The sequence below is a fragment of the Vigna umbellata genome, chromosome 2 (genome assembly GCF_029865625.1).
Source record: "Vigna umbellata cultivar VRB3 chromosome 2, Vumbellata_1.0, whole genome shotgun sequence".
NCBI classification, from domain to species: domain Eukaryota; kingdom Viridiplantae; phylum Streptophyta; class Magnoliopsida; order Fabales; family Fabaceae; genus Vigna; species Vigna umbellata.
Genome location: NC_142166.1, coordinates 7,455 through 79,543, shown reverse-complemented (window position 1 = coordinate 79,543; position 72,089 = coordinate 7,455). Strand labels below are relative to the sequence as shown.

At 32.7% G+C, this 72,089-nt stretch overlaps 4 protein-coding genes and 1 long non-coding RNA gene across 10 annotated transcripts; 3 read left to right on the top strand and 2 right to left on the bottom strand.

Moving 5' to 3' along the window:
- The first annotated feature begins 33,395 nt into the window (after positions 1-33,395).
- LOC148203088 (uncharacterized protein At4g38062-like) lies at positions 33,396-35,958 on the top strand. The gene has a single exon (XM_088107973.1). It carries the CDS (start codon positions 33,553-33,555, stop codon positions 35,791-35,793), a length of 2,241 nt encoding a protein of 746 aa, XP_087964099.1. The 5' UTR covers positions 33,396-33,552; the 3' UTR covers positions 35,794-35,958.
- Positions 35,959-44,301: 8,343 nt separating this feature from the next.
- LOC148203087 (cysteine proteinase COT44-like) lies at positions 44,302-47,308 on the bottom strand. 3 transcript variants are annotated; one of them, XM_088107924.1, is made up of 3 exons: positions 47,055-47,287; positions 46,453-46,555; positions 44,302-44,734 (listed from the first exon to the last, which is right to left on the bottom strand). In XM_088107924.1, the coding sequence occupies exons 2-3, from the start codon at positions 46,528-46,530 to the stop codon at positions 44,549-44,551; spliced, it is 264 nt and encodes an 87-aa protein (XP_087964050.1). In that variant the 5' UTR covers positions 46,531-46,555; positions 47,055-47,287; the 3' UTR covers positions 44,302-44,548. The 3 variants fall into 3 exon arrangements, 2 of the variants coding, with proteins under 2 accessions (XP_087964050.1, XP_087964049.1); XM_088107923.1 differs by lacking the exon at positions 47,055-47,287 and adding an exon at positions 46,949-46,961; XR_015784510.1 differs by lacking the exon at positions 46,453-46,555 and having other exon boundaries at positions 47,055-47,308.
- A 749-nt stretch (positions 47,309-48,057) lies between these two features.
- On the top strand, positions 48,058-50,117 carry LOC148203086 (uncharacterized). Its single transcript, XR_015784236.1, has 2 exons — positions 48,058-48,463; positions 49,668-50,117. It is a non-coding gene; the product is annotated as an uncharacterized LOC148203086 (long non-coding RNA).
- A 1,575-nt stretch (positions 50,118-51,692) lies between these two features.
- On the top strand, positions 51,693-62,462 carry LOC124837869 (mechanosensitive ion channel protein 2, chloroplastic-like). 3 transcript variants are annotated; one of them, XM_088105637.1, is made up of 15 exons: positions 51,693-51,840; positions 52,710-52,928; positions 53,014-53,073; positions 56,477-56,640; positions 57,507-57,630; positions 57,716-57,813; positions 57,910-58,023; positions 58,348-58,408; positions 58,932-59,081; positions 59,187-59,297; positions 59,466-59,633; positions 59,743-59,856; positions 60,612-60,668; positions 60,807-61,631; positions 62,110-62,462. In XM_088105637.1, the coding sequence occupies exons 2-14, from the start codon at positions 52,854-52,856 to the stop codon at positions 61,617-61,619; spliced, it is 2,109 nt and encodes a 702-aa protein (XP_087961763.1). In that variant the 5' UTR covers positions 51,693-51,840; positions 52,710-52,853; the 3' UTR covers positions 61,620-61,631; positions 62,110-62,462. The 3 variants fall into 3 exon arrangements, with proteins under 3 accessions (XP_087961763.1, XP_087961764.1, XP_087961765.1); XM_088105638.1 differs by having other exon boundaries at positions 51,704-51,840; positions 52,699-52,928; XM_088105639.1 differs by lacking the exon at positions 51,693-51,840 and adding an exon at positions 52,032-52,160.
- A 2,778-nt stretch (positions 62,463-65,240) lies between these two features.
- LOC124837868 (O-fucosyltransferase 39-like) lies at positions 65,241-69,625 on the bottom strand. Of its 2 annotated transcripts, none has more exons than XM_047313328.2 (10): positions 69,233-69,625; positions 68,232-68,294; positions 68,036-68,114; positions 67,850-67,923; positions 67,660-67,748; positions 67,367-67,570; positions 66,822-67,092; positions 66,279-66,506; positions 65,975-66,172; positions 65,241-65,713 (listed from the first exon to the last, which is right to left on the bottom strand). In XM_047313328.2, exons 1-10 carry the CDS (start codon positions 69,362-69,364, stop codon positions 65,504-65,506), a joined length of 1,548 nt encoding a protein of 515 aa, XP_047169284.2. In that variant the 5' UTR covers positions 69,365-69,625; the 3' UTR covers positions 65,241-65,503. The 2 variants fall into 2 exon arrangements, with proteins under 2 accessions (XP_047169284.2, XP_047169285.2); XM_047313329.2 differs by having other exon boundaries at positions 67,850-67,920; positions 69,233-69,622.
- Between the last annotated feature and the right edge of the window lie 2,464 nt (positions 69,626-72,089).

The following is a 72,089-nucleotide window of genomic DNA, read 5'->3' as shown; positions in this document are numbered from 1 at the left end:
ACTCAATGAATCCTAACAATCTCCCATAAATATCTTTTTGGATAATTTTTACTTATATACTAATTTTCTTACTCATTTTTACTACGTGGGGGTTCATACTTACATTGAATCTTAAAAATCTTCTCTTACTAGGTTTCTGAGTCTTTCTACTTGTACATTTTACATTTTACTCAACTTTACCCAAAATCCATAACCCCCCTCAGCCTTAAACCTCATTATCCTTAAATCATTCTCCTTATATACCAGTCATGTTATTCATTTTTATTTGATACGTGGTTAAAGTCATTTTGGATATTAACATTAATAGATTTATGGATCCTTCTTGGTTACATATCAATGATCTTATCATTCTTACCTATGTGGGACTTTGGACACATATTGAATCAATATAATCTTCATCTACTTATATATTAATCTTATTCATTTTTACCCTAAACCCTAATATTACCCCTTCTACTTATATATTAATCTTACTAATTTTTACCTTAAACTCTAATATTGACTACTTTTACGTGTATATGAATGTTACTCATTTTTACCTTACACCATATTTATAGATCTTTTAGTCTTTTATCTTAATGACGTCTTAATAAAAATCTAATTACACTTTAATCTTGTTTACTAAGATAATCTCCTAATTAATTACCATATTTTTCTTCTTTCATACTTGATCGACCGTAAGTCCCATTAAATATGAAGAGATTGCAAACAAAATTGATGATTTATTGGTTTTGGATGGTAAGAAAAGAAAATAAATTATAGTAACAGATTAAACTATGCGAAATCTAGATACTTCTTTTTTCTCCATGAGACACTAAGATTCAAGGTTACTTCTCCTTGTGCATTTGATCCCACAAACCCAAATGGAAACATTTTTGAATTATTCTGTGACATTGGATGGGATCTTTGTGAACCTACATTATGGGCCATCTGGTGTAAGACAGCACAACATCCCACTCCCATAGCTTTGCAGACAAAAATGGCTTATCAAACCCTGACAAATCCTCTTAAGCATGAATATTTGTTCTGGACTTTACTCGAATGACTTAGTCCCATTACTTGGTGGAGATCCGAACTATAACAAATACTCTAATTTCAAGAAAATCAAAGAAGGTCAAAAGGTCAAACATTAGTCTCCATTTTTATTGTCTATAGGCCTTATGCAAGTGACTCCTCCAGACAATTGTTTTCACTAAACCATTGAAGAATATCCTTTAAACGAGAGTTACAAAATGCAATCGAAACAACACCTAAAAGAAGTAAATCTCAACGATGATTCTCCTTTCAAAAGACTAATTCCCTCTAGCTCCGGAAGTCAACAAACCACTGCTTTCTCTGAGTATTATATCCCAGGATAAATGTTTTAAAAAACCGAGGATATTGTATCTCCTGAAGAAGAAGAAGACCTAGATGACTTAATGAAAAAAGACTCAGACAGTTCAGACCCTAATCTCTCTCATAGCCACGAGCCTATATGCAAATAAAGAAAAATTCTTGTAAAAATTAAAAGTTATTGCTTTCTAACAAAGCAAGATAAGGTTGTTTGTAATGAGTCACATAAATGATAATTAAAATATAAAATTATATGATTATAAAATTTTAAATTTATAAAATCATAAAATTATAAAATTTTAAATTTATAAAATAATAAAATCATAAAATTATTAAATTATAAAATCATAAAATCAAATGTGATTACAAGTAAATAAAATCTATAAAATTTTAATAGAATTTAAATGAAAGTTTAGAAACTTAAAATTTAATTAAACTTAAAAGAAAAATACCATCATCATTAATTACTCTTATATTTGTCCATTTTTTTTAAATAACAACTTAAAAGACTCTCTAATTAAAATGGAGATCAACCCGATGCAAAAGTATTATATATTTTATGACGTTTTTGTTGTTGAGTATATAGTTGTTCTGAGTATCTCATTTTTTTCTAGTTCTTAAATATCAACTTTAAACTATGTTAACATGCAAAGTTTCTTTTCAACAGATTTTTCAAAATAACGTTTAGTATGGCAATTATTGCCAGCTAACCACATACTATCATTTCCAATATTTAAATTCAAAACTTTACTTTAACATCTTTACTCAAATTTCACGTGAAAAAAAATTAAAAACAAACTAAAAATGAAAAAGAAAAAGTTAGAACAAACAATAAAACAAGAGAGGTTGATTTTCATGCAAAGCCCCGCATCCGAATTTTTTGATCTTGAATTTTTATTAGTGGAGAATGCGCGGTTTTCTTTTGCACTAAATAATTAATTATGTTGCCAAAATTTTCACTTTCTAATCAATCTTATTTTGTTAATGTGCATGCTAATTATGTCTAAAATAAGATTAAGGATGAAAACTAAATAGTTGTGGATAAAATTTATACTAAACAGTTGGTATCATGTATTAATTATACGTGAATAGTGGATATTTTAATATGAGTTTATAAATAAATAAGGTGTAAGTATTATATTTCTCAGTATTTATTATCTGTAAACATTAAAATAAAAAATAATTTACATTTTATTAAATTAAATTAAATTAAAATTAAAATTAATGTATATTTTATTAGGTTAAATTTAATTAAAATTAAATTTTAATTTAAATTATATTTTATTTTATATTTTAGTTTGTAATTTTATTTAGATTTTATTTTAAAAATTTATAAAATATATTTTTTTAAATATTCATGATATTCAAAGATACTCATGGGTTTTATCTACAAGTATTTTTGGTTTAATTGTTTATTTATTCTCTAAATTCATTGTTAAATCTCAGTTCATTCTCTCTTAAAACAGTTTCAATTGATGTGGCAAAAAAAAAATCTGCATTTTCTTTTCTATCTCCTCTGGTCTTTGTCATGCACAACATCCACTACATCTCTTCATGCCTCCACTTCTTTATCTGAATATATCTTAGGCATATGGAGAAACTTGCATCAGCACCACCACTTACCTGTTACTACTACTCACTAATCACAAGTTCTAAAAGATGAAAAAAGTCAATTATATATATATATATATATATATATATATATATATAATGTAAAAGCACAAATTTTCCTCTTTTACGGTTTTATTGACAATTTTTTATTGAATAACGATGAAAACTTAAAACATTTTTTATTAAAAATATAAAATTTACTATTCTCAATATTTTCGTGAATTATAAAAAAATTGCCAAGTCAAAATATTTATAAAAATTATTTTTTTTAAAAAAAATAACAAACAAAAAGTTGTTAGAAAGAGAAGATTAAAAACAACCCATTATTAAAAAGTTATGCGTTGAAACATGAATACAATGTTTTTATCAATTGAGAGAAGTTATACAGTCTTATTATCAATAATATAATATCTTCGACATATAAGTTAAAATGATTTATATATTATTTAACACTATAATAGAAATTATCAACTAATTTATTTTCAAAAAAATTTATGTAAAAAAAAAACTAATGATTTATACACCTTTCAATCTTTCTATACATTTCAAACATCTAAATAAAATACTAATATTTTAACTTTTCTACTTAACTCTTCACAATTTATTTTGGTTTTTAAAATAAAAATACTCTTCTAAAAAAATACACATATATGTTTTTTGCTCTAAATATAAAAGTCATTGTCTTTGTCTTCTAGGCGACTTTTGGGTACAAAAAGAAGCATTATAGCTGCATAGGAAAACCAATCAGAGTCAACAAATTTGAAGTTGAAAAGAAGATTAAGAAAAAGAAAGAAAGGGAGAGGAAATTGAGAGAGGAATGAGAAAGAACAAGAAGTGAGATCGATTGGTGATGTTTTCGTCGTTGTTGGACATTGAGAAGAAGGTTGAAGAGGGAAAGAGGGGAACAAGAGAACTAAAACCCTAGCAAGAGGGAAATGAAGAAAATCACAAGAGACAGAAAGAGATTGGTTTGTGTCGCATGTAGAGAAAGAGATTGGTCTTTGTCGCATGTAGAGAAGCAGAAGAGAGAGAAAAAAAATGCAAACTTCTTTGTCACGTTACCAGAGTTAACTCTGTTTCAGCAAAATTAACGGAATGAATTTGATTGGTAGACTAAATAAACAATTAAACCGGTATATTTTAAAAGAATATCTCGTAAGTAACAAAATGAGTAACTAGAAAATTTTTTATTGCAAATAAACACTATCTATATCTCATCCGACCATTATCATAACACCTATGTAAATGAAAAATTACATAAAAATTTACAAACTCCACAAAATATATATATATATATATATATATATATGTATATATATATATATATATATGTATATATATATATGAGTCCAAACTTTTTCTTAATCAAATTGTGCAGCATTCACGATTAAGAATTGATTGAAAAGAAAAATAATATCAGATGAACTTAATCATGACAATCACTCTTTGAAAAAAGCAGCATCAAACTTTTCGTGATAGGAGAAAGGAATTTTTCCCCTTTAGTGGGGAAAAGTATATATAATCATTCAGTTACAAATTATCATTTCAAGTTAATAATTCTTCCACTAAAAATGAAATGGCTCAATTGTCTGTAACGAATTGAAATTCCTGTCTATTTTATATTGATGGTCTCATACGTTTTCATAACATCCTGTGCAGTGGTTTTGGGATGTTGACCCTTGTAGAGAGAGTACCAGTGGTTTCTTGAAGATTGAGATTACTCAACAACCCTGTTTTTAACTCAAATTTTCTTCCTCTTTTCTCGGTGCAGAATCTGGATTAATCACTGGTTAGGAAAAGGAACATACATGGCCACAATTTCCAACTCTTGATAGATTTTCATGAGCTGATATGATCAACTTGGGCACAAAGTACAATCGTTAAAAACCAAATTGTGGCCACTTGCTTTGTGTTAAAAAGATAGGTGTGGGCCATGGCTACCCACTTGTACTTCTTCATCTTCACTTCATGTTAATTAACTTGCAGACCAACCCTTTTTCTTTCCCACTTGCCCACTCCATGTGCATCACACACCAAACGACAAAATTACATTTTTTTTTCTATTTCCTTCTTCCTTCACCAAATTCCTCATTTTTTCTTCCTTTATCAGATTTAACTTCCTTCCTTTTGGTATAATATTTCAGTTATTTACCAAGGATGATGATGATGGGTATTGTTGTCTTTTAGAAAAATTCACTTAACTAATGTTCTGGTATACCCATTAATTTCACATGACTTTAATTCCCGTAGTACATTTTAAAAACAAAATTATTATAAGAATTTTAAACTTCAAAAATAACAATATATATATCTCTTGACAAATGATCCTCTTGATGCAGATTTCAGGTCAGAATATTAGTGTGGTATGTGAGAAATTTGAGAGTTTGAAAGATACAATATACCTATAAGATCGAAATATTAGTATGGTATGTGAAAATATAAATTTTCTTAATCCCTCCATTGGAAAATTTGTTTTGATATATTCAACCGTCTTATATTGAAATCAAGATTAAAAATAATTTAAATAAACCCTTGAGTAGCTTTGAACTTCAAAACCAATTATATCTTAAAATAATAAAACAATACTAATAAAGATAAAAGTCTAATTTATATAAAAGATTTACATTATCTTTAACTAAAAATCTTATAAAAATTCATAGATATTATTTTATATTTAATTTTATTAAAATTGGATTACACAAACAATTTTTTCGAGTTAAATATGTTTTTGGTCTCTTAACTTTTAATGAAAAATTAAATTATGGTCTCTTTTTGAAACTTTAATCTAATTTAGTTTCTATAACTTTATAAATGTGTAAATTTAGTCTTTTTAACCAAATTTTATTAAGTTTATTTGATATTTTAAATACGTTTGTTAACTAAAATTGAGATAGAAATGTATTAAATAGTGTAAACAACTCAAATATTGTTATGAAACGTATTTAATAACATAAGATAAACTTAATAAAATTTGATTAAAAAAATTAAATTATCATATTTTTAAGGCTTAATTACCTACTTAGTCCCCATGTTTGGAGGTAATTTGCTGTTTAGTACCCGGTTTTAAAAATGTAGGCATTTGATACCTATGTTTTGAAATTTGTATCAATTGAATCCTACCCACTTAACGCCGTTATAAATCTAACGTTTTTCTGACATCAACTTTGAATTGTGGACGAGCGGTTGTGGACGATCGTCCAAACAGAGGAGGACGCTCGTCCAACACTGGAGGACGCTCGTCCAAACAGAGGAGGACGCTCGTCCAACAGTGGAGGACGCTCGTCCAACAGTGGAGGACGCTCGTCCAAACAGAGGAGGACGCTAATCCAACAGTGGAGGACGCTCGTCCAACAGTGGAGGACGCTCGTCCAAACAGAGGAGGACGCTCGTCCAAACAGAGGAGGACGCTCATCCAACAGTGGAGGACGCTCGTCCAACAGTGGAGGACGCTCGTCCAAACAGAGGAGGACGCTCGTCCAACAGAAGAGGACGCTCGTCCAACGATGCTCGGACGCTCGTCCACTACCGCTCGTCCACAATTCAAAGTTGATGTCAGAAAAACGTTAGATTTATAACGGCGTTAAGTGGGTAGGATTCAATTGATACAAATTTCAAAACATAGGTATCAAATGCCTACATTTTTAAAACCGGGTACTAAACAGCAAATTACCTCCGAACATGGGGACTAAGTAGGTAATTAAGCCTATTTTTAAAGTTAGAATACTAAATTAGACCAAAATTTTAAATAAAAATTAATTTTAATTTTTACCAAAAATAATATTTAACCTTAAATAATATCATAATTAGGTTCATAGTAAATTCATGAGTAGCACTTATGTGTGGATAAGCAAAAGAAAACAAATATTCTGATTAAAAAAGTTATATGGTTCATATGATTAGAGGATATGTATAGTTTCAAGGAATCATTTGAAGCAGACTATAAAAAATATTGATGATGCACACCTTGTCGCTCACGGTTGTTTTAGGAATACACATAAGACTTGTGACCAATTTAATGATGATGATGGTGATTCTTCTTTTATGTTATCTCCTCGAAAGGCGAAAGTGTTTGGACACTGAGTTTGTAGTTTTCGTTTCTCTGTGCTTGCAACTCGCGTCACTCCAAGCAGAGCCATTGTCTCACCATTTTAACAATTTAATTGGACTATATGTATTTATATATTAGCTTAATTGTATTTGAGTCTATCATAAATTTAAAATATTTTAATTCAATTCTTGTTAAATTTTTATGATTTATTAAAATTTTAAAAGTTTAAATTTTTTAATTAAATATTTAATTTTATGTTTTTTAATATATAACATGATAATTATCTTACACCGTTTAAATATTAGATAATATTTTGTTACAAGATATTATAATGAGAAGGATTTTTCTTACTTAACATCAGCTTATAACTATATAAAAGAGTCATTACATAATAATACTGTAGAACAGTTACTGGAAATAAAATTGATTACAATTATTCTAAAATATCCATAGAAATTAAAACCTTTATACAAAGATCCTATGTTAACACAAACCATGTATAAGATCGAACGGTCTTATACAAAACGGATAGATCCTCTTCTTCCAGCGCTTGCTCTATAGAAACATCTCCTCCCTCTACTCACATCCACCGGATGATCATTGCAAAGGAGAATACCAAACGGACAACATGACAAGACAGAAAGAAGGGTAAGCTAATGTAATTTAATATTCATGAAAGCATACAATTCAAACAAACAGTTAAAATACTCATACATATATATAAAACATATAAACATATCTTAACCGACCACTTGACCAAACCGTCTAGACCAGTATGAATATGTAGCTATGGTCGTTCGTGAACTCATGAGTGAAGTAACTGGAAATACCCTCAGCTACCACAAGAGGTTAGCCCGTTATCCCTCACCTTGGGTCAAGGTAAACATACCGCCCAGGCTAGGGCCTCCTACTATTCTCACGACATGCCTCACCATTCTCTACTTGAGAATTGGTGACCATTAGAATGTCAGGATGAACGCAAAAACTGAGCTTCCCATATTCATACTTTTACTACATTGGAACCACCACTAAGACATTCCTCCTTGGAATTCTTTTTCACATCACGTTAGAAATATCATACCATACTTCATTACCAACATACTTCCTCATCCATAACACATTTAAGTAAAATCAAACCAAACAGTAAAACAACCACTACCCTTGAACATGACTGAACGGAAAAGATCAACATAAACTATGAACAAGACCGAACACTATTGGCTTAGGCCGAACACTATTGGCTGAGACCGAACACTTAGAGCTTAGGCCGAACACTATTGGCTTAGGTCGAACACTATTGGCTTAGGCCGAACACTATTAGCTGATACCAGATACTACTATAAGACCAATCACTAAAAAAAATATAATCGAATAGTCATTAACAGGTAAGGTTCACAAGAGGCCGAACGTAGCTAAAACCGAAATACAAGTACGAAACCTAACACAAGTACCAGACTGAACGCTATACTAGAAGCAATACCAAAACATACCCGAATGCTATATTCAATTGAATACTAACATAAGGACAATCAGTCATTAACTGAAGCTCTACCAAAAGCAGAACTCAGTTAAGACCGAACACAAGAGTAAGACCGAACATAAGAGTAAGGTCGAACGGTCAACAAGGAACCTTCAGGGAAACTGCACAATTCTGCAGAATGTCTGTAGAATTATGATCAACACCAATCTTTACCAATTTCCTTCATTCTTCCCAACTTCTAATCCTACAAACTTTTATTATACAAACCTATACACTACTCTAAGAACATCTAAACATTCCTCACAATACACTCGGCCATAAACCAGAAATTATGCAGAAAGACATTCAACATGAACACAATACATTCCAATAGTGCCGAACACACAATCATTCAATTTCACATACATGCAGAACCATCAAATAGTATTTTCATACATCATAAACAAATCTATTAAATTAAATAGCTTCCCTTACCTCTTAATCGGACCAAGAGTTCAACAACTGCAGAATTTTGCTCACAACACCAGAAAATCCTAGAACCACCTATAGCTCACCGAATGATGAGAGAGATCAACCAAAAGACCAAGAATAAGATCAGAAATAGGAAGAGGAAGCTGATGAACACATGCAACCAGAATCGTGGCTTGCATGTACTCAAAAGTTTCAGAATTTTCACAAGAATGAAAGAGGACGAAACTTACCAACTATAAACTTTAATTTGATTGGTGAAAGAGCAAGCCCTTGACTCTTGGATTTCTTAAGCACGGTTTGATTGTTGAACAAATAGAATGAGATGGAAGAAATCTAGAGAGAAGGAGGAGAAAAAGAGAGATCAGAAGGTTGGACAGAGATTGTGCATGTAGAGAATGAGACGCATTTTTGAAACTTTCATTTATATATGACTCTGAAAACTGAACGGTCCAATCCTGTGCATACACCTCTCGTCTCCAATTTCTTAAATTTTTTAGTCCTTACAATTGTTATATTTAACCAAAATTATTCTTAAAAAATTAAAATTATATAATATAAAATTAAAAGGATATGAAATTATAGAATATAATTTTATAACTTTAATTCTATATATTTATAATTTTATAATTATCTAAGTTTATAATTTTATAATTTTATAATTTTATATTTTTATATATTATATATATATATATTTTAATTTATATTCTATAATTTTAATTTTTTTTAAGAATATTTTTTTCTATATATAGGTTTAATAGCCCACTTTGTCACTAGTTTAGTTGACAAATATCAATTTAATCCATCTTTAGAAAAGTATTTGAAATTGGTCCTTACTTTAAAATTTTTGAGTCAAAATAGTCCATTCCGTTAAGTATAACCAAAAGGAGTTAATGGGTTAATGATGTGGCACTACTTATTGATTTCGTGTGAAAATATATTTATGTGTGCTTACGTGTTGGTTAATTAGAGAAGAAAGGATTTTATTCAGAAGTTGAGTTTTTTTAATTCGGGAAATAAAATAATTTGCAACTGTTTCATTCTCTTTTTTTAAAAAAGAAGAGAATATCTATTGTATATCGGCCCATAACCCCAATCTATCTTCACCCTCTTTTCCCCTCTACACCACCCATGTCAACACAGAACCATCATCATTTTCATACCCCTGCTTACGTTGCCACCAACCATCACACTCTTCATCTTTACGTACCTTCATTCACCAACATCTCTTTAACATGCACCCAGAAAGCAAAGCAATATCCAGAGAAGAAAAACATTAAGTGGAGAAGACTAGCCAATAAACATCACACTCCCCAAAAATCATATTCAATCTGCTTCATTTTCTTAATCCAAAAAAAAATGAGGCAAAATCTACTACCATCATCTTCATCAAATTTTAACCCAGGAATTCATTCCCCATTTCCCCAATTTCTTTTTGGTACGCAAACCCTAATCTGCACCCTTTAGTGAAGAAATCTGTTGTCCAACGATATCAGAGACTGATCCTTATTAGATGACTGGTGCGTTCCTTCGCGTCATCGGTGCCGAGGTTGTTGCGGCGAGTTCCCTCGCCCAGAAGATTGGTTCCTTCTCCGTTCTGAATCGCGACGTCATCTGCGACAGTCCGGTGGGTAGTATGGTGGTGCTCTTGGTGGCGGCATCAACGTGAGTGGTTGGCTGCTGCAACCGGCACGGGTCTCAGCCAGCCGAAGGAGATGAAGCGGATCGAGGCGGAGAATCGTGGCGGTGGCGATCCTGGTTCATGTCGTTGGCGTCGTAGGAATAGACGAGACTTCTCTCGCGCGCGAAAAGCGGGAACGAAGGTTTCGAGCTGTTGCGTCTAGCGTAGGTGGGGTCGTCAGTGATGCTCTTGGCCGGCAGAAAAGAGGTGTGACGCAGCGAGTGTGGGAAAAGATGGCTGCTCCATTAAAAAACCCAATTTCTGAATAAAATCTTTTCTTCTCTAATTAACCAACACGTAAGCACATTTTTTTTTACACGTAATCAATAAGTAGTGCCACATCATTAATCCATTAACTTCATTTGGTTATACTTTACGGAAGGGACTTTTTGACTCAAAAATTTAAAAGTAAAGACCAATTTCAAACATTTTTCTAAAAAAGGACTAAATTGAGATTTGTCAACCAAACTATGAACAAAATTGCTATTAAACCCTAAATATAATAAATTCATTAAGAATATCTCGTCATTATGTATCTTGTAAAAAAATAGTATATCACGAGATTTAAACACGATAACAATGCAAAATAAATGTTATGTAGTTAAAAAAAAATCTAAAAATAGGAAATCAATTAAAAAGTTTTAAAATTTTAAGAACTCAATAAATCATAAAAGTTTAATAAGAATTCAATTGAAATTTTTAGGACTTACAATATAATTAAGTTTTATATACTTGTAGAGTTTTTTTTTTTCAAATTTTAAGGTATTGAATAAAAAATTGTTATTAAAATAAAGTATTTTTTTAATAATATAACATCCAAACACATACGTTTGATTATAAATTTGACCTGGATTTTCTTTAATAATTAATTTTACGTTTTGTTATGTGGTACGAATAAACACAAATAAATATTATAATGATTAAATTGAGTTGTTTGATGTAAATTGTGTTTAATGCTTTTAAGAATGTAGGTTTCCTAACCCTTGTTTGCTTAGGAAATGAAAATGTAGGTTTCCTAACCCTTGTTCGATGTAAAGTGTGTTAAAAAAATTGTCATTTCTTTCTCTAGCATAGGCTTATTCAATCAAACAATTAAACACTCAATTTTATATCTAATTTATTTCTTTATTTTCAACATTTTTTTGTGTTTTATTCATTTATTTTATTACAAGAAATATAATATTTATGGATGGATCTTATTCTATCAGTAATGTTATTTTATCAACAAATTCATCGATGAATTATTTTAATTACATTATTGATGGAAAAATCTGTCAATAATTTTATGATAAATATATGTGAACTATTATAAAAATATCCGTAAATCATATTATCAGTAAAGTATATGTGTTATTATCGACAGATCAATCTTTTGGTAATTGAGTGAATAAAATTGATTAAAACTTTTGTTTTCCCTCTCCTACGTTTTCACTCACCCTCGCTTCCTAGTTTAGGTTGTCTTCCCCTTGCCTCTTAGTTCCCTCGTCTCTCCTTCCCCTCGTCTTGCTTTCTTGTGATGGACTTTATTGTTTCTCCCTCCCATCACTTCCATTCGTGGTTTCACTCCGCTCATCTCCGCTCATCTCCACTTTCTTTTGTTGTGTGCATCACTTTAAAAATGCCTTCTCCTTAAAAACGCCTCTCTATCTTGTGCGATTCTTGGTCTCCAAACAAGGTATGACATTCTTCCACAAATGGAAGTTCGAGTTTTGTTTTTGGGTAAGTTAATTTGGTTGAATTTTGTGTAGGTAATTGATTCAATGTAAGTTTTATGCATATAATATGAATTTGACTTGATTTGGATGCAATCTAACTGATTCAACTTTAGTGATTCATGTATGAGAAATTGGTTTTAAACCATTTTATTTTCTGTAATTAACTTGGAGACATAGTATTGGGTTGAATTGTTAGGAAATTGTGTTCCCTTCTATTTAGTATAAGAAACAGTGAGTGTTACTGGAAATTGTGTTTTTAATGTTGATGAAAAGACCATTTAGAATTGTCTAGTTAGGAAACCATGTGTTGTTCTTAAGTGTAAAAAATTACACTGGTCTCCCTTAGTTTGTTGCATCATAGTGAGGCGAATTCCATCCAAATGGGGAATAGCAAAACCATGTTTGATGTATTGTAGTTCATTCCTATTTGTCTCACCAAAAAGGTTAATTAAGGGAAGAGGAAAAAAGTTTGAATCGTCTGCTAAGGGACCAAGAGATTATAAAGGATTGATTGCATCCATTGTAACCAATAGCTTTTGAATTTCATCTGTTTGGTATTTATTATTAAATGTAGATTCCTATAGTAAGCTCAGATCATACAACAAACCTTTTATTACAACATCCTTTCTAAATAACTCAACTTGCAATAAATGATGTGTATTAGTGTGTTAGATTAGGGTAGCAATGTATTGTTGGTTACTGGTTAGTGATTGCATTGGAAAACACTTGGTTTTTAGGTGCATGTTTAGGTGTTGGGTATGTCCATGTACATTGGCATGAAAAGCTAGAAATCTCATAATACATTAAACCTTGAGTAATAGAATAATGGGTGTCTAACTTTGGGTTGTTGATTGAAGTAGAAGAAGTGTTTCCCTTGTTAGTTAACTAGCTACGACTGTTTAGCTTGTTTGGTGAAAAGCAAGGCTGAAGTGAGAGATCTTATTTAGAACTGCATATGCATTCATAAGCTTAAATTCTACATAACAGCCCAAACTCGACAACTTGAGGGTTGGGTTGTTAATCCTAAAACTTCATTAGATGCACAAATAAACTAATTAATCTAGTCTAGTATTTATACTTGTTGACAATAGAAGAAGATGAACATTTTGTTTCAATAAAGAGTTTTGATGATGATAACTCATGGAGAAGTGTTGAAGATTTAAAGAATTCTTAGATTCAAGAGATACATTCATCACTTAAGAATTTAGTTCCTGAAGTTTTGTAATTTGTGTATTTTATTTAAAATTAGTAGACCAAGAGTAAATAGGTAGAACCCAAGCAATAGAGCACTTGAGAAAAGTTTTATTATTCTAAAAACCTCTATAATAATTGATTACCACTATCGCAATTAATTTTATATTTTCTTAAAAATATTTGTAATAATTAATTATCACAAGATAATTGGCTATCACAGCAAGAAAATAATTTTTGAAATAATTTCTTGAATAATTAATTATCACTTATGATAATCATTTATCAATGGTAGTTGTGAATAAAATCTTCATTTTTTTGACTTAATTTTCAAATTAAGGCTCTATATATAGTTTATCTAAACATTTAAAAAAAATCACTTAAAGGTTTAAAAGTTGTGTGCTAGAAAAAATGTTTGTGAAAATGTGGTTTTGAAAAACTTGGTTTGGGTAGAGTGAGAATTTTAACTAAATGTTTCTTGAATGATTGAGTGTTGTTGTTATTGTTAAGAAAATTATTCATCCTTTGTGTGTCAAAGGAGGTGTTTTCTAACCTTAACTCTATTCTCCATAATTATAAGTTCTGATTATTTCTTAGTGATTAGTTAATCCCTTTTTAGAGAAATTAACAATTGGGCATAAGGTCTTTTTGATTCGAAATAGTATAAAATACCTATGCAATTCTATCTTTCCTTATACTATTTATTTCTATTGTTGCTCTTTATAAAGAACTTATTTTATTTGTAAAATCAATTTATAAAAATGGAAAATTTTTAAAAGGCACACTTTTTTTTTTTATTAAGTAAACCAATTCACTCTGCCTCTTGGTTTTTGTCCACAAATGAACATTCTACTGCACAATTCTAACAATACTTCCCTATAACTAATTCTAGAACTGAAAACCAAAACCTACACTAGACAAACTAACTAACCTAATCTAGTAACAAAACATGATAAAGACAACACTTGGTTAAGTGAAATTCTCCAAACTCTCTTTAAGCTTCCAGCACGTGCAATCAAGTGATGTTTAGGATCTTCAACAACCAAAACTTGTTTTGGAGTTTTAACTTGAAAAGTCAAGGTTGAGGTTAATTATAAATCTTTAGTCATTTTGAGTTGTGGTTCAAATATGATAACTTGTTGGATTTTTTTTTTCTTAATCACCCTCTAATGATCATTAACTCACTAAACATCTTCCTACCTTTGGCTTATGATAAAACATGGCTAAAGTTCTCATCCATTGTTATTATATGTGTGACCATTGTTATAGTGATAGGAGAGGTTTGAATGAAGCTTTTGTCCTAGAAGTTGAAGAGTTTGTTCAAACAACTCAACAATATGATTATTATTCTCTTTATCGAGGGATTAGATACTCCTGCATCAAGTGCGAATGTATTAGAATTTTGAGAGATGAGGTGGTTAAAGTTCACATATACCAAAAGGGATTCATGCCAAATTACAAGATTTGGACATTTCATGTTGAAGAAATTCTCTTTGTTGATTCGACTGCATGTAAAAGTTGCCACAGTAGTTCCAGCAATTTTGTACATATCTCTTATATGGATCAATTTATGTATAAGTAAGAGATGATGAATAATTCTCTTAGTCGACATGTTTCCTTTTGAACAAGCAAATGATAGTCATTTAGAAGAGTTTTCAAATGAAGTCACTCAAAGGTTTTATAATTTATTGGCAGAGGCAAATGAGTTTGTATTTGAAGGGGCAATAGAGTTAACACTATCAGTATGCATTAGTCGACATGCTTCCTTTTGAACAAGCAAATGATAGCCATTTAGAAGAGTTTCCAAATGAAGTCACTCTCAAAGGTTTTATAATTTATTGGTAGAGACAAATGAGTCTGTGTTTGAAGGGGCAACAAAGTTAAAACTATCAGTATGCATTAGACTTATGGCTTACAAATCTAATTGGAACATTCTCAACCAAGCATTGGACTTCATTTAAAAAATCTTTTTAGATCTAACACCACAAAATAATTCTTTGCCAAACAATTATTATAAAGTCAAGAGATATGTTTCTAAGTTGTGATTGGAAGCCAAGAAGATTGATTGTTATGTGAATGGTTGTATGCTTTTATATGACAATGATAGTGGTAAAAATGATGCATCCTTGCTTCAATGCATATCTTTTGGGCAACCTTGGTATCACACAATTCATCCAGGACGAAGGCAAAAAAAATCAATTCCATTAAAGTTCATGTTTTACTTGCCTATAATTTCAAGATAACAAAGAATGTTTGTTTCAATGCAAATAACACAATACACGACATGACATGATTTTAACAAAACACAAGAAATGCTACGCCGTCCATCTTCTTTCAGTCGTGCTGAGGAAGTCGTTAACTTTCGCAACAATTAGAAGCATGTTATCAAGCTTATGATGATTTGAGTCGCAGGTTTGACACATTGCAAAATTTGGTCAAGAGATTCTTGCCTTTGGAAGCACACAGTTGTCTTCAATAGCCTCAATCCAGGCCAACATCGATCCAACAACAATCCACTCTAGCCCAACCAACCCCAGTCCAGCCACAATCCCAACGATAACAACAAGACACTTAAGAAGAAGAAAATAATTCTAATGATTATGTAGATTATTATGACATTTTTTTTTACTTTATTACGTGTTTTTTTATTACGTGTTTTTTTATTATGTGTGGATATGTTATTTATAGACATATTTAAAAAATTGTTGTTTGTCTGAATTGTCTTAATTAATAAACATACTGTGATGTTTGTCTAGTATTATAATTAATGTTTGTTTGGATTACCTGGTTAAATTGTTTGGTTTTTTGTAAGATTTGCAGGTTTGAGTGCAAATAATACATTTCAATGCACTATGAAATGACATTACTTTTATCGACAAATATTATCGACGAATATTAGCGGTTAATAATGTTCTATTCCTGAGTCATGTCAGACAAATATTTTTGTTGATAATTGCCAAAAAATTATATCTGTAACAAAAAATATATCCATAGATAATTACTCAAGATTGATTGATATTCATCTATAAATGTTATAAAACACATTTTTACTAGTGAATTTTTGTTCATCGTTAATTCCTTGGGAAACAACTATTATTAACTTATTTTTTTTTGTTTAGTTTCTAATGAATATTGATCATCATAAATTTAGTTTTTTTTTAGTGTTTTCCAATGGAAAAAACAAATATAACGTTAGCTCATTCATTTGAGATTTTAATGTAACAATAAAAAAAATATACTCATAAACACCTCAAACTCGTTCTTTATGCATGGTTAAATGATTTAGTCTCCATTAGTAGGGAGGAAGAAAATGAATAAAAGTATAGCAGAAATTGAGTAAGGGTAAAATTATCTAGTTTAAGAGAAAATAAAATAAAATTACTTGAGTAAGAACAAGAGTAAAAATTAAAATAAGAGTTTTATCATTTTAATATCTTTCTCTCTCTTCTTCTTTTGCAATCATTCACACCAACTTTTGATTTCTCATAATTTTTTCTCTTCGAATTTTCTTTGAAACAAAAAGGTTAGATATGGTGTCTGATTCTTGTATAATTTTGTGATTCAGCAGTTTATTAATGAAAAAGGTACAAGGTTTAAGCGTGTGTCTCTCTCCAATTATATGTGATGATGAGTTAAGTTGACGAAAGCAAGTGGGTCAAGTATTATTCATATGCATGTGGATGATAGAGGGAAAATTGCGTAGATGAAACAGTGAAAGAAGGGTGAGAATGATAGAAGAAAAGGCACGTACCAATAAGCATGCTTACTGCTACATGTAGATGATGAGGGTCCATGTTTATGCTGTGAGAATGCACATGGTTTCTTTGTCACCCCTTGTCCTTTATTTCATTTTGGCTTGCTAATTCTCAAAGGATATTTACCTCCCAATATCAAAATATTTTGAATAAAACACCGGTAAAATGAAAATTATCAATATTAAGTGAAAAGTTTTGGACCTATATTAGATTAAAGGTTTAATAGCCTATTTTGTCCCTATTTTTGCTGAATAATATCAATTTAGTCCCTCGATTTAAAAATGTTTGAAAGTGGTCTTCAGTTATTAAATTTTGTCTTAAAATTGTCTCTTCCGTTAAATAGAACCAAACAGAGTTAAGGCATTGATGATCTGACACAATGCAATAGTAACGTGTCAATTTAAATGTGTACGCGTGGCGACGTGGAGAAGACCTAGAAACCAATTCCACCATCAACACCACTACCCTATTCCAGAAACAGATCCAAACCCTCAAATCCCTTCCATAATCCAATCAACTAGGGGCAAGTCCACCATATCCTCCTTGCTCCTTCCCACTTTCTCCAACAATACTCCCTCCTCCAATAATGACAGCCCCACCATCAATGCCATTGCCCAAAGCAAGAAAAAACCAACTTTTCTGCAGCAACCTTCAGATGGTTGGGGTGCATCGTCGGCGCGTCACGGTAGGTGTTGGTGCTGGCGGTGATTCGCTCCTCCGCCGATTGGCAAGGGAAGAAAACAAGAAAGAAGAAGCACAAGAGAACCACTAGCGACGACAAGAATAATACTTTCCATGGCGGGATTCTAGAGGGTTCCAATCCTAGGTGTGGATTTTCAAGATGTTTGGTGTAGCCCTAACATTGGGTTCTCAGCAGATGTTGTTGCCTCTGTTGATTATGTTGTGGCCCAGAAGAATGTATCTGCATCTGATTTTTGGGAGGATAGGCGGTATTTCTGGGAGGCTGTGGTGACGTTCTTGTATGTCAACATTCTCGACACCACCGGAACACTGTACTCCATGGCGCGCTTCGCCGACTTCACCAACGAAAAGGGCGAGTTCGAGGGACAGTACTTCGCGTTCATGTCCGATGCCACTTCCATCGTTGTGGAGTCCTTGCTCGGGACCTCCCCCTTCACGGCGTTCAACGAGTCGTCGACAGGGATTCGGGAGGGCGGAAGGACGGGAATTATGGCGCTTACGGTGGCGGCGTATTTCTTCTTGGCGTTCTTCTTCACGCCGCTGCTGGCGTCGATTCTGGCGTGGGTGGTGGGGCCGCTGTTGATTCTGGTGGGGGTGTTGATGATGAGATCGATGGTGGAGATTGATTGGGAGGACATGAGGGAGGCGATACCGGCGTTCGTGACGCTGACGTATTCGATCGCGTATGGGCTGATCGGTGGGATTGGGACTTACGTGGTGTTGAACCTTTGGGATTGGGGCAGAGAGATTTTGGGTCACTTTGGGGTTACCAAAACAACAAGGGTACCCCAAGACGAGGATTCCCATCATCACCTTGAGAGGGTCAATGGGGTACTACAAGATCAACATTCTCCACAAAATCCAACTTCCAAAGCACTTCAACTAAGGGCGGTGGTGACGATGGTGACGGTGGCGTCGCAGAAGGAGGAGCCCACGAATGCAAAGACGAATTGGGGGTAGTTCTGGAGGAGAAAGAGGATGACGACGTTGTGCCCTAAATCAATTTTTCCCCAATCAAAAAAACCCTACATGTCAACGTCTAACTACGTAACACCTCATCACGCATACAATTTTAAATTGACACATTACTAGTCCACTCTACCAGATCATCAATGCTTTAACTCCGTTTGGTTCTATTTAACGGAAGGGATGATTTTGACACAAAATTTAATGACTGAGGACCACTTTCAAACATTTTTAAAACAAGGGACTGAATTGACATTATTCAACAAAACTGGGGACAAAATAGGCTATTAAACCTAGACTAAATATTTATGTAAGGTGAAAAAAAAATTCTTTCCATTCACACAGGTAAGTCACTCACACCTAGTTGTTGGCCACCCTTCATCGAGAGTCACTAGCAACATATTCTTGAACACACAACAAACCAATATGTATGCATCTCTCTACTTCACTGGCTAAGAATAATTTTTCCAGATCCATCAATTCTAAACATTTTCCTTCATAAACCTTACCATTACCAAAAGGACAAACATCATCACTCTCAAAATTATGTTGGAAATCTTATATTGACTATAAACAAGGCAATTTCATAATATATAAATGAATGCAAATCTTACTTTACAAGTCGATTTTGTGAGATATAGTTAGACTTAAAATTAACTTTTTATTAGAATCACGGTTTAAAGTTTATCCTAGCAAAATTTGTTATTGGGTAATTATTCTTCCACCCAGACTACTATCAGATCATTAATTAATGGCTAGTATCACGCACGAGATATATATACCTTGACGTGAGGAAGGTGTGTTGAAAGTCTCACTTCGACTAGAGATAAGATGATTTCATAGTATATATAAGTGGGTGACCTTACCTTACGATTTTATATAGTTAAGTAAGATTTAAAGTTTATTTCTTAATAAACTATATGCTTTCTTCAATTGTTATTCTCCTTAAAATTAATTTCCAAAAGAAAAAAAAAACAATCATAATCTCAATTGTAAAACTCGTGACCATTGGTGACAGCGCTTTGATTATTGTTGCATGTCTAGATCTATCCTCTTCATTCCTTGATTTTGGCTTCACCCTCTTCCCCTAAGAACCACCTATATTTCACCCTATCATAGCTTCTTATTCCACCTTACACGCAACAACATAAGACAAAGGAGAACTTCTTTTTTCTTCCTCAACCACCCAGATCAAATCGTGCCTCTACAGAAAAAATAGAAACTGAAATTGGATCTGGGATTAAGCCAAGTGATTTTCAATCGCGTCGTTAGTACAATAGGAGCATTGATGGGTTTGTGGTGTTCCCCATCTAGGGCTTGGAAGAGAAAGAAGATAGGAGAAAAGGGAGATTAGGGTTTTAGAATATGGAAGAACGATGGGTGACGTTGGCAGCACTCTGGTCATGGTGGTAAAGGTAAACAACCTTTCAAGCTTACCGGAGTTGTTCGCAATTGAAGGCAACCTCTCCTTTCTCCTCTTCTCTAAGCTTTTTTGTCTCTCTGAGTGAGTGTATTCTTGAGCAATTAAGAGGATGAATGATAATCTGTGTTCTGGAAATTTGTACCATCACTAGTAAAAAAAGGTCTTCTAACACGACTAATATGTCTCGGTTTAGACAAACTCGAAGCATTTAAATTTATAACAGGAATCAAGGCATAATAGTTATATTATCTCGGTTAGAAATCACCCGAAACGTATAATCTGTGTATAGGCATCGGTTGGAGGAAGGAATCGAGGCCGTATAAATGTATTACTTCGGTTAAGGGTATAACCGAGTCAGTATTACTTCATTGCTTTCATTGCTTTCATTGCTTCCAGTTCGCGAGACATTTCCATTCTCGCACAAAAAGCCTCTCCTGAAACCCTATCTTCGGACTCTACTAGGGTTCATCATCACTGACCCAGTTTTCTCCATTTTTGGCCGTTTAAACCACTGATTTCTTTCATTCCTACCGGTTGAATGCATCCTGCCTCTGAACTCATCGATTGAAACTTCGATTAACACCATTTTTATCGTTCTCACACCTTCTCCTTCGTTTTTGACCGAACAAAACACCTTATCGTTCCATTTCATCGATTCAATCGGTGAATCCTTCTCTTTCCTCCATTACATCAGCTTGTGCTCCGACGAGGATGACGATGGTGACCGGCGTCGAAAGCAGAGGGGAGGCGCGATGGTAGAGAAGATGGTGACGATGGTGCTACGGTGCGAAGAGAAGAGTTGAACGGAGTTCCTTGATTTAGGGTTTGACGACGCGATATGGAGTTTGGGGGAAACTTTTTGATTTAGGGTTGATGACGGTGGTGCTTTGTGGTGCGAAGGAGAGGGAGAGATTGGTGGAGTCGCAGTGGTTCGGTGCGAAGGAGAGAGAGAGAGATTGGGGGAAATATTGCAGGTTGTGCGAAGGAGAGAGAGAGCTCTCGCGGTGGTTTTGTAGTGGTCCGGTAAAGGTGGTCCGATGAATGGAGTGTTGAAGATTGGTGGAGTCGCGACGGCGTCCTGGTTCTCCAGTGGTTCGGTGGTGATCCGACAATGATGGTGGTTCGGTAGTGGTCCGGTGGAGTCGCGGCGTCCTGCTTCAGGTTTGATAGGCAATTGACTAGGTAAGCTAAATCTTTTATTCATTAGTCTCTTCACCCATGAATGAGAAATATTTTGTTTCTTGGTGAACAGAAAGGAGTTGGCTAGGAGACATTGAGAAGGTCTGTGGAATGGGGCCAGTAAGAGAATTCCAACTCAAGTTCAAGAGGATCTCTAATCCTTGGAAATGACCAAATTCTCCGGAATGCTTCCCGTTATTCTGTTTGCCGAAAGATCTAAGACATTGAGACCAACTAGGAATTTCAAAGGTGAAGGAATGGTTCCTTCCAGCACATTGTTGTGCAAGTCAAGCAATTGTAGATGAGCACAGTTTCCTATCTAAGAGGGAATATCTCCACTGAGTTGATTATTTGATAACTCAAGGAAGCTCAAGACTTTCCGGAATGGTCCCAGTTAAATTGTTCTGCCACAGCAACACCCTCCTCAGGTTTTGCATGGAGCTCAATTCATAAGGAATGTTTCCAGAAAGCTGGTTTTCATACAGAAACAAATCCTCCAAGGCTGAGCAGTTCTAAATCTCTGGTGGGATATGACCTAAGAGATGCGTCGTGTAGACTGAAAGTGTCTTGAGATTTTTAAGCTCTCCTGTAATAGCTTAATTCTTGATTGTTGGAATTTCTGCTTGGGAGAAACTGCCTCGGTTCAATAGGAACCGAGGCGAAACGTTCTTCCAAAAAAAATATAAAAAAAGTTTGTACGACTTCGGTTACCGGTGAACTGAGAAAAATTTTTATCTCTTTTTTACTTGGTTAAGAACCGAGGCAAAAAGTTTATCCCTTTTTACCTTGCCTGTACATGCCTCGGTTGCAGAACCGATACCTATAAGCGAAAATAACTGGTGTCATTTCCCTTGACTGCACTAGTGCGTGTTGTCTCTATTTTTTTTAGGTTGTCAAAATAGAGAAGAGAATGAAAGTGGGAGTCAGGGTGGTGTGGAGGATGGGAATGAAGTTGCAACGACGTTGAAAAATGTAGGAGGAGGTTATGAAGGTTGAAGGTGAAGGGTGAAGGCAATGGAAGAATCGAATGGGATGGAAGAGTTTGAATATGTTGGTGACTTGTGACAGTGTGGAGAAGTTGGTTATATATGGGCAATGGAACGAATGAAGATGTTCCCTATTTGTATGTGATAATTTGGTGCAGGTGAAAGATGATGGAGTTGAAGTGAGGTTGGGAAAGAATGGGGAGTGTGAAGATGTTAAAAAAAAGCTTATTTAATCTTAAGAGAATTGATGATGAAGTTTGATAATCTTTGAAGATGTGGAAAGTTGATCGAGGGATTAGAAGAAGATGAGATACTATGTAAATTGAGTGGAGAAGGGTTTTTTCTGAAATTGAAGGTGGATGAATGTTTTCATGTGTGTTGAAATGGAAGGTGTGGAGGGAAGGAGAGGATGAATGTAGTTGATGATAATGGAGGAAAAAGATCATGTTCCAAGTGAAATGCTGACATAGATTACCGTTTATAAAAATTGATTTCATGAATTTTGAAATGATAGAAACCTAATTAGATTAAACTTTGAAAGAGAGACAAGAATCAAAGTCGTTTAATACTTTAAGAACAAAAACATAATTAATCCAAAAATATTTTATATTCATTATTTATAATTTCTTTTTTATATTAATTAGAGATGTGATATAAATGTTTCAAAGTGAGAGATATAATATTAAGTTGGACACTAATTGATATTATGATTTTTACAATTTTAAAAATAACTTTTTGTATTGTTTTTTCTATATCGATTTAGACACAGGAATGAATATAAAAATGAATATATAATATTGAACTCTAATTTATGTTGTGTAAATTGTGCATAAAAAAATTATACATCTTCTATTGAATATGAAGTGAATTGAGGTAGAAGGTTTGCATACTATATTAATTTTAAGTCATAATTGATATATCATGGTTTTTGTTTTAATGTACAATTCATTTTGTTTGTTTCCAAACCTATAATGTAAATAGTTTAAACCAGACATACTAAATAAATTCCAATATGCGTCTAAAATAACAAATAGTGAAATTTTACTTACGTACATCAAAATTCAAATATCAAGGTCAATAAAAACTAAACTAACCATAACTGTTAATCAAAATTAAACTACTTAGTAATCAAAGCATTGTGTATAAATACCACACATAATTCTAACCATAACATATACTAATTTTTAATACTTCAAAAATATCTCATCCATTCATAATGAATTTTTTCCATTATTTTTGTGTCTAAAGATTAGATGTAATACTCAATTTTTATATTGAGTTTTAAGGAAGAAACTAAGTTTCACTCGTTACAACAAAATTATATAAATCTAACAAAATATCGACAATATAACATCTATAATACAAACTTCCAAAATTTTAAGAATATAATTTGTTGGGAGTTAGACACAATGGAAAACAATATTAATACATTTATAAAAATTACTTAAAAAATTAATTAATTATATTTAAAGATAAATAATGTTATCATTTTGTATTGTTCCTAAAAACACAATTAAAACAATCTAATGGGTTATTTCTTCATTTAATTGCTTAATGCGCCAATTAAAACATGGACTTCTTTTTTGAATTTTATTGACTCCACTAGTGTAGGAAGAGTCAATACACATATATCTCCACGGTGATAAGAAATTGTCCTCACGGATTTGTTTTTTGCATCACTCTAAAATGTATCACTCTAAATTGTCTTATATGTATATAAACTCTTGAATATCTCTTGTTTTATCCGATGTGAAACTTTTGTTTTGTATCCTAACAAGTAGAATATCAAGATTTTTTTCCAAAACTAAATCCTTTTATTATTAAGTACAATTTTTTCTTTTTGCGAAAGACTAAATTCTCATTATGCTTTTTCTAATTTTGTAGGTTTTTTACTGCTAAAATTTTGTTGTTTGATAAATGAATTCTTAGTAACATTTAAATTTCGCCAAAAAAAATTGTACACAAATAGTAAAAAGGGTCTAATTTGGAAAAAAAATTCTAATGATCTACTCACGTTAATAAAGTTTGAACATTTCAGTAAAAAAAAAAGTCTAAAACATAAGATAATAGATCATGTTGAAAATAATTTGATTGAATGCAAAAAGAAGGTTATGAAATCAATTTCAAAATAGTCAACTCAACTAATATTAAAGAAAATTAATGATGTCACTAGTGATAATTTTAGTGGTAAAGTTGTAAAAAAGGACGTAGGTTGTCGTTCAACTTACCCACTAATATTAGGAGTTTTAAGGTTGGCTTTATAGGTTGAAAGGGAAGATAGGAGAAATGGTGGGTTCAATTCCTTCCACTAACATAACACTAACAAGTAACATTTATTGATAATAAAAATGTTCTTTTCATTTATTTAACTGATTTCAAAAGTCTTTCTGTGTGTATCAAGTCTTAGGATGAACATATTTCTTATTTTAAGATAAATCTTATCTACATATGAAGAATTCAAACACATTCAAACATGAAATTTACACAATAAAAAATTGTGTAGTATCGATGGACAAAGTAGGTATGTAAAATGATCGTCCATAAATTTTACCGATAGATAAAAAATTCATCAGTAAATTCTACAATTTGGCCTTTTTCTTCCTTTTCTTTTTCTCCTTCTCCTCTTACTCTTCCTCTTCCTCTTCCTCTTCCTCTTCATCTTCCTCTTCATCTTTCCCTTTTTCTCCACTTCTTCTTCTCACCCACAAAAAAAAATCTCACCAGACTTAACGCGAAATTTGTCACTCACTTTACCAACAAATTTATCAACAAAAATATTTGTTAGTAATACAAATTACAAATTATCAACGAAATTTATTGATGAAATTGACCATCAGATACATTAGTGACAATACACATAGGTAATACAAATTATAATTTATTGATGGGTTTGTAACCGACAAAAATATTTGTTGATAATTTAAATTCTAAAAAAGATAAAAGTGGGTTTCGTAACAAAATTATTTTTATAGTATTATAACATTTGATATACATTATTTCACCATCATGATACAATATGAGATATAGTTTTCAATCTTTAAGACTCTTTATAAGCTTAGTCAGCACTTTTTATATAATCCAACAACTTTTTTTTTATATAATTCAACAAGTTTCAGAAACACTCAACACATTAAATAATCATTTGTTGCTTGAATACCACTTGTTTCACTCTTAGATAATTTTTCCAATTTTTTTTTTTGCTGAAATCTTATGGTATAATTTATTCTTTAAGCAACCATGTTGACTATTATAGAGTAAAATTAAATTGTGCAAGCAATAATACCTCAACGCTAAGCATGGTTTAAAGCAAAATTAACCACTTCAACAATATTAATCCAAATATACAAATTTCATAAGCATTAAGTACAATAGTAATTATAAATTTAAAATACCCAAAACACAAGTTTGAAATATCATCCTTCTTACTTTTATCCATACTCAACTAAAATAAATATTGTAATTAGTTTTTATCCCTTAGAGGTAAATAGTAACTACCATTAGAACATTTCTACCACAGTTGATCATGAGCCTAAAGATATAAATTCAACTATTACCTGCATAACCATTACTTTCAACTCAATCCCACGTAAACGAAAAAAAGGGATTGTAAAAGGGAAAGACCGAGAGGCAAGAAAGAGAGGATATTGGAATGAATTCTATATATTATTGATGAAAGAAAAGTACATCATATATACTGCTACAACATGTGGATAAGAACGAATAAAGGAGAATAACCACTATATAGTTCATCATATTCTAGAAGAATGCTAGCTATTTACAGCTATTATTCAGCTATTTCTGTAATGAAAAAAATATAAGGTAGTAGAGTGTGCATTGTGGCTCATTTCTACTACTGCACAATGTTGATTTTGGGATGGATTGGGCTCTTTATCTATTAGTCCCCCACAAGTTGGAGGTAGAAAGATGTTAATTAACTCCAACTTGGATAAGTTTAAGTTGAACGGCTTTGGAGGGAGAGCTTTTGTGAAGATGTCTGCTAGTTGGTTCGAGGATGACATAAGAATTAATCGCATCAAGCCAGCCTGTAGTTTCTCACGAATGAGGTGACAATCAATGTCCAGATGTTTTGCCCGCTCATGGAAAATGGGATTTGCTGCAATATGCAATGCATTTTGATTGTCACAGTACAAGACAGCTTGTTTGGAACAAGGAATTTTTAGATCTCTAAGTAGAAAATTCAGCCATTATAACTCATAAGTGGCTGAAGCAAGGGCTCGATATTTAGCTTCGGATGATGATCGAGATACAATGTTTTACTTCTTTGTCTTCCAAGAAATTAAGGAATTTTCAAGAAAGAAACAATACCCTGTAACAGACCTTCTTGAATCAACACAGGTCGCCCAATCCGCGTCACTAAAACCAAGAATTTGGATAGGAGAATCACGCCTGAACATCAGACCTTTCCCGGGGCTGCTCTTGAGATAATGAAGGACCCTCATGGCTTCTCGAAGATGCATCTGAGTAGGATTACTCATGAATTGACTTAGTTGTTATGTGGCGAAAGTGATATCAGGACGTGTGCTTGTAAGATATAATAGACGACCAACAAGTCTTCGGTAGGAAAGTGGATCAGCAAGAGGTTCAATGGAATCTTGATGCAAACGAAGTGCACTGTCCATGGGTGTGGAACAGGGTTTGGATCTTGTCATACCAGAATTCTTGAGGAGATCTAAACAGTATTTCCGTTGACACAAGGAGATTCCTGCATCTGAATGAGCAACTTCTATACCCAGAAAATATTTCAAAAGACCAAGATCTTTTATATGAAAATGTGAATGTAATATTTGCTTAATGTGGGCAATCTCATGCACAGAATTCCCATAAAATAATGTCATCCACGTATATGATCAGATTAGTAAAATCAGACCCATCAGATTTAATGAAAAGGCTGTGATCAGCATGAGCTTGTTTATATCCACAAGATAAGAGTAAGAGAGACAACTTTTCATACCATTTCCTGCTCGCTTGTTTTAGACCGTAGAGAGATTTCTTTAATTTGCAACACTGCGAACTGCGATGACGCATGACACCAGGAGGAACAACCATGTAGACATCTTTAGAGAGTTCACCGTGTAGGAACGCATTACTAACATCAAACTGTTGAAGATGCCATCTATTGACAGAAGCCAAAGCAAGAATAAGTCGTATGGTTGCCATCTTTACAACGGGAGAGAAAGTTTCAAAATAATCGATACCTTCAATCTGTGTGAATCCCTTCGCTACAAGTCAGGCTTTGTAGCGTTCCACTGTCTCATCTGGTCGTCGTTTGATTTTCTACACCCACTTGCACCCAATCGGTTTGACATTCAGAGGATTTTCAACAATATCCCAAGTTTTATTCAGCACTATAGCCTCTATTTCACTTTTCATAGCCTCCTTCCAACAAGGTTGCTTTATGGCTTCTTGATAATTAGTGGGTTCTTGCTCAGAAGAAAATGACATGAGGTAGTGACAGTGAGAAGGAGACACAGAAGTGTAGCCAAGAACAGATTCCAATGGATGTAAACACTTTGTGGATGATTGCGTTGGCGTAAAATTGCAAACGTAATCAGCAAGGTGAGGTGGAGTGTTATGTGGGCGAGTTGAGCGACGAAGAAGGGGCACTATTTGGTCTGGTTCACTGTGTTGCGGCATGGTTGCGTTTGGGGAGGATGAACCAGATGGAAAGGAGAAGGGAAAATTGGGCTCGGACATGGATGGATTGGGGGACTCGGTCATGAGATGTGAATTGGGTAAGTTGGGCTCGGTCATGAGAGGGGAATTTGGGGCTGCAACACTTTCTGTAGAGGAATGTGGGCTGCATAATGTTGGTTTTGACTCTTGGGTGATAATGGGTGAGTAGGAATTAGTGTCTGATGAAGACCAAATTGGGCTAGGATGAGACAATGATGGATTGGGTCTGGGACGAGACAAGGATGGATTAGGCTCTGAGAAGATGCAATATGGTCTGTAGCCCCTAAATCTACAATCCAGGGGGTGGAGTGGGAAGAAAAAGATAATGCATGTGTGTGAGAAAAAACATGTGTGAGAAAAAACGTGTGTGGTGGCGCAAAAAATGAAAGGGATACCCAAATTGGAACCAGGTGAAGGGATTGGGCTCTTGAGAGAGAGATTGAAACGTTTGGGCTGGTTTTTGTCTACTGAGCTCGAACTACCAGAAGGAGAAGTGTGTTGGAGAAGACTAAGTAAATGCTGAAATTGGGCTCTAGTGAGATTAAGCCCAAAATCTTGAATGAAGCTCTCATTGGTCTCTTTCTCCTCAGCAGAAGAAGCATCACTGACAGCGCTGTGAGCTGAAGAACTAACGCGAGGATTAAATTTTGACCTTCCGGGATAACGAGGATGACCCGGTGGATAACCATGCTTGCTATGGCAAACGTCCATTGTATGGTCGGGATGATGACAATAGCTACACTTTTTGGAGGAGTTGGCTTTGTTCCTAGTACTTCGAGCTCTGTCCATGGCAGCATTGGCGAACGAGTTAGGCTCATTAGTGGAAAAAAACGACATCAGGTTGTTGACGTTCGTGTTGAATGACCACGGAAAAAATCTGATTCATGGACGATAAGGGTTCCATAAGGAGCACTTGAGATCGTACCACTGAAAAACGATCATCAAGACCTTTAAGGAACATGATGATGAAGTCATGTGTATGATACGTTTTTGCATAACAACCACAAACAGTCATGGGGCGAAAATTATCCAGTTCTTCCCACAAGGCTTTTAAGCCAGTGAAGTAATCAATGACATTTCAAGTGCCCTGTTTGAGGCATAGACTTCTTCTTGAAGTTCTGCAATTTGGAGTAAATCGCTTTGGGAAAAACGTTCACGAAGATTGGTCCAGATGTCGATAGCTCTGTCAAGGTAGATCACACTTTGAGCTATGGAAGGTGATAGAGAGTTCAATAACCAGGACATGATGAGTGTGTTGCATCGTTCCCATTGAGGGAATAACGAGTCTGTGGCAGTAGGGGCTGGAATGGAACCATTGAGAAACACCATTTTGTTTTTGGAGACATGGGCCATGCGAAATCACCGAGACCATGAATGATAATTGTTGCCAACGAGGGCTGGAGCAACAATGACGGATGAGGGACTTTCACTAGGGTGGATGTGATATGGACTAGAAGGATTTTGGGTGGGGTCTGGTAGGGGATTTGAAGAATTTTCATCGGACCCTAGGTTGGACGTATTAGAAGCTAAGCCTGACATGTCAGAGAATGACTCTTGATACCATAAAAGGGAAAGACCGAAAGGCAATAAAAAGAAGATATTGAAATAAATTCTATATATTATTGATGAAAGAAAAATTCATCATATATACTGCTACAACATGTGGATAAGAACGAATAAAGGAGAATAACCACTATACAGCTCATCGTATTCTAGAAGAATTATAGCTATTTATAGCTATTGTTAACCTATTTCTGTAATACAAAAAAATATGAGGTAACAAAGTATGCATTGTGGCCCATTTCTACTGCTGCACAATGTTGTTTTTGGGATGGATTGGACTCTTTAATGGTTAGATTGAACCCTTTATAGGAAAAAAAAAAAACTTAGCCTAAGATTCAATTTGTTTATCTTGACTAAGAGACACACTTAATTAATATAAACAAATAACTTCTCAATTAAAAACCTAAAAGAGAATTTTAAAATAAAACTTAATTAATATAAACAAATAACTTCTCAATTCAAAAACTTAAAAGATAATTTTAAAAATAAAACTAAATAAAATAAAATAAAAATGTTATAATGTATTTGGAAACGTTTCATTCTTTACCTATTAATATTTTATCTCTGGAAATATTTGAGATCTTACAAAAGTATCAAACAATTAATTTTTTTAAAGACTACACTAATTGAATATTTTACCACTCAAATGTCATTATTTGCAAATTTTATCATCTTAAGTTCTTTTGTTCATTTCTAAATTATAATTATTTTTTCATATTTTATCCTTTAATATTCTTTCTTTATATTTTACATCGTGCTTTTTCTTTATGTTGATAACAAAATAATGTTATTTTACAAAACAGTATACTAAAACAATGGTATTTTCTAAAGGAATGTCAATACTTTCTTTTAGAAAATTAACTCGACAAAATGCATAAAAGTTAGAAATCATAAAGATAAATAAGGATATACTTTTGAGTAATAAAATTCACATAATAATATATTTACCATTAAGAAAAGAAGAGGAATATGATAACAAAATGGTAGCCAATGAAAGTAAGGTAGAAAGCATACAATTTCAAGTAAGCCCAATATACCAAGCCAACACGATTTAAAAAAAATTAAAATAATAAACATACATTTTTCTAATATTTAATAAAAATTAATATTTTAACTTTTCTACTTGATTTATCAATTTATCTTATATTTTAAAACAAAAGTACTATTTTATTTGTTTCGAATGAGTGTAAAGTACAAATATGTGCGTTATCACTTTTTGAAAAATCAAACTTATTAATTCAATCTCATTAAATATTTTAATTTATTTTTCTTTTTTGTTAATTTATTTATTTTTAAATAGGGTCAGTTTCACACACTAAATTTTATCTTAATAACAATTATAAAAAAAAACAAAAATTCCATTTTTAACTTTCTAACAGTATATCCTCCACCTTCAAGTTAAAACTTTCATTTTTAACTTTAATAAATATTTTTCATTTTTTTTCTCTCATACTAAAAAAACTCTTCACCACCTTAATAATAATTTTATATTTTAATAATTACTAAAATATAATTTATATTATAATAATAATTATATTAAAAACATAAAAATAAAATAATAAAAATAATAATAATAATAATAATAATAATAAATAATAATAATAATAAATTTGATTTAATATATGCAAATATATTAAATTATATTAAAATATTAAAATAAATTAAATAATTATTAAATTTTAAATAAAAACCAAAATTTTAAAAACTTGTTTATCATATATTAAAATCCGTAAAATATGTAAACATTTTGGCTTTTTATTTAAAATTTAATAAATATTGAATTTAAATAAAAATTGTAATATTATTTATTATATTTATATTTTAATAATTATTAAAATATGATTTATATTTTTATAATAGTTTTATTAAAAAAACTAAAATAATAATAATTAAAATAAGAGTAATAATAATGAAAATGAAAATAATATTTAAAATCACATTTAATATATTTAAATATATTAAATTATATTAAAATATTAAATTAAAATTAATAATTATTTAAGTTTTTACGAAAACAAAACTTTGAAAAATTTGTTAATCGGTAGACATCTGATAATTGTTTTTAAAATTTTATTTTTTATTTAAATTTTAATAGTTATTTAGTTTAATTTAATATTTTAATATAGTTAAATCTATTTAAATATTTTATTTAATATAATTTTATTTGTATTTAAATATATTATTTAATATAATTTTATTTTTATTTTAATTATTCTATTTTTATATTTTTAATATAATTATTATTATAATATAAATCATATTTTAATAGTTATTAAAATATAAAACTATATTAAATAATATTTGAATTTTAAATTTAATTATTATTAAGGTGGTGCATAGTATTTTTAATAAGAAAAGAAGAAAATGAAAAAAATATTTATTAAAGTTAAAAATGAAATTTTTGAAAAAAATTGAAGATGAAGGATAAGGATGAGATATTAGAAGGTTAAAAATGAAATTTTTGGAGATGCAAGAAGATGTTAGAAGTGTAAGATGAAACACTCAAAAGAGACAGGATCCTATCAATAGACATCAAACAAACAGGTTTTTGGGCTGGGCCTGGAAGTTAACAATAGAAGCACATTCCAACGGCTAGCTGAAGTTAAAACATTTGTGATTAGAAAGCCGTTACGGTCTATTTATGGTTAATAAACGTTTTATGCTGTAACCACCTTCCCTATTCTCTCCTTGTTGGATTTTCCTTCCTCCATTTTTTTCACCAACACTTTCCTCCTTCAAACTCAGGTCAGTTTTTTGTCTTTCACTTCTTTATTTCTTTTACCTTATTAAAGTCTTTGGTTCACATGTTGAAACAATTTTAGCCATTTTATTTTATTGTTAGCATTGTTTAATGTTGAATGTATGGTTTAGAGTCATGCAAAATGCAATCTAATATGTCTAGTTTCAATTCATAAGAAACCATTTGAAAATAATGGTAGCTCAATGTTAGGGATGAATCAATCAAACATGAAATGGGAATTGGATTTTATGTTAACTTCTAATGAAGAATTGTATGCAGCCATGATGATATTGTAATTGATTATAATAAACATAGGGATTGTGTTCCTTTTTCTATTCTTAGGACTTCAGAGAATCTAGCTAGCTGTGTTTGTAACATCTACAACTAGAGGTTCTAAATTGGAAGTTTTTCATGGTTTTGGACTTTGGAGGGCTACATCGTGTTACATGAGAAATTGTTTGATAGTCTAAAACTATCACTTGCTCATAGTCCTGGCTAATATCTGTATAACACATACTTGCATGTAAAGATTAATATAAATTATGATACTTCCTAGCATTTTCCTATGATAAATCATATATAGTTTTACTAGGAAGTACTCGTGTGATGAAATCTGAGTAAATGTGTTCCTCGAATTCAAGTTATGTTTTATAACATCCAATATTTGGCATTGTTTTTGTTGAAAGTCAGATTCATATATTCTGTAACTTTTGTACCTCTGATTTATAAGCAAGAAGATCTGATTTAGAGGAACAAAATCTCCTCTAATAATGTGGAAAAAAAACCCTTGTAAATCAAACTGTGTGGTAGCATTCAAGCACAGTTCAAACATCTCTTGCATCTGGTTTTCTAATTTAGACAATCATGTTTTGGAGGGTGAAATAATCTAAGTCAACTGAAAGACCAAGTTGTGTTTCTGCTCCAACGATTCTCTTTATCTGCAAACTGCAATGTTTTTTTTCTCTTTTTTCCGTTTTGTCTCTGTTCCTTTCTTTATTCTTGGTTTTAGGTTGGGTTCATGCATTCAGTGCAGGCAAACAGGATCTTCGAATGTCGTATGTGTAAAATATCTAGCAATATGGGTGTTCATGAAGAACTCGAAGACGCTAGAGCTGAAATCCAGAAACTCAAGCACAAGGTAAATCTACTTCAGAACATGAAGAAATCCTATGATGCACATGCCAATCAGATACTGGAGGCTATGTTCAAAATTGAGAATCTGAACCAACAACTGTTTGAAAAAGAAGATGAAATCAATGGCTCTCAGCAGATAAATGAAGATTTAACCGATAGTTTAAATAATAGAGAGGTCACCAGGCATCTCAGTGCTGCAAATGATGAACTTGGAGCAGATTGTGTTGAAAAGTTTAGAAAGTGGAAAGATGAAAAAAGAAGGTTGCTGGTGCCGTTCGAAGAGGAAAAAGGGAAAATGGAGAACCAAGAACAACTGATGCGTGTGTACACAAACGAGATTGGAAGCAGGAACGGTTGCATTCCAGTTTCAAACAACGAGTGTTTGAAAATAGAGAACAATTTAAAGACATCAAGGGAAAAAGAAGAACCAGATGCCTTGTTGCAGAAGCTAGAGGAGGAAAACATGAAGGTAGAAGAGCAATTAAAATGGGAGAAGGAACAGTTTAAACATCAGGAAGAGGAGGATGAAACACTTAGAGAGCAGTTTAAAGCAAGTAAGGAGGAGTGGGAGTTGCAAAAGCATACATTGCTTGATGAGATTTCTTTACTGCAGTTATTGTTAGACAACCATGTAAGAAAAGCAGATGATCTGCAACACCAGTTACTGATGTGCAAACAAGCTCTTGCTGACGAAGAAAGCCAGCGAAAGCGTCTGGAAGATGAAGTCTCAAATTTGAAGAAAGAGAAAGAAGAGGAGTGTTTTCAGCTGATGAAGCAGTTAGAGTTGAAAAATGCTGCTTTGATCAGTGCCCAGAAAGATATCAATGAATCAGCATATCAACTCTTCGAAGAGAAAGTTTTGGACATGCAAGTTGTTTTCAAAGAACAACTTGCGGAAGCTTATGATGCTTTAGACAGGGCTAACATTGAACTGGATGAGAGAATATGTGAAATAAGTGAAATGGAGTTTGAATTGAGGATATGGAAGTCACTTGTTGAACGTTTGAAAAATGGTCTTGAAGTAAATCTTGTCATGCGCAGAGAACTGGAAAATTCACTCCTTGATCAAGTACATTTTAGTGAGAGCCTCAATCAAGAAAAGTATAGCTTGATTTGTAAGTTGGAAGAGAGAGAAAATGAAATAGATTGTCTGCAGCAACACGTTTTCCTATATGAACAAGAACCAAAAGTAAAGGAAACAGAAGCTTCTGCCCCAGGAAGAGGGTTAACATCCGAGTCCTCTGAAACTGTGGAAGTGAGTTATCTCCAAATCATAGAGGAGAAGAACAAGATTTTAGAGGAGTTTCAAAAGGAGGTTCTTCGGCTACAACAAGAATCGTATAGAAAACAATTTGAAAGTGCCGTGATTGCACAAAGAAATATGGAAAGAACCAATGAGGATGAGGAAGGGACTCATATCCAGATTATTGAGGGAAACTATAGTAGAACAGATGAGATCATGCAGCAGGTGACTTCACTGGAACAGAAGTTCACTAGCATCTTGACCTCCATTTCTTCACAGCTTTTTGAGAAACAGGCTGAAATTATTCATGTCAAAGAAGCTTGCAATATGATCACAGCAGCTGAGGTTCTAGCAGCTATTGAAATTGAAGAGAAGAAATTGATGATAGAGGAACTTGAGGATGATATATATGATTTAGAGCAGAAACTGAAATTGCAAGAGATAAACATGAAGCAATCAGAACAGCTTGCATTGGATGTTGAAGAGGAAATGAATGCAAAACAGGTCAAAGCGAAGGAGTTGGTTGATGAAATGGAGAAGAAGCTAAGAGACTCAGATGCTTTTCTTCGAAAGGTTAAGATAGACAATAGAAGTTTGCTTGAAAGTGCTACAAGATTGTCATCATCAGAAAGGGAAAACTTGATTAGTTTTGTTCAGGGATTAGATGATAAAATGTATGAGTGCACTACTGCAGACACTCAACTAATGGATAGATTGAGAAGATTAGTGCAATGTTTTGAGAATGATTATCAAGGAATGAATTTGAAAAAGGATGATGAATTGGTTGTGAAAGAGAATATGATGATGCATTCTTCAACGGGGTTAAAGAAATCTGAAACCTTTTCTGAGCTAAGATCACCATTTAAGTTGCTCAATGTTTAGTTGCAATAGGGAAAATATTTGGTAGAGGAATGAGATGTGCCTCCTAGAGTTTTAGCAAAAGCATCACTCAGCTTTGAAGCATGAACAATTCTAGATTCTAGAAATGTACATGAAGTTCATTTTCTTCACCTTGTAAGTCTTTTTGTTGGCTTTCAATGCACCTGTGCCTTCAGTTACGCCTAGTTGTTCCTTAAAACCTTATGCCTTTCTTTCAAGAACCTCACTATGATTTGCTTAAATATTATTCCATTTCATGGGTCCTTTTATTTTGAAAGAAAAGTCCTACCTTATCTACGTGTCTTTTAAAAGATGAATCCAAGCAATTCCTTAGTATTTTTTTTAACTTTAATTAAGTTTTAAATTCTAGATAATTTTAAATATTTCACTTGAGTTTTCCTTAATATTATTGTCTGTTCTATTAAAAAATATATGTTTTTCATTAAATAACTTGATGACCTCGTCCTGTTAACTTTTATGTTTAATTATGTGTTCGTCTCAATCAATTATTTTCAATTTTGATTTAGCTATAGTTTGGTTTTAGTTCACTAATTAAAGTTTTTCATTGTTTAATTGTTTATTTTTAATTCTTAAAGTTAGATGATGTTAGTAGTGTATATGTGAAATACTAACATATATTTCTTTGTCATATTATAATGCTTATAAACTAACACAACTAGTTTTTTACATATTTGAATTTAAGTCTATTTAAAAGTAACATATTTAAAAAAATATATTATGGCATTTTTTAACAAACATCACATTATTTACGTTTCTTAGTTGGGACTAGATTTTACGTATGATGCTTACACATTTTACATTTTATTCTAAATTAAGAGATGCAAAATTTGTTTACCCTACTTTAACATTTTTGTTCTTGCGTCAATGTTTTTCCTCATGAGCGAACATACCATTGTATCTCGAGCACCACGCATTTTCTCCAATCAGAAAACTCTAATCCTATGTGGTTTTTCTAGTCAGATGTCACACTGGTGTTAGGTTGATTTTGAGTGGCTGTTGCATTTTGGTAGAGATCTCATGGTCACAGATATGGTTGTGGATGTATGGCATTGTTACAATGGCGGTGTGTGGTAGTTAGAGATATGTGATTATGGTAGTTTGCATTGTGATTTGCAGTTTACAACATCTTTGACGTTGCTCCATGGTGATTGTTCATATTGTGCGTGACGCGCATTGTTACGCGTCTTCTTGTTCGTGATTCTGGCGATCCTGTAGTGAGTGGGAATGACACAATGGTTCGGTAGATGTTGGAGGTGACCTGCACAATGGGATTTAATAGTACAAAGGGTGGTCATGGATGATGACGGCTACGTGAAGATGGGAAGAAAAAAGATGATGGTAGTTATGGTGGATGTGGTCGTTTCTTTTTCTTCTTTTTTTAATTATGTGAAGAATTTATGTCACTTGGTTAAAACATTTATTTACGTCTTCCAAATCTACGTTTGATCTAGAACAAATATAAAAGACCAAAAATAACATACTTTTTTGTGTTAGTAATATGTATATATGACCATTTCAATTAGAATTTCAATTTATGCACTAGTGCAGCGAAGGGCAACGATCGCGGTTGTTTTTGAATATATGTCGCGGTTTTAGAACCGCAGCATATACGAGCGAGGTAAAAAGTCTGGGACTTTAGGCCGCGGTTACAACCGCGGTAATAACCTGGGGGATATGACAACAGTTCTTTCTTGAACCGCGACCAAAACCCATTTTTTTAAAAAAAAAAATTCGTGTAACCTTTGGCCGCAGTTCTAACCGCGGTAATAACGTCGAGATATGACAACGGTTCATGCTGGAACCGCGGCCAAAACCCTTTTATTTTTAAATTTTCGTGTAACATTTCTACCTCGGTTCTGGCCCATACGTAAATATTCTACAAAATTACAATCATACAATTATACAATCAAACAATTAATAAACATTCAAATTATCAATTCAAACATTCAATCATACATAATAATTCATATTCAACACACACAAAATAAAAAATTAACAAAATGAAAATTAATAAACAAAATAATACAATCATGCAATCAAACAATTAATAAGCATTCAAATTATCAATTCAAACATTCAATCATACAATATTATTCATATTCAACCTACAAAAAATTAAAAATGCACAAAATGAAAATTAATAAACATAATAATACGAACTTGGGAGCGTGAAAAACCACACAATAATGAAGAAGATTGAACAACCCGCGGTCTGAACGGAACAAATTTAAAAGAAAAAACACAATACCTACAAAAAAATACAACAAAACGTAAGTTTGATAATCCGAATCAATAAAAAAACGTATCAAACCAACCCAAAAACGAAAAAACTCCGGCGACCAAAGCAAAATTTGATCAGATACAAACGTAGGTGATGAAAAATGAGGAAGGAAGTCCTTCTACAGTGACTGCAGCGGCGCAACAGTGGTGGAAGAAAGAATGGAGGAAGATCGCGGCGCAAGAACGTCGTTGTAGAGAAAATGGCTAGCGGGGACGAAATTGTTCGAGGAAGACGAAACTGCTCACTTTGTAATATTGTTTTTAACCTAATCAAATGTTACTACCGCGGTTCATTGGAAAAACGCGATAATACGGCCTCGGTTCCCAACATCACCGAGGCCTATTCTCTTAAAAAAAACTTAAAAATTGTTCTGAAATGGCAATTTTAAAATTTTTTTTAACCTTTCTGTCGGGGTTCCCCGCCCAACCGCGGCCTATTGTCTTAAATATTTAAAATTTGTTCAGATCAGGGAATAGACCGCGGTTCCCTCCAGAACCGCGGTCTATTCCCTGACGGTTTGACTTCAAAATTTATTTCTGGACTGCTTTGGAGGGAATTTCATAATTTTGCAGGGACAATAGACCGCGGTTCCCCCCACAACCGAGGCCTATTCCCTGACTGTCTGAATTCAAATTTATTTCAGACTGACTTAGGTGGGAATGTCAGAATTTTGCAGGGACAATAGACCGTGGTTCCCCCCAAAACCGAGGCCTATTCCCTGACTGTCTGATTTCAAATTAATTTCAGACTGACTTAGGTGTGAATGTCAGAATTTTGCAGGGATAATAGACCGCAGTTCCACCCATAACCGAGGCTTATTCCCTGTGGGTCTGATTTCAGACTGACTTGGGTGGGAATGTCAGAATTTTGCAGGGACTATAGGTCGCAGTTCCTTGGAGAACTACGACCTAAGGGTATATACGGCCGCGGTTCTGTTGCAACCGAGGCCTATACTGTCGATATAATTTCAAAAATGTTACCGCAATATACTTCTGATTCTGGTTAACCGATGCATAATATGCGCGGTAATAGATCAATTTTTTACTAGTGATGTGTGAATCTAGTTACATTTTTAGATATGGAAAAGAATAACTTTTATTAGTTTAAGATTATAACTACATGTTTGGTACGTAAATGCGTATCATGAAAAGGAATGAAAAGGATCTCTAAATACCTTGGACTCATCTTATTTTCTAGAAATAAGGTTCTTTCATAAACAAAACTTCTTATCTTTTAGAGGAGTTAATTTGAATTATTTATTTTGGAAGACTGAAATCATAATGAGAATTTTGCTAAACCATAAGAAATTGACCTAGGTTAGAAACATATAATTGGAAATTATGTTAATTTGATTCAGATTGAGAGATTGGTTCAACAAATATTATCTTAGTATCTTAGTTGTATAAATGTGGATGTGTTGTGTGAATATTTGATTTATAAGGTGAAAATATTGAAAGATATACTAAAAGACGTGTGATTATTTTGATTTCAATGATTGTATCATGAAAAAGTTTAGAATTTGATTGTTGAATGATGAATTAGGAACATGATTTGTTGGTGGATATGGTTGTGAATTATAGTATTGATGTTGAATTTTTTTTCGAAAAAACTTAAGAATTGAAAAACTAAATGGGACTAAAATAGGTATGAGAGATGTAATGCGTTACTCTCAGCTTAGCATTTCAAAGCATAGGAGTTGTATATGGTGATATTGGGACATCACCCCTTTACGTATATTTCAGCACCTTCACCGATGGAAGCAAGCATAATGATGATATTCTGGGTGTCTTTTCCTTTATCATCTACACCATCCTCCACATACCTATGATCAAATACGTCTTCATCGTACTGTGGGCTAACGACAATGGCAACGGTACCAATCATTTTCTAAACATATATCAAGTTTGAGTGAGAACTGATACAAAATCTAAAGGCATTCATTTAAGAGGAAACTACATATGGTGGAGGTGGAGGGAAGTGGAAATGCAATCAAACAAGCAGCGGTGGTTGAAAGTAGTGATAAGAGGCAAGAACATCATTCCTCCAATAGAATAATCCCCAATCAACCAACATCAGCCTCATCCAACTCAATTCGATCATTGGGAGGGAGTGCAACCAAGTCATATGTTAACTTCCTTGCCTCACCCATCCATGGAGCTGAAGAGCAACTCAAGTTCATAGAAAAAACAGTAGAGAAAGGCATGATGTACATGCTGGTAGAAGCAAAGGTTGTGGTCATCCGTCCTCCATCATCAATAAGATCATTGTGAATTATGTGTACAATTTCTTCCGAAAGAACTTCAAACAAGGCCAAAGTTCCATGGTAATCCTACGCAACAGACTTCTCAAGATTGGAATGACATACGAAATATGACAATATCTCTTCCACCCATCCTTAAGCACAATAAATATAAACTTCCCTTTAATTTTAATGTTACTAAAGCATGTTACTTTACAATTACCCATAATCAACAAAAGAACCCTTTGCATTCCACCTTTTAACTCTTAAATATTTAATTTTGAACACCACAACACTAATATTCACAAAGAATATATATAATGGATATGATAAAAAGCCATGTAATGTAATATAATCCTACTCAACCATTTATTACAAAACTATATTGTCTTTAGAAAAATAAAAAAAAAAATAAGGAAACCAAATATATATATAAATAAATATCAGCAACTAAATCAAGAATTAAAAGCACATATTTATTTTTTTTCATCTTAGTAATTACAAAAGAAAATAATTTTATTCGTGTGTGCGTACATGTGCATACATCCGTGTATGCATATCTTCGTATGTTTGTGCGTTCTTAAGTCTGTTTGTTCGTGAGTGTGAGTTTATGCATGCATACGTTTGTCCGTGTGTTCATACTTGTTTTTGTGTTTTTTTAAAATTAGAAAAAATAGGAAATAATGACATCTATATTTAGATTAGTGAAAAAAAAGAAAATAACGATGACTTAATATGACGGGTGTAGTGCGTATGTCATAAAACATGATGTAATAACATTTTTGTAGAAAAATGAAAGTTATTAGGACAGACCTATCATACTAATTACCTATTATGTCAGTTTATAATTTTAAAATGGAAAAAAAATTGAATTTACTATGAGAGATGTAATGTGCTTGTCTTATAAGAGTATATAGTGTGCATCATTGTTCTTCTTTGGATTTGGTTTTATTGAATTAGTTTATTTAACATCTCAACTAACCAAGTTCACAACAGAGGGTATTTTCCAATTGTATCCGCTATGTTCTTGACGTCGATTATAGGAATTTGGCAATATGTGCACAAAGAAAGATAAATGTTTTAGTTAAAAAACAAGTTATGCATATCTGAATAAAGTGGCGAACAACCTAGATGTAAGGCGAGTGCTAAGAATTGGACTTTTGTATTTTGAGCCAATGTAAGACATTCCTCCCATATTCCCACACCTTATGTCTAACATTCTATCTTTGCATTCAATTATTGTGTTTGTGTCTATTAAAGCAATTCAGGTGAGTTCGGAGGTGAGATTCTTGTTTCGGTAGGTGAAGGTGAGATTCTTGTTTCGGTAGGTGGAGCCAAGAGAGTATATAGTTTTTTGTTGTGTTATGGGGCATGGTTACAATGACTTTCTTGAATCCTGCAAATTTTGAGTCAGAATTGATACAAAATTTTAAGGCATTCATTCAAGAGGAGAACAACCATATGGTGGAGGTGGAGGGAAATGGAAATGCAATCGAACAAGCAGCGATGGTTGAAAGTAGTGATAACAGGGAAGTACATTATTCCTCTAGTAGAATAATTTTTTTCGTGCGTGTGTATGTGTGTGTACATCCGTGTATGCATATGTTCGTATGTCTATGCGTTCATGAGTCTGTTTGTTCGTGTGTATGAATTTGTGCATACATGCTTGTGTGTTTTATTTTTAAAATTAGGAAAAAATAGGAAATAATTTCGTGTATATTAAGGTTTGTGAAAAAATAGAAAATAATGATGATTGATTACAATGGATGTAGTGTATATATCATAAAAAAATGATATAATAACATTTTTGTAATAAAAGTGAAAGTTATTAAGAGAGACCTAACATACTAATTACCTATTATGTCATTTTATAATTTTAAAATGGAACAAAAAAAATGAATTTATTATGATAGAAATTGTGTGCTTGTCTTATAACTAATTCTTGATAGTTTTGCATTTTTAGTTAAATAAATGTGTTTTGCTATATGTTGAAAATTCTTTTTAGTTAGTTTTTGCTTAAATATGTCTCATTTCTTTAATAATTGCTTTTAATTAATTTGAGGGTGATCGTGTCGTTAACCAAAGTAGATTCTCAATCAAATACAAGACCTTCCTAAATTATTCACAATGAATTCAACCAAAGTACATTCTCAATCAAATTTTAATGTGTTTAATCATGTCTATTCTTAAATCTCCTAACCAAATTAAAAACTAATTAATCAAAGTAAATTCTCAATTAATAATAGTTGAAATTATTACCACCAATCAAAGTACATTCTCAATTGATAGCAAAATCTCGTTTAATCATAGGAAAGTTCCTAAATTTAATTAAAGTAGATTCTCAATCAAACCTAGAAACTCTTGAACTCATATGATTAATATGCATATAGATTCAAACACCTTTTGATGCAATAATCATCACTTTTAATATGATTGAGAGATGAAAGACATAGAAGAAGAATAACTCAAATCATTAATCAAAAGAAACAATTGCATTAAATCAACTTAACGTCAGAATCCATAATGAAATTACAGTGGAATAGCCCTAGGAGGTTAGCCCTCCATCAATGGAGTGAAACACATGATGGAATAAAAGTGAGAGGAGTGATGGGTTTTTGCTTCGAGTGGAGGAGTCTAAGAATGAATGAGTTGTTATTTTTGCCTCCCCTAGGTCTCTTTATATAGGCTTGATTGAGTTGTGACTCTGAATCCTCTGTTGATAACATCTTTGATCTTATATCTAATATCTTCCAAATATTCAACAGATTTAATTGGTTTTTGAGAATATTTGATAATATTTTTCTAGATACAAAAAGATTTGGCAAATATTATCTTTTGATTTTTTTTATTGATATAGTTAAATAAGGTAATTATTTAACAATATCAAATAAAATATCTTAAGATATATTTTCTCCAAATTATCTTTTAAAATATCTAATGGATTTGAACTTGTCCAAAATTACATTTCAACCCTTTTTATTTTATTCAAAATTGCACAGCAGTCCAAAAATTTTCTCTAATTGCACTTTAGCCTTTTTTTTCTTTTCAAAATTGCAATTCAAACTTTAATTCCAGCTGCATCAACAAACATTAGACTATCTAAAATAATTTGTGCAACTAAAATCACATTTTAAGTCTCTTTAATTCCTAAACTCGATAAAGTCAATTATCAAAAATCTTATTTTAAATAAATCATTTAAGCACAAGAATCTCATCAAAAATTTGAATTTTAAAACATAAATGTGAGCATAAATATGTACTCATCATAACCCTTGTCTCTTTTTTTTTCTTTTTTTCAGAAAGGCCCCTGGTCAAAGGGGCCAAAATTTGGTCAAATTAAAGATTGGGCTTAATTGGGTAGAAGTAAATGGGCCAACGCTGATCTGGATTTTTTTTTGCGCTGAGCATAAAGTGTTGAGTTTTAAATTGCTGAAGCTGTTAGAGCTAAATTGGGCAGAATAAAAATGGGCCAGGAACAACTGAAAAGTTGAAGCAATATGTAATGATGTTTGTGCTGTTGTGAGGGAATGGGCTGCAGTTTACTTTGGACTACAACTTTCATTGGGTTGAAGCCTTTTTGGACAACAGATTAATGAAACGCAACGTTGAATGCAAAGCTGACTTGGAGGGGTTCAAGGCCTCGCTTTTCATTTGGAAAAAAAGCTCGTGCAAGTAGGGGTGGACAAAGTGTCCTGTACTGCATTGCACTATAAAAGTTTACAGTTAACTATAAACCACTTCAGAAAAATTGTACTGAACTAAAAAATAGTTCAGAGTAACTGAACTATTTTCTAGTTCAATTATACTGCAGTACAATTTAGTTAACTAGTTTTTAGTTTATCACAGTACAATTCAATTAACTATATTTTCCGATTTCCCAAACGCTCATAGCAGCATCAAGCATGAACCATGAAGTGTTGGATTTATAGAACAAATGTAAAAGGGTCATGGTAAACAGTGAATATCCATATAAAAAATTAACTAGAACATTAATATCATTAAGGATTTCAGAGTAAACATTCAAATGGAATAACAAGTGAAGACCAGTACAAATTGATAATCAGGTTCAATTTTAACCTGAAGAAATCTATGTACAAGAATAGCCCAAAAGACATTTCCAATAGCAGCATATAAATAACAGAAACATCACTTTTGTTGCAACTTTAGAACTTGTTCCTCTTCCAAGGATCCAATTCCAAAATAATGATCAAGTTATTTCAAGCACTGCTGATGGACACCAAGCTGCTTCTCACGTTGCGCTCCATCTTGAAATAGCCATCCTCACCCCATCCACTACCCCATGAATTCCTCACCAACCAGTAATCAACACTATTTTCACTCCCATATCCAACAACCACCACAGCATGATCTAAATTTGTTCCACATTTACTAGTAAACACACCCTGCAAAAAAATCACAACTTTAAGAGTTCAAATTACTATCTATGATTTAATGGTCTAATCTTTTAAAACTAAAAATATTAGTGCATCAACTACGTTAACAGATTATATGGAATATGATATGAGATTTAAAATCAATGCATATTAAATGTGAAGAAACAAGAAATGCTACAAAAGGTTACCTATTAAAATAGATTTGGCATCAAAATGTTTGTCAAAATGCATGCCAGAAATAAATTTTGTAGAAAACAGAATTCACAACTGGAACACGTCTATATCAATGAAAATTTTCAAGAAATGCAATCAGAACTGATCAAATGCAATGGAATCACGAATTCATGTTGCAAACCAAGATTATGGAGCAAAAACACTTAGAGTGATACACAAGAACTTTTGACAGAAAATAAGAAATGAGCACTTAACTAGCTAAAACTAAATGAAGTAAAAGACACTATAATTTTAACATCTAAATCTAGCTAGAAAGTGTATCAATAAATTTGACTCCAAATGAAAGTGGTACACCAGGATTTACAACACGAATCCTTTTTAATCCATGTCATCATTGCATCCAAGAAAATAAAGGAAAGTAAAAGCTCTTTTATACAGTTTTCATTTTTCTATTGGTTTCAACATTCAAAACTTTGAAAGAAAAAGCTTCGAAGTAACAAATGAGAAGCTTTTATATAGCTGTCCATGAGTTTAGATAAGGCAAAATTGCTAGTGTAACCAAGCTAAACAGGGTTAAATATAAAATGATTCATCTGTTTTAAATTTTATTCACACAGTCGAAGTTTATTCACACAGGCTCCTGCCCTGGCTACCAAGAAACTGGACAATATGATTCCAACAAAGTTTCTACTTATTCAATTCCAAAAAGCATATACGATTCTTCTAATGTGTTATTCGGTTCTATATGTTCACCTAAAAATTACAATTTCAACTTAGATGAAGCAACCAAAAGAATTAATATTATTTATAATAATAATACAATTTTCATGAAGTGGGTGATACATGGACCCTATTTTGTAAACTCACGATCAATATGGTTCCAATGCTTTGCTGACACTATGCAATCTAAGAAAAGAAGAAGAAAATAGGGTTAAATATGTTTTTAGTCCCTAAACTATTGGTCGTTTCTGGTTTTCGTCCCTCTTTCAAAATAAGGTACAATTTGGTCCTCATTCTTTTCAAAATTTTGGTTTTAGTCCTCGAAAACTAACACTGTTAAAAATGTGGTAGTTTTCGAGGTTAGTTTTCGAGGACTAAAACCAAAGTTTCGAGGACTAAAACTAGAGTTTCGAAAAGAATGAGGACCAAATTGTACCTTATTTTTTGAAAGAGGGACGAAAACCAGAAACGGTCAATAGTTTAGGGACTAAAAACATATTTAACCCAAGAAAATATAATAGATACTCAAAGTCGGAATATTGAATTGATGCAGTGTTCTGAAGATGAGATACAAATACTAACTTAACACTCTTATTTATACTAACACTCAATAGTCCTATTAAATAAGTGAACATAACATGTGTAAGAATAGGTAAGCTTCCTACAATATAAGATTCCTAAATATAAAGTAACACAACTAACCACAACATGACAAGCTATCCCAGACAATTATGCACCATTATATACCTCAAATAATTTGTACAAATCCTTACACAAATGATAGATGAAAACATTTTCATTTCAGGGTCTAAACAAAACAAGGCAAAAAAAACCTTGAAAATAGCAGCCAGTGCTTCAACGACACCAAGTAACTGAAAATGATCGAGTAAATCTTCAGTTACACAGGACATGACCGTATGTGTCCACTCAACAAAGCTGAAGCAATTAGAAAAGTCAGATTAAAAACATGATTGGCAAAACAAGAGATTTTATACAACACAAATGTGAGCATGCACAAAACCCCAAACATGTCTATAGTTATAACACATAATGTTGTAAACTAACAAAACTCAAATCTAGACATTTTCAAGAGATCAAACAAAACCATTCATTATATTTGTAAACACAACCCAAAAACCAAGGAGTTAATTGATGATTTCAGACACGCTTAAAAGAGTCCTTGAAGACCGAATGACCAAAAATTTCAGACAGGACAACAAGGCCACTAGTTTTTTCAACTGCAACTTTGATTTCTGCTACTCCAACCTATTGATTCAAATTTCAAAACAATAATGTTCATCAAACAGAAGAAGATGAAAATGAGCGGACTTCATAATCCCCCGCAAAAACATAAATTCATTTGACCCATTTGTAATAAAATCTATTATCACCAATGACTCCATTTGAAAGCAGCGAAGAACATAAATTCATTTACCGAATCAGGTCCTTCAGTATAGGGACCACCAACCAAAGCAATGATCCTAGCCCCAGTCTTGGGATTACAAGCACCAAGCAACACTACTGCTACGCTCAACGCCACGCCGGTACACTATGCAGGGCACTTCCCGATCAAAACCGGTCACGTCGGTACACTGTGCAGAAGGTGTTGAACTGTATAGGGTTTTCGTTGGAGGAAGAGGAGGTCTCGAAGTGCGTAGGATTTTTGTTGGAAGAAAGTGGAAATGAGAACTAAAAAACTTAAGGCTTAATTACCTACTTAGTCCCCATGTTCGGAGGTAATTTGCTGTTTAGTACCCGGTTTTAAAAATGTAGGCATTTGATACCTATGTTTTGAAATTTGTATCAATTGAATCCTACCCACTTAACGCCGTTATAAATCTAACGTTTTTCTGACATCAACTTTGAATTGTGGACGAGCGGTTGTGGACGATCGTCCAAACAGAGGAGGACGCTCGTCCAAACAGAGGAGGACGCTCGTCCAACAGTGGAGGACGCTCGTCCAACAGTGGAGGACGCTCGTCCAAACAGAGGAGGACGCTAATCCAACAGTGGAGGACGCTCGTCCAACAGTGGAGGACGCTCGTCCAAACAGAGGAGGACGCTCGTCCAAACAGAGGAGGACGCTCATCCAACAGTGGAGGACGCTCGTCCAACAGTGGAGGACGCTCGTCCAAACAGAGGAGGACGCTCGTCCAACAGAAGAGGACGCTCGTCCAACGATGCTCGGACGCTCGTCCACTACCGCTCGTCCACAATTCAAAGTTGATGTCAGAAAAACGTTAGATTTATAACGGCGTTAAGTGGGTAGGATTCAATTGATACAAATTTCAAAACATAGGTATCAAATGCCTACATTTTTAAAACCGGGTACTAAACAACAAATTACCTCCGAACATGGGGACTAAGTAGGTAATTAAGCCAAAACTTAAAGAAATAAAAACACAGTTCACACCAGTTCACACCAGTTCACACAGTTAAGTGTACTAAAAGTATAATAGATTCAGTTTATTTAAACTGAACCAAAAATAAGTTATTTAATTTTTAGTAAAATAGATTAGTTTATTTTAAATATAATATATTACAGTTACCTCTAATTCAGTACACTAAAATTATTTTTGACCAGCCCTACGTGCAAGGGGTTTGCCCCAATTCCCTCACCCTTCGAAGCTAGGGTTCGTCAGATGCAAAGATGCAAAGAAGAGGTATTGCGACGAAGGTGAGCTCCATGGCTCGAGATTGAGCTTGATCAGAGGCTTTATGGCCCAAAGGACAATGGGCCAAAAGAGTGTCGGAGGCACGTGCGGAGCTGGAATGGGCTGAGGGAGTGCGAAGCGGTTCGTGATCAGAAAGTTAGTTGGAGAAGAGAATCACGAAGCTTTCAAGGTTCGTTTTTCCCCCTTTTTTTTTTCCTCTTTCTTCCTTTTTCGATTTCGCTATATAAAGGGAGTTTTGTAACACAAAAGAGAATAGACGGTGGTGGGTGACAAACACCACATTTAGGGTTTAATCTTTCGATTCAGTTCTATGATTTTAGATTTAGATTTTAAAGCTTTCATAAAGTAGAAATTGATTGCTGTATCGGGGTCATGGAGGATTGCTTTGGGTGACAGACATCAGAATTCTCTGCAGCTTTGGTACTTTGTACTTTCAATTCCATTTTCTTGCAATAAAAACTTTCATTTTGATTCAGTTTACAATCCTACTTGCTCTTTCTAATTCAATTTATATTTTTGCACATGAGTTTACTTTTCCAACACCTTTATTTTGTTAATTTTGCATTTACTTCAGATTCTTATATACTTCTTTTGTTATTCTTTCACTATTTCTGTCCATTTGATGTTTACCTTTGAGTTTTATTATGTTTCATAGTGTATAGTTGATTCCTTAAATCTGTTTTTGCTGATATTAATAGCCTACACATCGTATATAGGATTTTTGACTTAGTTTTAAAAATAGGTTTTGATGTTTATTGTTGATCAATGTGTAATTCAGGTTTAGATGTTGTACTGGTTGGTAATGTGAGTGAGGATTACCAAATTTAAGTTCCTGAATTAGGAACTCAAAAATCGCAAAGTGGGTTTAACTTTTTCAAAATGTCTTTCTGAGTGTGATTGAGACTCTCTTTATCAACCATTTGCACATCTATTTCTGGGTTTCCTTTTCTTACACTATGTTCTTTGAATTTACCCTTGTTTCTTTACTGTTTGTGCTTATTTCTTTAATTCATGTCAATACCCATTAGTAAATAAAGATTATCTAGAGTTAAAAAGAAATAATAAGAAAAAGGAAGAATACTTTTAAGTGTATACGTTGTTAAAATAAAAAAAGAAAAGGAAGTTGTTTTGGGGGCGTGGGTGAATTGAGCAGTGGCGAGAAAAACGGTTACAAGGAGAATCTTGAAAAAATATACAGAGAGGGGAGTTTTTGCATAATCACAATCAGTTGGGACGAGTTGTTAGAGACCTCATCACTAGAGCTTATTTAACTCCTCGAGCTTCAACAACCCTCTTTTGAAGAAGAACTCACCAAAATGTGTGCCTACCACTAGGCAATAAAACACAATATCGATGACTGTCTACACTTGCAGGAACTCATCGAAGATTTGATTTGATACAGAGTCTTAGCCCAATTTATACTAAAAAAAAGGAACCGTTGACTGACGAGGACAAGATAACTACCCCGACCGGAGCCGAAGCTGAGGAAGATGTAACCCCACAGCCAAGGTTGAGGACAGCTCGAACAGCTTGACACGATCGTACACTTTCCGAATACCAAACCTGCCCGAGACTAGCAACCCTCCAATGCACAACCGGCCTTATGTAGCCAAATTGTCTAACCTAACCTGGTCCATATTAACGGGAGCATCACACAATCATCAGAAGGTTCGTGTGGGAAGGAAAAGATACCAAAATGTTATCAACTTGATAATTCAATTTCCATGCAAAGCTTGCTACCCATGACTTGAGGATTTCTCCCTGAATGACCCAAACCAAAGGATTCAATGTCCATTTCGTTAAATTGTTGTTTTATATATATATATCATAGTTGATTTTTTGTTAATATAAAGATTCTTTTATTGCACAAAATAGAGCGTCAAACTTTTACTTTAAAATAATAACATTAAAGCAAAATCATATATATTTCATGACTTTAAAATAATAACATTAAAGCAAAAACATATATATTTCAAACATTTGATTACTTTTAAATTATTTCAATAATTTCATATAATATGTAAAATGATTTTAAAAATATATATTTTATTTTATTAACATATTTATGATTAGTTAAATACTTGTAGAACCATGTATAAGTAATTGAAATGTAATTGGATGTAGAGGACAAAATATTAAATGTAGTGTAAAATTATACCATTATTAATAAAAAAATATGAAGTTATTGCAGTTAGTTGTGTAAAAAGAATTATTTTTGCATATTGGTACTTTTGAGATGTTGGAATTTTATTTACATTTTGATTTTTATATGAAATTTTTTATCTAAATAGTTTTATTTAATAAATTTATTAAATAAATTATTGGAAGTCTTAGTAAAATTAATTTAAATATATAAATAAATATAAATTTTATCTTAAAATTAGTTTTATAAAATTGAATGAGATTTATAAGTTTACAATCATTTGAATTTTTAAATTTAACTTAGTCTTAAAATTTATATATTAATATTTTTTTTTTCTTAAAGATAGTTAGAATATGAAATTGATCTCAACAACTAAAAATGTAATATTACAATTTATAATAAAAAAAAATACTCAAAGTCACCATACAACTAGAATGCATTAAAAATCACATAAAAATACAGTTTTCGTTCTTTATTATATTGTACATGATGTAAAATCAACAAATTTTAATTTTAGTATGTAATTATTTTTATTTTTCTGAAAGTGAAAATTAATTGATTATTATTATATAATACTAATTAACTGATTATATATTACTCAATGGTTATATATATATATATATATATATATATATATATATATATATATATAACCAAGTTGTGATATAACGTTAGTATGATAACTATTTTTTTCTAATTTTAAAAAATAAATATTAATTATCTATCATACAAAAATAATATTAAGGACTAAAATATTGATTTGAAATTGAATTAATTAATACCCTAAACTAAAATTTACATATTTTATGAAGATTAAAAATATTGATTTCAAGTTTTATAAGATGAAAAATAAGAAAAACTTATAAAAACCAAAATCTAAACTTACTACTGTTGTGGACACTAAATACATATTTACAATTTTTTTGCACTAAAATACTTTCTCATAAAACTTTTCTCTCATGAGACATTTTTGGAGTTTCTATTCTTACTAAAAATACCTAAATAATTACATTTTTCCTATTTATGCGACCACTTAAACTATTAACAGAGATTCTTTTTTTTTCTTTGGTTAAAAAAAGTTCAGAAACACCAATAAAATAAAAAGAAAAAAATAATGTAGCGAAAAAAAGGACCAGTGGTTGCATATACAGCGGGTGTGTGAGATGAGTCGTGATTGACATGACAACATCTAAATTTCTGGTGCACAAACGCAAGGCATTCGATTGGGCCCACAAGAAATCAAACTTTTTTTCAATTTTTTTAATGATTAAATAAAAACAAAAAATAATGGACGTGTTTTTGTTGTCTATGTTCTGTTCCTTTGCGCTGCGCCTCGTAAAAACTGGCAGACAAAATACAACTGCGGGTGAAAGCTTTGAGAGACAGATTCTTCTTCGTCACAGGTAACCAACCCATTCTCCAAATTTCAAATCTTTCGGGCGCATATTTTAATTTTCCCTGATTTTTTTTCTGAAGCTTCACAGTGGAAATGCTGTTTTTTTTAATTGTTTTTATATACTCAGGCTATTTATTTGAAGGTGTTATCGAGTTTTTTTATTTTGGGTTTAATTTTAGTGTTTGGGTGATGAAACTGTTCTATTTGGTTTTTTAGACTTCAGGGCTGATCTAAAAAAAATTGAGATGTGAGGGTTTTGATGTTAACTTTGAGCATGTTTGATTTTGGGTTTGTTGGGACGAGCTTCTCCATAAACGCTTTCAGGAGGTAAAAAAACAACAGATTGAAATTAGTTTCTCTATATCTTGAAATTAGATTTGCATAAATTAATTTGGAGAAACATCCTCCTGTACTTCCCAAAATTTTTATTTTTAACTTATGCGTAAGTTAATTTTTATTTATGGAGAAGTCAGTTTTTTTTTCTTTCCTTCCTAGTTTGTTCAAGCAGGCTCTGTCTAGAATTACATTAAAATATCAATTATTATGATTTTAGCCGTATATTCACACAATTGGTTTCTTGATGAAGAATTGGTTCATGGTTTTTGATCTAGTTGAAGTAACATTAGGTAGCTTTTTTCTTGTATAAAAATCTTATACTGAGTTTTTCTACTACTTGCTTTTAGAGTATAAACATCCTAACATAAATCACATCACTTTAAAATTAGTTTTGAAATCATTCTTTTGTGATGCCTTCCATCAAGAGCTAGTTTCAATCACTCTAGTAGAGCATTACTGAATTTAGGTTCAGAAATATTTACATATTTTGAATCCTTAACCTTCTGATGGTCACATTAATTAATATCAGTCTGAATGCAGGTTGCTGAATTGAAGAATTATCAAAGTCTATCAGCTGCTCTTGATCTGTGTAGAACTTGTTGGATTGTGTTAAAAGTCTGAAATACCATATTAATACATTCTCCAGTTACCGGCGAGCCCTTGGGTATCTGTTTGGACAAAGTAATGGCTCTTCCTGGTTCCCTGCAGTTGTCCCATGGATTTGGACTTTGCAGGAACCTGGGCTGCAATAAACATTCGGTACATAATTTCTCTATAATTCTGTATTCTTTGTGCACTGTTCATTATGTTATAATATCCATTCTCACCACTTTATGCTTTACAGAGGGCAACGGGACATGGCAAGTTACATTTATTTAGGGCAGGTCTTTCATATTCTATTTCGGTATGTTCTTAAAATATGGTGACTGTCTTGTTGCTTTCTGCTTATTCATTGTGCAGTTGAAGTATATCTTTAGCATTACATGGCTCTGTGTCCTCTTTTTAAGTTATAGATTTCTTGGTATAGTGGAGTTTTGGTTCAGTGCAATATCTGTCTATTATCATGCTTTTGTTAGGAAAACATGTTTTTAGTTTGATTATAATAAGAGAAAAAGGCGGAGTAGTTGAAACAAGAGTTTTAAGGTTGATGTGTGATCACAAGAAAGGGCATATACAAAATGGCTAAAGACAATGATGCACATTGGTGTTACGCCAATCTAGAAAATGATGGAAAATAATTGTTTACGGTGATTCTAATACACTATGAATATTGCTGGAAGCCCCGATGAGGACAAAGGACTACCTTGTTTTAGTCCATGAAAAGGGAAAGGGGATTTTATGGTGAACAACATATCTAACCTTATGTTTCAATAGAGAATTTCACAATTTCCTAGACATTCAAATACATTGAATTTGAATTGATCTTATTTCAAATTGTTTTTTCACATGTATTGTTTGGATAATGCAATTCAAATTAATTTTAATTTTCTTGTTTGGATAAAATATTTCAGTTACCACCAAATTCAAAAAATTATTTAAATATCAAATAATTGTTAAAAATTAAAAAAAATATCAATATTGATTAGCTTTTACCGTCGCTCTGGATTGATGCTCTTTTTTTGTTAAAGTTTTTCAAAAAAATATTCATTTTATATTTGCAAAACTTTTTCTCAAATTATGAGATTATTTTCAAGTTATGAAATGGTAGATCAGCCAAACCCAAGTAAGATAGTACTAGGTCAAGCTCATCTAAGGGTAGGTAGACTCTTCCTTAGTCAGAGTTAAGCCAAGTTGACCGAGCTTAGGTTGAGTCAAGTCGGTCTAGGCCCAAGTTGAGTCAAGTAGGCTTGAGCCAAAATTGAGCCGAGTTGGTTTGTTGGAAGTCCCACATCGACTAGAGATAAGGCCAATTCATAGTTTATAAGTGGGTGCAAACCTCACCCTACAAGCCGGTTTTGTGGGGTTGAGTTAGGCTTAAAGTCCACTTCTAACATGGTATCAAAGCCATGGTTAGAGCCTATCCTAGCGAATTCTTAGTGGATATTCTATTCTTCTATTCTTCTATTCTTCTACTCCACCCGCTATTGGGCCGTTATCCGACCACCCAATTTCTACTATCATGCACGAGATGTCTATACCTCGGCATGAAGGGGGTTTGTGTTGGAAGTCCCACATCGACTAGAGATAAGGCCAATTCATAGTTTATAAGTGGGTGCAAACCTCACCCTACAAGCCGGTTTTGTGGGGTTGAGTTAGGCTTAAAACCCACTTTCTAATAAGGTATCAGAGCCATGGTTAGAGCCTATCCTAACGAGTTCTAAGTGGACATTTTTGTTTCCACCCGTTGTCGGGCCACTATCGGACCACCCATTAATTTCTACTATCACGCACGAGATGTCTATACCTCGGCATGAAGGGGGTGTGTTGGAAGTCCCACATTGACTAGAGATAAGGCCAATTTATAATATATAAGTGAGGTGCAAACCTCACCTTACCAAGCCGGTTTTGTGGGGTTGAGTTAGGCTTAAAGTCCACTTCTAATATGGTATCAGAGTCATGGTTAGAGCCTATCCTAGCGAGTTCTATGTGGGCATTTCTGTTTCCACCCGTTGTCGGGCCGCTATCGGACCACCCCATTAATTTCTACTCTCATGCACGAGATGTCTATACCTCGGCGTGAAGGGGATGTGTTGGAAGTCACACATCGACTAGAGATAAGGCCAATTTATAATATATTTACAAGCCGATTTTGTGGGGTTGAGTTAGGCTTAAAGTCCACTTCTAACATGGTTGAACCTAAATTGAGTCAAGTTGGCTAGACTCAAATCGAGTTGAGTTGACTTGGACCCAGGTCAAGCTAAATTGAGGCAATCCCACATTTAGTCGAGTTGAGACAAATCCACATTTATCTAAGTCAGGGTCGACCCACTTGTAGTCAAGTTGGGCTAGACCTAGGTCAATCCTAGACCGATCTAGACCATGTCAAGTTGAGTCATCCCAAGCCTCGGTTAAGCTAAGTCGGCCTAGGCTCAGTCGAGTCAAGTTGGCCCATGCTTAGTGTAGTCAACTTGGCTTGTGCCCGGTTGAGTCAAGTCAGCTTGAGCCTAGTCCAATCGAGTTGGCTCACATCCAATTGAGATGAGTCGCCCGATCGAGTCAAGTCGACCAGGGCTCTGTCGAGTTGAGTTAGCATAAAACTAATCAAGTGAACCTGAGCCAAGGTCAGGCCAAGTCAACCCGTGTGTGCCAAGGTTGAGTCGAATTGACTTTGGTCCAAGTCAAGCCAAGTTAGGGTAGGATCATGGTCATCCAAGTAGGGCTAGGCCCATGTGAAATCAAATTCAATTGGGTCCAACTTGGTTCAAGGTCCAGGTCGAGTTGGGCCAAGTGGGAACAAGAGAAATTGCATCAGGTTTGGCCAAGTCGAGTTGGGACGAGACATCGGGTAAAGAGGGCCATGTCAAATTGAGTTTGCTCTAGTCGAATTGGCCTAGACTTAGGTCGACCCAAACTGTGGAGATCAAAATATGAATTTGAGAATAAGAAGAATTTCAAATTCTTACTTTTTAGGTGGAAATTGAAATTCTTTAATTTTAAGTAAATCCATTTACTCTAATGAAATTCTAGAATTTCAATCTCTTTCAAAATTCCTCACCCAAACAATATATTTTGTCTTAAAGTATTTCAAATTCTTAAAAAAAATGAATTATCCTCTTAAAATGCCTTATCCAAACACGAGATAAGGATTTGGTTTTTAACCAAGTTTAAAGACACCATGTCATCAATGTAGCCTACTTCACCTAGTGGGACAAGGTTTTCATTGTTGATCTATAGTACACTTGACATCAAATGGTTTTTTATGTAGCTACAATCCTAGGTGTTCTATTTACTTCAATGAATCTCTTAGGTCTAGTTTGGAAGCTTCTAGAGTGAGATATTTTTTATTATAAAGCCCTACTGTTGAGGCTTTTCTAAAGTAAGAATATTAAGCTTCGTTAAGTTTATAGGTGCTTATGAAGAAGTTTGATTCATTTTCTTCCTTGATTAATTTTTAATTTTCATCTCCCGTTAGTGGTGAGAAATTTATCTGAACTGGCTTGTATGCATTAGCATTCTACCAGATTCTGCAATATTGTCAAGCAATAATGTTGGTTGTTATGGTGTTTCTTAGCTGCCTAGATTAATTGATAATTGAATGTTTACATTATAGTATTAAGAATAACTTGATATTGTCTTTTCAAAATCAAGAAATGGTTCATTCATTTTCTTTTTATTAGAATATACAGTGAGACAATCTTTTGTTGTAGTTCATGAGACAGGAATGTGGGGGTTTTCAATACCTTCGTCATATAAACAAGCCAACACATACATTATCATGCAAGGGCCGATCTTTTAAGTGTCATTGTCTTTTAGTGCCAGGTCAACCAAATGATCTTCCTGCTGTTAAGGCAGCTGCTACCGTGTTGGCTAGGTAATATTTGTGTTTTTACAGCCAATTAATGTACAAATTGAAGCAATCTACCTGTCTTTTTGTTAATATATGTTGGTATGGTTGTTTTAGATGTAGGAGGAAGAGAGATACAGAGAATGAAAGTATAATTGATATTAACTGAGTTGTATTACAAAATTTTTTGATGTGTTCATAAGACTTAGAGTACCTGTCTTTATTTATACTAATAATATTCCCTATTAGAAAGCCGCTGGGCCACAAGAGTAGGAGGGTTGTTGATGTCTCTTAAAAGACACAAAGCCAGTTGTGTGGTTAGTTAGGATCACATCTCTAGGAAAACTGGGGCCTGATTGATGTCTCTGATCTCACTTTGCACAATTTGAATAAAAAACGGGTAAATCTGAGTAGAGGAAGCTGTAGGTCAATAAAAAGAGAGAAGTGGCCAAAGACTATTAGAAGCACACTAAAATTGTACACTGTAGGAGATAAGAACTCTTAGATGAATGTGTGTTAAGGCATGCCGGAAAGTTATAATAACTGAACAAACCAATCAAGGAGACAACCAAAATAAATAAAGACCACTACTAAAACGGCCAGAAGTAGGATATGAAAGCCATAAAACTGTTTGAAACACACTGGTAAATGAGAATGAAATACTAATTGATATTAACTATTTTGTATAAAAATGTTTGTATGTTCAACAAAGGTATAACGCTAGTATTTATACTAATCGTTTCCTAACTAATTAAGAAAATAAATCATGATTTGATAAGGAAATATAATAACCAATCGTAAGTTATTAATAAGGAAATCTAGAGGTTAATATGAAAGAATATTATTGAATATTTCCATGTGTTATAATTATTCGCTTGTGTGTCTTTTTGCAGGTCTAGTAATTTGTTACAAAATAATCCTATCATAGTGAAGTTGATTCCTGCAATTGGCGTTATCATTTTTGCAATATGGGGTGTTGGTCCATTATTGTTCCAGACAAGGAAAATACTCCTCCAGGTTATATCTCTGTTATTATTCTTTTTTCCTGTATTAACTATTTTATCTGATTCAATGCAATTGATACCTAACTCTGATATTGTAGAGGAGTGATAATAGTTGGAAGAAAAGTACCACTCACTATATAGTAACTTCTTACCTTCGGCCATTACTGTTATGGACTGGAGCAATACTTATTTGCAGGTCTCTGTTATGATAATAACTTTATCAGATTCTGAATTTGTTATATCTTTCTTTGATGCTCTATTCTTCGTGTGCTGACTTATTCACTAACTGCAGAGCATTGGAGCCATTAATTCTACCTTCAGAACCTGGTCAGGTTGTTAAGGACCGGCTTCTGAATTTTGTGAGATCATTGTCAACGGTTCTGGCCTTTGCCTATTGTTTGTCAAGGTGTGCCTATTTCCTTACCTTCAATTGATCTACTGATGAATATTTTGTCACTTAATGATGTACTTAAGCACTTATATAGGTTTTTCTTCTTCGTTTACTAGGGAAATGGTCCGATTTTCTATTATTATGACAAACTGTGATACCTTACATATTTATTATCTCAGCTTGTTATGTGCTTTATGATAGGGACCGTTCAGCTATAGTTCTTCCAAGATTATCATTGTTGTAGCCAGTTTGAGTACTTTAGCTGGATTTGTGGTCCCAATTTACAGTGCTTACTAAATTTTTCATCCATAAACTTAATTGTGTGATTCTCTGGTGCAGTGTAATTCAACAATCACAGAAATTCTTTGCGGAGGCTACTGATGCAAGTGAGACGAGAAATGTATGTATCTTGTATAGACAATAGACATCACAGTTATATGAATTTAAACGTCATAAATATGTTGTGGATTCCATATATTTTATCACCTGTTGGCTGTCATAAATTTAAATACATATTATGACTAACGTGATTTATCAATCAAACAGCCAATGACATTAGTTGGGCGATATATTTTCCTTATTAAATGATAAGTAATGTTTCAGCTTTTGGATGTAGCATTTCTACCTATCAATTTATTTTATGCATTATCAATCTTCTAAATTAACTTTTATCTCCATAAAAATGAAGAACTGAGAACACTTAGATATATCATGGCTATATCTTTTGCTATGTACATAGGCTAAAAGAATTTATAATGGGTGTGTATGTATTTAGATTATGTATCATGTATAGAAGACCAGTAGCTTGGCAACAGCATTGCCAATTGGATATAATTACTATAAAAATCTGGATTTTGGTGTATTGCTCGGTTATTTGTTATGGTTCAACTTTAATGACATAATAAATTTTCTGTTTTTCTTAGATGGGATTCCAATTTGCTGGCAAAGCTGTTTATTCTGCAGTATGGATAGCAGCCTTTTCATTGTTCATGGAATTATTAGGCTTCTCTACCCAGAAATGGGTTACTGCAGGAGGTCTTGGGACAGTTTTGCTGACCCTTGCTGGTCGTGAGGTGTGGGATAGATTTATCGTTTCTTCTAATCATCACAGTTCCCTTGAATTTTAATGGCCAGAATGTTATTGTGGCACTTGTTGACATTAAGTGTTATATATTCAGATATTTACAAACTTCCTTTCAAGTGTGATGATTCATGCAACTCGGCCTTTTGTGGTTAATGAATGGATTCAAACAAAGATTGAAGGATATGAGGTTTCTGGTACTGTCGAGGTGTGTTAAACTGTACTTTTAACATTGAATGGGGGAATTACTTCTGTTAAATATGTGCCTAATTGTTTTATATGTAATAATAACTTAGCAGAAGGACATTACAGAGAATGGTGTAGTGTTTGATACCAGTCATTATTAAATGGCCATTGATGTTTTCATGCTATGCAGCATGTTGGCTGGTGGTCACCAACAATTATTAGAGGTGAAGATCGTGAAGCTGTTCACATTCCAAACCACAAATTTACAGTGAATGTTGTGCGGAACCTTAGTCAAAAAACACATTGGCGAATCAAAACTCATCTAGCCATTAGTCATTTGGATGTAAACAAGATTAATGTAAGAAACAGTTTTATTGTTTATTTTTATAGTTAATTTTTTTCACTCATATTTGAGCATTTTATGATAATTATCCCTAGATGTGACACATGTTTTAATGCTTCTGTAGAACATTGTTGCTGACATGCGGAAGGTATTGGCCAAAAATCCTCAAGTTGAGCAGCAGAGACTGCACAGGAGAGTGTTTTTGGACAACATAAATCCTGAAAATCAAGCTCTTTTGGTTAGTATGGAGTAGTTAATCTTGCAAATCAATGATTCTATGCTAACTGAACAGGATCTTAATTCTTAAATACTATTTTATTCTTTATTCCCTTTTTCCATAAATATTTAGCTACAGTAATCATTGTGCCATAAACAGTTTGAGGAAGAATTCATTCTGTACTTAGCTTTTTATAGATAAAATTAACTTTTAGTTCCCTAAGACAAAATCGTGTATTCTGTAATCTGTGATCTAACTTGAGTTTTTTTTATAATCATTATTCATGCTTTCAACCTACCCGTGAACTTCATTATGATTCAATTCATTGAAAAGTTATAACAGAGCAGCAAACAGTATATCTATGAATCTCTAGTTTTCTTCCTCCTATTATGCTTTATATTTAGATCAATTTTAATTTATTTTTAGGTTTCATGTTAAATATCATCTTTAAATACTTGGGATATTTTTGTTAATGCCGTTTTCACTGTCCAAAATAGGGTACTTAAAATAGGTTAATGAATACTTGAAATAAGTTGATATTTGATAGTCTACATGGTTTATCGTCTAAACCTTAAAAAAGTACTGCAACGTACCTATATAAACGGTACATACCTGCTTTTGTTACGTGTGCATCTATCATGTTCCATCATGTACCTATATTAACAGATTGGAACTTTCATCAATCATGATCAAACCTGACTATTGCCCATGTTTTATCTATGTAATGTATGGTAGTAATATATATTTATAACATTTCTTTTCTATGATTTCCTCAGATTCTGATATCTTGTTTTGTTAAGACCTCACATTTTGAAGAATATCTTTGTGTTAAGGTAAGAATACTTCCTTATTTATCTAAAATAAAACATCTGCAGTGAGATAAGCATCTCAAAAACTGAGATTTCTTTCAATTTTGTATTATTGTTCTTGGATTTAGCTGATTTTTCAACCTTTTGAATTTTGAAAAATAGGAAGCAATACTGCTGGATCTTCTTAGAGTTATAGGCCATCACCGAGCCAGACTTGCGACACCGGTTCGTACCCTGCAGAAAGTATACAGTGATGCTGACTTGGATAATATACCGTTTGCAGATTCCACATTTGGTGGAGGTCCGGTCACAGTACCTAACCGCCCATTATTAGTGATTGAACCATCTTACAAAATCAATGGAGATGATAAGATGAAAAGTCGATCTGCACGACCAGTTGTTGATCAAGATAATAAGACATCGAACTCTGATGCAAATGGAAACTCCAAGACACCTGTGACATCTAATTCTGACACAAATGGGAAAACAGTTGTGACACCCAAACCCGACCCAGAAGTGGGTGAGAACAAGCCACTGAAATTAGATTCAAACAAGGAAAACGTGGAGGTTCCAGACTCTTCTTCTAAATCTAAAGTATCTGGTTCGGTAGTAGAAAATTCAGCCCAGAAGGACATAGATTCCAAGCAATCCAAGGGTCAGACCACTAAAAACATAAAGCCAAATATTGAGTCTGAGAATGTAGTGCCCTCCTCATCTAACAGTGCTGACAAAACTGGTGGACTTAATGTTAATATAGCATCAAAACCGCAAGGGGAAAAGAAACCTGCTGCACAGCCTCAAGCATCCAGGACTGTTCTTGAAGAAAATATAGTACTAGGTGTTGCGTTGGAAGGATCAAAGAGGACCCTTCCCATTGATGAGGAGATTGACAATGTAACATCTCGAGAGGCAAAGGAAATGGCTGCATTGCAGGGTGGAAATGGACCTCCAAAGGCTCTAGATGGAAATGACTAGTTGCTGTAACAAGTGAGTTCAACTAGTTAGCTGTTTTGAACATTAATGTTCCAAATCCAGTAGTGCACTGCTTTGAAGCAGTTTCCCACCACTAGGAAATTGTATATATTGCCATTTCATGTGTCACACCCCTTCTACAAATGGACTCGAGCTGTATTGTCATATCATTGCATTATAATTGCTGTTTCAGAAGTATATGGAAAAGGGGTTTTCAATTGTTCAATTATAATGTCAAATAGTTTAGTATGTATTTTTACTTTACTGGAATCACAAATGAACAACTGAAAAATTTATATCTACACTTCATTGTTAAAAGAACATTAAGTATTGGGTTATCATCACAACCTTTTCTGTGCAGTAAAGTGTCAATTCTTCTGCAAAAGTATAGATTGTTTTTTCAACTACAACATTATACGCCCAATTTTGAATTGCATGAAAAGCTGACTGCAATAGATTGAAAGCTTTCTAAGTTCGTTGCTATTATTAACAGGTCATCTGGTGTGCTAGAAATCAACTCATCTTTGATGGAATTTCTGAAAGTGCTGTTGGATTGCATTTCATGTGCCTATGATAATGTAAGGATTCCAGGTACTAGTGGGAATACTATACAGATATCTTAGATAAACCAACCCTTAACTTTTGTGGTTTTAAAGGTGAATTTAATTAGAGATTATCAGAGAAATTTCATAGAAGGTCTAATATGCTTTATGGCTGAAATCCGTGCTCTGTGCCATGGTCTCAGGCACAGTGGAATAATGGCTTTAATCAGATAGTGTGTGTGCTATTCTGACTCATTTGCCAAATTGGGGGCAGCATCTACCAGTACTTTTTTATTTTCTTCCACATCTCATCTCTTTGAACATCAACAAAATATGTTGAATTTTCAAAATCCAATCACATAATTATATTTTGACAACTGGATTAGGATAATAAATATTATAATTTATTGCTATTAGCATGACAGTTCTTTTAATTAATTCGTACAAGTGGTTGTATTGTGTTTAGTAATTAAGTCCACTGATCAATTCTTGGAAATGTAAAAAGAATGTCGGTTTTTTAATAATTTAAAAGCTATATATATATTTTAATTATCTTTTAATAAATCATGAGAGAAGATAAGGGCATGTTACAAGTTCATTACGTTAAAGGACCTAAAAAAGCACATAATTTATATAAATTAAATATATATATTTTTTGGAGAAAATTAGAATTAGTTAATTTTTAAAACTTTAATTCAATTTAATTTTTTAATTTTTAAATATATAAATTTAATCATTTTAATTAAATTTTGTTAAATTTATTTTATATTTTAAATGTTTAATTAGTATAAATTATTTACTTTGACATATTTTTATTTTAATATTAATTAAAAAACTTTAATAAATAGTTAAAAAGCTAAATTCACATATTTTTCAAAAATAAAACATTAAATTGTCTAAAATTTTAAAAAGAAACTAATTCAATTTTTACTTAAAATTAAAAAATAAAAAAACATATTTAAACTTTAAACTTATGATTAGTCTATCTCTATTTTAATATGCGCAATGCAAAAGATGAACTTTTGATTTATATTAAAAGGTGTTATTATATATAATTATATTATAACTAAACTTTCTAAGAAGAAACATCTTTAAAACTTATTGATTATGGTTTAGATTTGTGATAGACAATTTGTACTGTAATTTAAAGTTATTTATCTATTTAGGTTTTTTAATATTATAAATTAATTTAGAAATAAAGGTCAAATTGATAAACTGAAAAAGAGAATATTCATCTTGGGGGGATATTGCCTTAAAACATTATCATTTGAACTAGTTATTTTTAATGTTATAGAAAAACGAAATTACATAGTAAATAATATCCTCACCTCACTGTACATTACTACTTAGTGAAATCACAGGCACGTAGTGTAGTCTTTATCATAATACTTTTTATTTAGTTAAAATTTAATTATTGTAATAACTTTTATTACTTATGTGTATACAAATTTTAATTTTCTTTTCTAATATTTATTTATTTATTTTTGTATTGTTTTATTCAAAATTTGAAATGTTTTTTAAGAAGTTTAAATTTAAGACAAAAAATTAAAATTACCTGATAGAGAACAAATATAATCGGAGAAGATATTTTGAAAGTTTAAAAAAAATGAGAAGTGAGAAAAAAACAGTCTTGACAGTTTTAAAAAATAAATAAAGTTGTTTAAATAAATTAAAAGATATACTAAAAAATAAAGAATTAAATATTTATTTAGTCTTTACATAAACTTTCTCAGGATGATTTATCTGTGATGAGATGATATTTAATTTAAATATATTTCGATTATTTCATAAAATAATTTATTTAAGTTAATAAGCTAAGTTGCTTGATTATGACAGTTAGTGCAATTTGTGCGATTTCTCCACAATTTTTTGAGCAACTGTTGTAGTGAAATAAGATTAAAAATGAGTAAAATCATACATTACATATTGTAATAAAATAATTAAATCAGCCGTACGAATATGCAGTTCAAAGAATTTGCCGTACTTTGAATATGTCACAATTCAAACTTGATTGCTTTCATATAAAGCACATTTTCTAGAAGCTACTTCCATATATTTCACAAGGAAAATGTTTTCTTTTACACAATATCCATCACTCATTTGTAGAGCTGTTTTAGTTATTAAAAAATTAACTTTTATATTTATAAATACAGAGAAAAATTAAAGAATAAAATAATATATATAAATATATAAAAATTTGTTAGATGTCATATCTATTTCACAACTGATCTTCATCCTACCATACAATTTATGGTTTGATAAGATCGATAATTAAATAAATAAAATTTAATTAAGTCTTAAGTATATTATAAATTTAAATATTTTCAATTAAATTTTAAGTATTTAATATATCTTTGTTTTCTCGGACATCATCATTTGCTCTCCATCGGCCAAATTATTCTTTTTTTTTCTCTAAAAATGAACTAACTATCACATTGGAAAACTTAAAAGAGATAAAATCTGAATTGATAAAAAAAAACTAAAGATGAGAAAACAAAATACTTATAAATTTCGTTGTTCAAATATATATATATATATATCCCCAAGTCAAGTGCACTTTAATTTATGGTCTTCTAATAATGTATTAATGAAAGTTACTCCTGTTTTGTTTTTAAGTGATTGGCTGAATGCTCACGACAAATGAACCAATTAAAGAATGGCCAAGAAATAGAAATGCTTAGTTATTGGAGTGCAATGAGTGGAAAAAAGTGGTTTCAGATAAGGCTTGAAAATTCAATCAACTATTCCACCCACAACATAATTTAGATGTTTCACTTCGTTTTTAAAGACAAATTCAATAGACCAATGAATAGTAAAGAAAAAGACAAATACTTCTAGTCAGGAATGAAACACTTCAGAAAAACCTCCTTATCAGGAATCATACATTTTGAAACGTCCAAACAATAGTTAGCACTGTAATTGTACATTACAACAATTAAAGTTTATTGTAACAGAAAATTGCTGCATGATTCAACTTGCCATATTGACTTAATTTAAGCATCATGCAGAGAATAATTGAGATATATAACATTAACAGCAGTGATGTGAAAACTATGTTACAAGCTAATCTATGATAATGGAGTGATAAAGAAGAACTATATGGCTGATGTTATTGAATTATAAATAATATGGTTGGCTCCTGCTAAGAATGCCATCATCTGATAAATACATCATCTCCCACACAATACACAACTAACTCTCAAGCACTCTTATCAAGAACATGATAACACAACACCCCAAATGGTAATGCTTTTTTTATTTTCACCTTAAATAATAAGACAAAACTATAAAATACACAGGCTACATCCGTGATCAATAATTTAAGTATATGCTAACAGTAGTACTCTAAGCTTGGCACATGCAATCAGGAGCTGGATAAGTGTAAATGGATTGTTTGGGCTTCCTGAGCCTTAGTTGGCCTTGTCTGTTTTCGTGCCCTTCAATCACTGCATCCTGAAACTCTGACCACTCTATGGTTTTATTCAGGAAAAGCTGACCCATCAATGCCATATTTGGCCTTATGGTCTTTAAGTTCAGGTAAGTACGGTGTCCAACCTATCATCATCATCATCAAAACTTTGACTATCAGCAATAGTTTATAAAAGTTGAATGAAAATATCTATTTATATTTCCAAAACAAGAAGCTTTGTTAACGCAGTCAGAATTGAACAGTTTATTTAAGGTAAATTCCAAATGACATTCATTAGTGTTATTTGTTACTTGAGCCATAATGCCCCTGATCTTTTGTTCAAAATTTTATGGGCTTATTTAATAATTTAAGCTTTACTTAGAGTTGTCTAGAAAGCCACAACTCACCAGTGCATTGTGCATGTTTCCTGGGGAAGCAGAGATGAAGATGTCACTATGCAAGCCAACATAGTAGTCAAGTGCAGCTAATAGAGAAGCTTTTCCCTTTATCTGAGCACGCTGATCAGATGAAGCAAGGCTCTTTTTGTCTTCCATCAGAGGAAACAATTCCCTCAGAGTTGAAATCCTTGCTTCTCCACCATAGACCTGAGAAAACAATCAACTATTTAACTTAAAAACAAGAAAAAAATATAATCACTTTCCTAATTTCAGAAATTGAAAAGCCCTTTATCTTAATGACATAATTATTTACCTTGTGGGAGGCAAGATATAAGCGAGTGCTGTTGTCAAATCCAAGAGCTGCGAGCAACAATCCAACCTCTTCTGGAGTCATTGGACAGCGACCTTGACTCCTCAGTTCTTCGTCAGTGAATTGAGAGTTAAGAACCCTCCCTTGCCAAATAACCTGTCTATACTTTGCAAGGGCCAATTTTTCAGCTTTTCCTCCACCGAAATCGCAGGCTGAATGTGCTGCCATATCCTGTCATAAAACATTTTGTACAAATAAGTTCTAAACTTAGAGATAAATCACAGGAACAATGCTCAACAAATAAAAGGATACATGAGGAGTGTAACTTAAATTCAAATCTTCTATATCCTATATAGTGAAACACAAATAATTATGATTCATGGATATGTGCTAATGTACATAATGTGACACACATACATACAAGGACTGGCACATGAAAACTCAATTTACATTTACCACCCAAATAAAAGAAACAAGTAAAAAGCAAACAAATTTTACAACCTTCTATAGGTAGTTGATTATGAATAAAATATAAAATAGTAATACCTTATCAAATCGGAGGTGCAGAACAACAAATTTCCCAGCATTTTTACTAGCACCTGCACTAGTGACCTCTTGAAGGTCGTTGTAGCCCATTTGTCCAGCTGAGCCATCGGGGTAGCGAAGATGGCTGATAAGGGCATCTCCAAGTGTTCTGATATGAGGAACAAAGATTAAAGCTTCAAAGTTGACTTTACAGCGCAGATGTTGAATATCCATAGGTAAGTTGTCAAAACTCAGTCGGTGAGAAAATGGAGAGATTGCAGCAATACCATAACTGCAACAAAAGGAACATACCAGAATATTAGAAGTTCATAATTAGATGACTATACAACGATGGCATCTGCATAGTATACTTAAACTCAATCATATCTTCGTAATAGTATACAGTATTATGCAGAGTATACACCTTAATGATGTTGCATAATAAATGCTGTAATTTCAACAAGTTAAATTGTCAAGAACAATAAATGAACTAACCATTATTATTATAGTTTGACTTGAAATTTTAAGTTTTGCATTATTAGCAATTAAAGTAAAAGTATACCAACCTCTGTAGAACAGGCAAAACGTTCTCGAGATACCAGTGGGCTGATGCATGTACAGGTGCAGCCTTGATTCTGGTTTCCCGAATAGCCATGCCATAGTACTCCCTTGTGCTCCAGGAGTACTCTCCAGGAAGCTCTTTAACTATTGAAATATCATCCTTCAATACATCAATGAAATGATCTACATCAAATATGTCCATGAAGGAGCTGCAAGAGAAACATAAGCAATCTGAATATTACACCACACAAAATCTATATGGGGCAAATAAATGCAACTTTCTGGTGTCAGCATTTACCTTGAATCTCTCCATACAGGATTTAGTTCAAGGTAAGGGATCACTAGAGTAGCATTCAGTATCTTTGCGACAGCAACTGCATCACATATCTACACAAAAAAGGTAAACACTAAGATTAAATTATGCACCTTTCACGGATACATACACTTTAGGAAACTTTTGATCTGACAAAAAGACTATAAATACCTACCCCCATCCTTTGTTGGTTCAAACCTCCATCGAGAAAGACCTGGATGTATCCCTCAGACTTTTCTGGTAATGCTGCTTTAATTCAATTTGTCAGTCACAGAAAGATCAAATGAACCGAGAGATACCAAAATGTCATGTACTTTAAAAGCTAGAACAGCATAGAGTAAATGATATTAATGTTCCTCACTTGGCTTATTTGGTTCGACATAGGGTTTCCATCCTTGGCTTTCCAGAGGTGACCATAGTTCAGAAAGCTGTGATGCAGGCTAAACAAGGAGAAAATAATAACCAAAAAATAAATTAAAATCAACATCCACTGCTAAACACAAGCCAACAAAAATAACTTGACATATGTATGCATCCACTCCTCAATTAGTTCTTACAGTTTCACGTTGCACGGCGCTCCTGAGAAGACGCGAATGTCTAGGTTTTATAGGATTCAATTCCTGCATGCAGTTAGTTGCAAGGTATAAGACATTAGAGGTCAAAAATAAAAAAATGTAATGCAAGTGCAGGTAACAAAATAAAACCTCGGAACCAGATAGCATAAACATAACGATGTTCCCAAGTTTGGTTCATATCTAAAATTGTGATCATTCTGGTGGCACAACAAACCATAGATCATAATACCCATGACAATAAAATGCCTTAAATAAACCCCCTCTTAACAACTTCACAGTAAAAGAAACTTTCCTAACGCAGTTATGAAATTTAATTCATATGGGTGAAAACAAGTAAAATTTTATATTTTTCTCTCAAGTAATAACTAACTTTTGTATTTAATTCCTAACATGTAACGACAAAAAAAGGCTCACCCGTCCCCAAAAATGAAAAACGCGGTCCTGAACCCTGTGATCTAAAATTAATAGCCCCTTAATTAGGTCCACAAACTTCACCAACCAAACCAAGTCAATTGGTTCCATTAAATGGTACATTAAACCTTCTTATTTTCAGGCTGTCAAAGTGGTCACCGGAGAAGATAATCCAACCGCCAGGAACTTCAGTTTTTTCTTATTTCTTCTTAAATACCGACGACATCTAACCTTAACTTTAGAGTTTCTTAATCTTCCTCTCAACGCCGCTAAAAAAAAAACATTTTTTATCAAGCTCCAATTTCTATAATAAATTCCAGTGTGCAACTCAAAAAAATCACCTAACAATCAACAAATAACTAAAATAGAAAGAGCAAGTTAGAATACCCAGAATCAACAGTATGAACAGTGATTAAACACACCGACAGATGATAAAAGTTCAAGGTAATAAAAATAAGCGTTATTGAAAAAAAAGAAAAAGTAGCCAGGAAAAGCATTCCTGTTCCACAAAAATTAGAAATTGAAAAGCCTTTCGAAGACCAAACAAATTATTTAAAAGAAACTAAACTCACCGGATACGCAGAAGAAGAGGAAGCATTGGTGAAGCAGGAGAAGAACACTAGTGTGAAGGACAACAATGAAAGAGTAACAAGTGTTGTCGCTCTACAAGGGTGACCCTGATTCAGGCACCCTGGCTCTATCATGATGTGTGGAGGCTCAACGTTGGATCTGAAAAGTGACCCTTTCTTCCCCCAGAAGTGTAACACCGTGTAATGGAAACTAATGCAGGGAAGAAGATGATGAAGGAAGAATAAAAGAGAGAAAGGGTCTCAGAAAAGAGTAAACCCCATCTCCATAATGGTGGTTTTATATATAGAAAAATATTATTTGGAGGGTTGTGAAGTGCAGATATGTGTCTGTGCTTGAAGGGTAGAGAGAGAGAGAGAGTAAAGGAGTTCACATGGACACCTGGCCGGGTTCACCGAATTGAATAATGATGAGGGGTGGCGTCTTTTTCAAGGGGACCCCAATTGATAAAGGGAACAAAGTTGGGATTTTTACGTTAACAAAGGTGAGAATCACGAAGAGGGGAGAGAAGAAAGATGAGGGTCACAGGTTTCACAGACAGGTGTTGAATGCTGATGCAGTTGGGGCGAGTGAGTGGTAAATGAGACCGTTGTTTATCATTGGTGTTGTTGTTGGCATTAGCAAAATGTCGTGTTATTATGCAGTGCAAGCAAGTGCCTTTTCCTTCCATAGCCGCACTTTTTTCTTTTCTTTTTCGTTTTTAAATGTGACCACCGACAACCTCAGAGGTAAATAAGCTTGCTTTGTTTGGGTCCTCCCTCTTTTCTACCCTCACCAGTGGAAAGAATCTACCTTTTTCTACTCCCACCAATCACTCAAACAGTGACCAAATTGGAAGAGGGAGGGTTGCTGTTCCTTTTTCTCCCTGCAAAGATTGTTACCAAAACCAATTCACCATGTTTTTGGTTTTGTTCAAAGTGGTAAAGTAGTAGTAGCACTTCTCATCACTCAACATAGCAGCAAGTGTAAACAAATCTATCTTTAAGAGTAATTTTAGCATATACTTTTAGGCCTACACTTATTAAGTGTAAATAAAAATATGACAAGTAAGGTATAATAAAAACGTAATATTCAGATTTGTCTAATCTATTCGAGTTAGATTCTTGGTATATAACTTCTAACTTCTTTAAGTATTTGAAAGAAATTTTTTGGCTACTTTCAATCCTCAGCAAAGATTTAAAAGATATTTTTAGATAAAAAAAAGAACATGAATTTCAATAAAAATTGAAAATGAAAAAATTATTCTGGATAAACTCTGTTGCTTATATAATTTTAAAGGAAATTCGTATATTTATTGAGGACATCAGCAAAAATACAAATACATACATGTGTAATATGTATTTTACTTTATGAATAATGTAAAAATTATTACACGAGTAATTTGTTTAAAGTTTTATTAATTTTTTAGTTGCTAAATGATTCAGATTGTTTTGTGAATGTAATTGAACTATTTTTGGTTGCTTACTCCATTTACAAATTTTCCATGTATAATATTAAAACTGAAATAAACTTCAATTTTACAATTATAGGATTTAAAATACTAAGTTCTAGCTCGTTTCTAATATAGTTTTAATCTACAATCAATTATTTATTGTTAATTTAGGATAAAAGACAAATGTGTCCTTCTAATCCTTAGCTTACGGAACTAATCACTGTTTTGTTTTAGCTTTTGGTGAAAACAAAAACAAAAGAAGTGTGGTAGATTACATTCTACAAAATATTTACAACTAATAATAATAACTTTTATTTATAATCATTACAATGTAAGTCTTTACTTTCCCAGATAATATTTTCAAAAAGTACGGTCAATTTCTCTATTAACAAGATTTTAAATTTTAGCGAAAACCCACAAACCTTTTCAGTGATACACAAAACTATTTTTTGAAAACATACATAATATAAAATTGAAATTTATTTTATTTAAATCATAGTATATATCCTTACCAGCATCAACCTTATCGTTAATGAATGTGAAGAAATCGTTTTCTCTAAAGATAGTAATTATGATTGGTCCAATTTTTGATTAGATGTAGACACCAGAAACAGTGGATGTAGACAAACAAATATTAAAACGAAGTTTCAACACTTTTTCATTGGATAGTTATGGTCTGAGAAAAATCCACAGTCAACACTCCACTAACGATAATATATAACATAATAACACAAAAATTGTGTCAAAATTCTCATTCCAGAAAATCCAATAATCATTTTTTATTGTAATTTAACGTATTCCATACGGTCAGCCGAATATATCTTTGTTGGCAGACAACTGTGTTTGTAATATGTACGTATTTGAATATGTCGGCGACTCTGAGTCAACAAATTTTTGGAATACCAAAATACTAATTTCCTAAAATATCAATATTAATGAGGTTAGAAAAAAATAATCAACCAGCGGAAAAAATATAAATTAACATCTAAATATAAGAATTATTTTTTACGTTTTATTTTATGAAGTGGTAGTATAAATTATTTAGATTCGGTCATTCCTATATAAAAATTATCACGTCGGCAGATTTTATTAAGTAATCACATTTAAAGTTCTATTTTCGTCTTTTTCTACAAATATTTTCACATGGTATCTCAACATTAATGACAGAATTATTAAGTGCTCTCCCATACATAAAGAAGGTGTTTTCTTTTACCGAATATTAAGTGATCATAAATATCCATGTTCCAAATATTATTATCTATTATGTGTAGCTGAGCAATAATAAAAAATATACTGAATAAAATAAATTAAGGATATTAAAAAATTAGTATTACGGAAAACTATGGAGCATGCTAAATCCTGACCTCATTAATTCTACGTAATGCATGTCTTACCACGAAGTTGTCAAA

What these genes read in the sequence shown, in the direction of transcription:
- LOC148203088 (XM_088107973.1), top strand. Translation starts at nt 33,553, where the DNA reads ATGCATTCAGTGCAGGCAAACAGGATCTTCGAATGTCGTATGTGTAAA.
- LOC148203087 (XM_088107923.1), bottom strand. An exon ending in CACTGGCTGCTATTTTCAAG is followed by an intron (nt 44,735 to 46,452) that starts GTTTTTTTTGCC and finishes ATTTTTTTGCAG; the next exon opens with GGTGTGTTTACTAGTAAATG.
- LOC124837869 (XM_088105637.1), top strand. Translation starts at nt 52,854, where the DNA reads ATGGCTCTTCCTGGTTCCCTGCAGTTGTCCCATGGATTTGGACTTTGC. An exon ending in GCTGCTACCGTGTTGGCTAG is followed by an intron (nt 56,641 to 57,506) that starts GTAATATTTGTG and finishes GTCTTTTTGCAG; the next exon opens with GTCTAGTAATTTGTTACAAA. An exon ending in TTTGCCTATTGTTTGTCAAG is followed by an intron (nt 58,024 to 58,347) that starts GTGTGCCTATTT and finishes TCTCTGGTGCAG; the next exon opens with TGTAATTCAACAATCACAGA.
- LOC124837868 (XM_047313328.2), bottom strand. Translation starts at nt 69,364, where the DNA reads ATGATAGAGCCAGGGTGCCTGAATCAGGGTCACCCTTGTAGAGCGACA. An exon ending in TGAACCAACAAAGGATGGGG is followed by an intron (nt 67,749 to 67,849) that starts GTAGGTATTTAT and finishes TTTTTTGTGTAG; the next exon opens with ATATGTGATGCAGTTGCTGT. An exon ending in GAAACATGCACAATGCACTG is followed by an intron (nt 65,714 to 65,974) that starts GTGAGTTGTGGC and finishes TGATGATGATAG; the next exon opens with GTTGGACACCGTACTTACCT.